This window comes from Grampus griseus (assembly GCF_964374135.1).
Source record: "Grampus griseus genome assembly, chromosome: 11".
Classification (NCBI taxonomy): Eukaryota; Metazoa; Chordata; class Mammalia; order Artiodactyla; family Delphinidae; genus Grampus; species Grampus griseus.
Genome location: NC_139005.1, coordinates 39111828 through 39165525, shown reverse-complemented (window position 1 = coordinate 39165525; position 53698 = coordinate 39111828). Strand labels below are relative to the sequence as shown.

The 53698-nt window shown below is 38.3% G+C and overlaps 2 protein-coding genes across 9 annotated transcripts in view; both read left to right on the top strand.

The window, feature by feature from the left end:
- Positions 1 to 694: 694 nt before the first annotated feature.
- On the top strand, positions 695 to 33753 carry CCNT1 (cyclin T1). 2 transcript variants are annotated; one of them, XM_082666612.1, is made up of 9 exons: positions 695 to 934; positions 4471 to 4552; positions 10996 to 11124; positions 13235 to 13295; positions 14914 to 14976; positions 16743 to 16788; positions 17952 to 18115; positions 18278 to 18348; positions 27817 to 33753. In XM_082666612.1, the coding sequence occupies exons 1-9, from the start codon at positions 774 to 776 to the stop codon at positions 29221 to 29223; spliced, it is 2184 nt and encodes a 727-aa protein (XP_082522738.1). In that variant the 5' UTR covers positions 695 to 773; the 3' UTR covers positions 29224 to 33753. The 2 variants fall into 2 exon arrangements, with proteins under 2 accessions (XP_082522738.1, XP_082522739.1); XM_082666613.1 differs by lacking the exons at positions 695 to 934; positions 4471 to 4552; positions 10996 to 11124; ... (2 more) ...; positions 17952 to 18115; positions 18278 to 18348 and having other exon boundaries at positions 14936 to 14976.
- Positions 33754 to 38238: 4485 nt separating this feature from the next.
- The window catches only part of KANSL2 (KAT8 regulatory NSL complex subunit 2), a 19409-nt gene continuing 3949 nt past the window's right edge, over positions 38239 to 53698 (top strand). Inside the window, exons 1-8 of one of the 7 annotated variants that reach the window (XM_082666542.1) lie at positions 38239 to 38292; positions 38766 to 38816; positions 39908 to 40086; positions 40597 to 40711; positions 45239 to 45402; positions 45614 to 45780; positions 47113 to 47209; positions 51146 to 51399. In XM_082666542.1, the coding sequence (XP_082522668.1) occupies positions 39963 to 40086; positions 40597 to 40711; positions 45239 to 45402; positions 45614 to 45780; positions 47113 to 47209; positions 51146 to 51399 (921 nt within the window). In that variant the 5' untranslated portion in view covers positions 38239 to 38292; positions 38766 to 38816; positions 39908 to 39962. Of the gene's footprint in view, positions 38293 to 38313; positions 38394 to 38765; positions 38817 to 38851; positions 39111 to 39907; positions 40087 to 40596; positions 40712 to 45238; positions 45407 to 45613; positions 45781 to 47112; positions 47210 to 51145; positions 51400 to 53698 lie in introns of those variants that run through there. The other 6 variants (XM_082666539.1, XM_082666538.1, XM_082666540.1 and 3 more) reach the window with 6 other exon arrangements.

Sequence of the window (53698 nt, the reverse complement as noted above, 5' to 3'; positions counted from 1 at the left end):
TCGTAAAATAGGGATTAAAATATCACTACCTCTTGGGGTTGTATCAATTAAATGAGATGGTATATTTGAGTCAGCATTGTGGTAAGCACTAAATTATTTCCATTAATTTCATTTTATTCCTTTAAGTTGGCCACCGTGGCGAAGGAATGTTTTCAAGGCTTTAGCTACATATTGCAACGCGGCTTTTCAAATGGGTAATTTATACTGCTACCAACAGTGCGAGAGCTTTCCAGTTGCTTTATGTTCTAATATACGGTAGGGCTACTCTCTTTGATTACTTTTCTCAGTTTTTGACAGTCTCACCCCTTTTCTCTGTTAAGTTCGCCATCTGCCCAGTTTTATACCGTCACCTACGTCATAAGCGAAGTTCTCCGAGGAACCGCCCAGCGGCGCGTGAGCGGACGCCGCATTCAGCTCTGCTCAGCGCGCGAAGGCAGAACCCAGTTCTCGCGGGAAGAGACGTGGTTTATTTTTGAACGAGAACTCCTAACCGCACCTTGCCTCTCAAGGGTCACATGACTGGCGCCTGTGTCCTCGACGCAAGGTGTTTCCTGCTGCCTGTTAACTCGGCTGCGGAGTGACCCGAGGTCCGTTCCGGAAGTGGATTCTTTAACTTAGCAACCCGTCGGCGGAAGCGTGTCACAATCCAGCCGTCCTCCCCTGGCGGAAGTTTGTCACGTCGCAGTTGTCTCCGTACAGCGGATGTGTGTCGCCGCTTAGGTGACGCTGGGAAGTGCTTGCAGCCGCCGCCGCTGCCTTTTGGTTGAAGCACTATGGAGGGAGAGAGAAAGAACAACAATAAACGGTGGTATTTTACTCGAGAACAGCTGGAAAATAGCCCATCCCGTCGTTTTGGCCTGGACCCCGATAAAGAACTTTCTTATCGCCAGCAGGCGGCCAATCTGCTCCAGGACATGGGCCAACGTCTTAACGTGTATCCTTGCGGCCTAGGCCTTCGGCCTTGGAGTAGGTCCCGCCCTGTTTGGGCGTCCAGGCTTCAAGGTCTGTCAGACAGAAGGGAAGAGGGTGGGCAGGGACTGGATGTCTAGTTAGGAGAGCCTACGATGGGGCGAACTGAAGTTAAGTGTTCGCTGGAGGGAAGCGAGGCCGAGTTAATTTCCCGCTCGCTCACCCGTGCCATCAACCTTGCTGGGAACGCGTATCCTTTCCGCTTTGTGTTTTAACTCCTCTTCCTCGTAGTCTGTTTTCGGTGTGTTCTGATCTCCTACTCCGGTGACTTCGAGATTCTGCTTTTCTACTATGCCCTAGGGATCTGGTGGAGATTTCACTGTTGATGGCTGCCTCTTGAACTTAGTGTGTAAAGAGAGTTTTGAGAAATTTCGATACCTGAAGGTCTTATAAAGAGAGTGGTCTAGAATTAATGCCCCAGCTTTGGCTTAAAATCCGTTCCTTCCCCTTACTAGTTGTTTAAGAAACCTGTCGAATTCTTGGTTTTCTTGTCTGTAAAATGGGGGCGATAACTCATGAATTTGATTTCTGTGCCCAACACAATGCTTGGCACTCATATGTTAAAGTAGCTACTGTTAAGAGTTTTATAGCATTTCAGAGGAAGGAAGGATGTCAGTGTAGATTTGTAGGGATGTAGACCTACAGATCTAATGTTCTAAAAAACCTTTTATAAAATACTGTGTTTTAAAGTTACTCAGAGTGCTAATGTATATTCGTTTTCCTCATATTTCAAAGATTTAGTGATTTTTTTTCCCCTTTAAGTGTTTTTGTTTGTCAGAAAACCTACTCATTTTGTAGCAGAGAAAGCTATATAAAGTTCTTTCCACTCAGGAAATGAAAACTTATTCTTGGGTGCAGCTTCCATTTAAATGTGTTGCTGGCTGTATGTTTGTGTCTTAAGGTTGTGCTCACTTCAAAAGTGGTGTCCTCTTTGGTGCCTGTATCCAGTTTGTTTCCTAAGCATCCAGTCAGTACTGAGTTAAACCTTTTTTTAAAAAATTCTGTTTCAGTGCATCCTAGCACTTTCCTTTTTACATGTGTGTTATTAAGGTTGTTGCCATTGTGGTACTGTCTCATCTCTGTATATCCCACATTGTTTTCTGAGGTCTTTATAATAAGACATTCAAAAGTTTCTCTTTTCAAGGGAACCCTTGTACACTGTTGGTGGGAGTGTAGCTTGGTGCAGTCACTGTGGAAAACAGTATGGAGGTTTCTCAAAAAGCTAAAAATAGAACTGCTGTTTGACCCAGCAATTCCACACCTGGGTATATATCTGAAAAAAACAAAAACACATATTTGAAAATATACATGCACCCCAGTGTTCATAGCAGCATTATTTATAATTGCCAAGGTATGGAAGCAACCTGAATGTTCATTGAAGGATGAATGGATAAGGAAGATGTATATATACACAATGGAATACTACTCAGCCATAAAAAAGAGTGAAATAATGCCATTTGCAGCAACATGGATGGGCCTAGAGATTATCATACTAAGTGAAGTAGTCAGAGAAAGACAAATATCGTGTGATATCATTTATATGTGGAACCTAAGAAATACAACAAACTAGTGAAAACAAAAAGGCATATTCACAGATATAGAGAACAGACTAGTGGTTACCAGTGGGGAGAGAAGGGAGGGGCAAACTACTGGCTGTAAGTTAGGCTATAAGGATTTATTGCACAACAAGGGACTGTAGCCAATATTTTGTGATAACTGGAAATGGAGCTCTTTAAAAATTAAAAGCAGAAAAAATGTTTTTCTTTTTAGTGAGTATCAAATAACTCACTGAATGAATATCAAATCATAGTGTTTCTGGTCCCAGGGATCACCTTATGAGTGCCAGAGAGAAGTAGAACTGAAAAGGTAATTGCTGGAGCTTAGAAGGTGAGGAGATAAGTGGAGACATACCTAGGGGGCAGATCAGGGAGAGTGTTGTAAATCATTTGAAGAGATATCCTGTGCAAGTATATCACCTTGGCAGGATTTTCAGTAGGCAAGTAACAGGTTTAGGTCTTATATAGTTTTGTTCATATTCCTTCTTGATCCACATGCTGAGAAGCTTTGCTTGTTTATTAATTCAGCAACTGTATAGTGAATATCTGTTACATATAAGACAGTGTGTTAAGTGTCAATTGGAAGTTAATTGATGAAAGAACAGATTTGCTTTTTAATTCTTAGAGGAAAGTATGATTTTCTTTCTTTTTTTTAAAGTTGAAGTATAGATGTACAACGTTATGTTAGTTTCAGGTGTACAGCAAAGTGATTCAGTTATACATATATATACATAGTCTTTTTTTTTTTTTTTTTTTGCCACACCACACAGCTTGTGGGCACTTAGTTCCCCGACCAGTGATTGAACCCAGGCCCACGGCAGTGAAAGCACTGAGTCCTAACCACTGGACTGCCAGGGAATTCCCTACATATTCTTTTTCATATTCTTTTCCATTATGGTTTATTACAGGATATTGAATATAGTTCCCTGTGCTATACAGTAGGACCTTGTTGTTTATTATATATATAGTCATTTGTATCTGCTAATCCCAAACTCCTAATTTATCCCTTTTCCCCCTTTGCTAACCATAAGTGTGATTTTTGGGTCTGTGAGTTTGTTTCTGTTTCATAAATGAGTTCATTTGTGTCATGTTTTAGATTCCACATTTAAGTGATATCATATGGTATTTGTCATTCTCTTTCTGACTGACTTAATATGATAATCTCTAGGTCCATCCATGTTGCTGCAAATGGCATTATTTCATTCTTTTTTATGGCTGAGTAGTATTCCATTCTGTATATATACACTACATCTTTATCCATTCATCTGTTGATGGACATTTAGGTTGTTTCCATGCCTTGGCTATTGTAAATAGTGCTGCTATGAACATTGGGGTGCATGCACCTTTTCTTTCTTTTTTTTTAAAAAATTTATTTATTTATTTTTGTCTGTGTTGGGTCTTCGTTGCTGCGTGCGGGCTTTCTCTTGTTGCGGTGAGTGGGGGCTATTCTTCGTTGAGGTGTGCAGGCTTCTCATTGCGCTGGCTTCTCTTGTTGCGGAGCACGGGCTCTAGGTGCGCGGGCTTCAGTAATTGTGGTGCGTGGGCTCAGTAGCTGTGTCTCGTGGGCTCTAGAGCGCAGGCTCAGTAGTTGTGGCACACGGGCTTAATTGCTTCACGGCATGTGGGAATCTTCCTGGACCAGGGCTCGAACCAGTGTCCTCTGCATTGGGAGGCAGATTCTTAACCACTGCTCCACCAGGGAAGTCCCTATTTTTAGTTTTTTAAGGAACCTCCATACTATTTTTCATAGCGGCTGCATCAATTTGCATTTCCACTAAGAGTGTAGGAGGTGTCCCTTTCTCCACACCCCTGAGAGTTAAGTATGATTTTCATTTAGGGGCATCCACTGTGCTTGGCTGCATGGTCCTTTTGGGAGGATATAGAGGTTGTATTTTTGGGAATTGTACTGCCTGTCTGTTTTGGGACCTTAACTTGAACATTTTAGCTCACAATTGACCATCAACACTGCTATAGTGTACATGCATCGATTCTACATGATTCAGTCCTTTACACAGTTCCATCGAAATGTAAGTATAATTTTTATATATGGTGTAATCCTTTTGTGATTAATCTCAACTTCATATTTCTTTTATGGTTGATCTTTGCTGCTGAACTGGGATTTGAAGTTTAGAGTTTATGATTGATCACTTTCATTGTGTGTCACACTGCTGTTCTGAATCCAGCCTTCTAGTTTTCCTGTGAAGTGTCTAGCTAGTTGTTTAGCTTTAGTGCATCCTTAGAGTAGGTGGATTCTCTAATAAAATAGATTATTGAACATTTAAACTTAACGTCTTTGGATTGGGAGAGTAGCATTAAAGGGGGGTAGCATTACACTTAATTTAAGTGTGATTTTTGAAATGTTTAATAATAATATGGGCACAAGAAAACAAGTGAATGTTAAGTCATTTACATTTTCTAAAAACCTTTGATAAAATTCCCATCAATGACCAGTTCGAAGGGGAAGGTGTGTTATGTGATAACTGGGGGATGACTTTTAAGACAGAAAAAAGAAAATAATAGTAATAAAGGGATTTTTTTTTTTCTGGACAGAATTGTAAATAGTGCTATTTTCAGTTTTGCTACCTGAAATGGTCCTATTTAACATTATTGTAAATGACTTGGAAGCGAGTGCATAGTGATATCCCAGTTGCAGGTAAGCTTATATTTGTTTAATAAAATCACAAGGTAATAGGGCTAAACTTGAACACTTCATATGGATTTGTGAGTCAAATATTTCATTATTTTTTTAAGAAAAGGTTACGTTTTGAGAAAAGGTGTTTCAGACTTTTCCTTAGGATGATAGTTTTTTTTTTTTTTAATAAATTTATTTATTTTTGGCTGCATTGGGTCTTCATTGCTGCGCTCAGGCTTTCTCTAGTTGTGGCGAGCGGGGGCTACTCTTCGTTACGGTGTGTGGGCTTCTCGTTGCGATGGCTTCTCTTGTTGTGGAGCACGGGCTCTAGGTGCCCAGGCTTCAGTAGTTGTGGCTCGTGGGCTCTAGAGCACAGGCTCAGTAGTTGTGCACGGGCTTAGTTGCTCCATGGCATGTGGGATCTTCCCGGACCAGGGCTCAAGCCCATGACCCCTGCATTGGCAGGCAGATTCTTAACCACTGTGCCACCAGGGAAGTCCCAGGATGATAGGTTTTGAATTTTTATGCCATAGGAAGAGAAACTGGAAAGTTAGATATTGCTCTTGTAGGATATTGGTGGACTCAGTATTGGGAATAATTGCACAGGAAACCCTTTAGAGTGTGGATTAACTATTCCCAATTTTTGCTGATTATTCAATCAGTTGGGCTGTCTCCTACCCTTAACCTCCCTACCTCCTCTGATTGCAAGGAACACACTCTTAATAAGAGAGAGAGAATCATTTAATGAGGCTGTCTGATAGCTCTAGAATAGAAAGTAGTGGATAAAGAACGGAATTTGAAGAGGAAGTCCATAGTTGTCTTGCCCATTATGAAAGTTTTCTACATTTCTTTTATTATGGTAAAGGTTTGAAATCCAGGGTGAACTACATCTCAAATCAATTTGTCCACTCTATGCATATGTATGTGTGTGTGTATGTATATTTCCCCTATTTTTACCTTTTAAATTATATCTTGTTTTATTTTCTATGCATTTATCTTAGCAAGGACAGAGACTCACTTTTCTGTGTATCCTCTAAAGCACTTTCAGTAAACTTGTTGAATGAATGAATGATCTGGTAATTATCCAATATAAAGAGATTCTTCTGGAGTTTATGACCTTTTCCAAAATCCAATGATTTTTTTTTTTTTTTTTTTTTTTGCGGTACGCGGGCCTCTCACTGTTGTGGCCTCTCCCGTTGCGGAGCACAGGCTCTGGACGCGCAGGCTCAGCGGCCATGGCTCATGGGCCCAGATGCTCCGCGGCATGTGGGATCTTCTTGGACCGGGGCACGAACCTGCGTCCCCTGCATCGGCAGGCGGACTCTAAACCACTGCGCCACCAGGGAAGCCCCAGTGATTCTTTTAGTTTGAGGTTATTGGTCCTCTTTAGAGAATTGATTTTAGGTACATTCTGGAATTAACAGATGAAAAATATCACTCCTTTAGTATGTTAATTCTAAGAGTTTAGCTGTGATGAGTCCAAATTCAAATTTGAAGGGACTTAATACATTGTTGTGGCATTGAAATGTAGTATGTAGTGTGAAGTGCTCATACATTTTTCTTGTTATTTTTTCTTATTACAAAGGTAGTAAGTGCTCATGCTAAAAACTAAAACAGTACAGTAATGTGTAAGGCAGAAAGTGAAAGCTCTTCTGTAATCCCATCCTCCAGAAGTAGTAACCTTTGATAAACATTTTGGTAATAGTGTCTCAGACATTTTTCTGTGCATATAGTACCAGCATTTATGTATTTCTATAAAATCACTTCTTACTGTACCACTCTTACACAATTGCCTTTATTGCTTAACAGTATGTATGTATTGGACATTTTCTTATTGGTTTCTCATTTTAAGTGGCCACATAGTATTTATTTGAGTAGTTACTATAATTTATTTTACCAGCTCTCTATTGGTGGATATTGGGGTTGTTTATAGTTTATTGTATTATAAATAATGTTACATAAGTTAGTCTGCTACATATATCATGCATTTATATGACTATTTTATAAATTCCTATAGGTGGAATTGCTGTGTCCAAGGGTATGCATTTAAAAGTTTTTTTGTGTCAGTTTGCTCTACTGAAAGATTATATCAACATACATTGTTTCTAGCACTGTGGGGGAGGGTTCTTTCCTCTGCATCCTCACTAACAACAAATACTCATTACTTCAAGAAATATTAAGTTCTAACTACTTGTCAAGCACTAGGGCTAGAGTGGTGAGCAAGATAGTGGAAGCCCTAAGTTATTTTCTTAATTTACATTTCTTCAATTAGTGAAGTTGAACTTCTGATGCCTATTGGTCATTGTTCTTGTGAAATTGAAGAATTATCTGTTGTTTCTTTTTGCCCCTGTTTTATTTTTTTTGATTTTCTCATTTAAATGAGCTCTTTATATATCAGAACCGTATGTCATGTGCTGTGAATACTTTTTTCGTTTTGTTGTAACTCTTCGTTTATAGTGTTTTCAAGCCTAGAGTTCTTGCCTTTTTAAAAAAATTTTAAAATTTTTGTTGAGGTATAACATAAAGTAAAGCCCAAAAGTCTGAGGTTTGCAGCATGATTACTTTTTGCATTATATATACATAACCATCATTCATTTCCAATACCTTGGAAGGTAGAGAAGCTGTCTTTTGATTGAAATAAACTTTATTTCTTAGCAGACATGATTAAATGACTGGTTTATTCTCACTTAAATCCTGGCATTGCATTTACTCTCTTTTTGAGAAGAAATTCAACCTCATTAATTGAATTTCTGTAGGTACTGTCCTAAAAGTTTTCAAGTGGGGGAATGTAAAAGTAGTGGTGAGCAACTTGGTGTGTGTGTATTTATTCTGTATTTTATAATATTTGATATACAGGTGTTGTCTTTTAATAGCTGACAAATTTGGGTGTATATTATTCTCATTAGCTGACTCTTAAAAGGTCAAGTTTAGTGGTTAAGAGGATGGGCTCTGGAGTCAGACTTGTCTGGATGCAGATCCTTGCTGCACTGCCTACCAGCTATATGCCTTTGAGCAAGTTACCATACGCCTCAGTTTTCTCATCTCTTTGGGGTCAATAATAGTGCCTACCTCATAGAGTAGTTAGTAGGATATAGGTGAATTAATTTACAAAGTGTCTGCATATAGCAAACAAATAAGTATTAGCTAGCATTATTATTGTTCTTTTAAAATGGAGAAAATCTTATACTCCTACCTGGAATTCCTCTGGGAAACTGCCTTTGATGGGAAAATAGTTTGATAAGCTAGCTTGGTATATGATTCCATGAGGAGCTATGAGTATTTATATGGTTGATTGGACAAAAAGGAGGTTGAAATTTATCTCTTGTGGTCTTTCACTTAACAGATATTATCTTGCCTTGTAAGCCATTGTTTGTATATCATATTTTAGTTAGATTCTTTCAAATATATTTTTAGCCTCTTGAAAGCAAAGTTGTAGGCTTAAAATCTTAAGTGTTGTCTCTGAGTTGTCCTTTTCCTTTTCCCCTGTGTCCAATCAGTTATAAAGTCCCGTTAATTTTTATAGTGGTACCATTTTTTCTTCCCCTGTAAATATATATTGTCATCATAAAGTTAAAAGAGGACAGGGACTTCCCTGGTGGTGCAGTGGTTTAGAATCCACCTTCCAATGCAGGGGATGTGGGTTCGATCCCTGGCCTGGAAGATCCCACATTGCCACGGAGCAACTAAGCCTGTGCACCACAACTAGTGAGCCTGCGTTCTAAAGCCCACGAGCCACAACTACTCGCCCGTGTGCCACAACTACTGAGCCCATGCACCACAACTACTGAAGCCCGTGCGCCTAGAGCCCATGCTCCACAACAAGAGAAGCCAGCGCAATGAGAAGCCTGTGCACCGCAACGAAGAGTAGCCCTTGCTCACCACAACTAGAGAAAAAAGCCCATGTGCAGCCACAAAGACCGAATGCAGCCAAAAAAAAAAAAAATTGAAAGAGGACAGATTAAAGGAGAAAGTGATGGTTTCCCTATAACTCGGTGTTTAGAGATAATCCTGTTAACGTTTTGGTGTATATTCCATTAGAATTTTTTTCTCTGTATGCAAATACATATATTTACTGAAAACCTATTTGTTTTCCAAGGTGAAAGCTGGGTTTCTTTTTTACTTTATTTCTACTGCTAGTGCCTACTCTAAACTTTATTTCCTAATGCCTGTGTTATCATTATTGTTGTTTTAATATTTATTTATTTATTTTATTCATTTATTTGGTTGTGCCGGGTCTTAGTTGTGGCAGGCAGCCTCCTTAGTTGGGCATGCATGTGGGCTCTAGTTCCCCGACAAGGGATCGAACCTGGGCCCATTGCATTGGGAGCACGGAGTCTTAACTACTGTGCCACCAGGGAAGTCCCTGCCTGTATTATTAAAATTTTCTCTTTAATAAAATTAACTTTTAATGTATCTATCCTTTCCTTTTAGTACCACCTACCACTGGATTAACCTTTCCAAATATTTCTTAAACTCTGCATTTTTTTATCTAAAATCTGTAGTGTCACTCTCTTCTTAAAAATCTTTTGTGTCCCACATCACTTTATATCTTTTAACTAAACTACTCAGTTTAGTGTTCAAAATGTGCTTTATGCCCCGATTTCTCACACATTTGTTCGTGCCCATTTTCCTCTGGTTTTTCTTTGTTTATCCTAAGGTCTAGTAGAATATATGTAGCAAGCTCCATATATAACTGCAACAAATATGAAGGAAGAGAATTGTTATTCTGAATTGAATTTGTGGAGAAAAATCTATTCTAGCAAAGTATAACAGATAACTGCAGGGATACAAATAAGTGTTAGAATGCATGTCAGTTCTACTCAGTAAATAGATATTTCACTTTTATAAAATTATTTATTGCTTTCTTTAACTCCTGGTGAATTGTAGTTCATGCCATTGCCATCTTTGATTCACTGAAATATTCTTAAGGTTCTAGAGACGTTGTGCTTCCTGAGGTTTCCCAGATCACCAGGCTATGTTTATGTCCTATTGCTCTAATTTCTTGTTTAGTGTCTGAGTTTTCTGTCTGCTTGTGTATTGGCTTGACTTTTTTATTTTGGCTGTGCTTCGAGGCTTACAGTATCTTAGTTCCCCAACCAGGGATGGAACCCCGGTCCTGGCAGTGAGAGTGCCAAGTCCTAACCACTGGACCGCCAGGGAATTCCCTGGCTTGACTTTTTTTTTCCCCCTCTAAGTACCTTCTACTTATAAGCTGTTGAATATAATACTATACTTTGAATTCTTTTTTAAAGATTTGTGCTCCTCTCCATATGTAAGTATAATTGAGGTAATTCGCATACAATAAATTTCCTCCTTTGGGTGTACAATTCACTGGTTCTTAGTATATTCAGAGTTGGGCAACCATCACCATGATCTAATTTCAGAGCATTTACATCACCCCAGAAAGAAACCCCTCATGCTTTAGCAGTCACTCCCATTCCTCTCTTCTCCCAGCCCCCGGCAACCACTAATCTACTTCTGTCTCCATGGATTTGCTGATTCTGGACATTTCAGTTTACTCCTTTAAAAAAAGTATATAGAGTGCTTTGATAAAACTTAATAATCTCATTTTAAATAGAAAGCTGTCTATTTACATCTAGTGGTTTCTTGAATAGGTAGCTTTTAATGAGAGTTTGTTGAAGGATTGGTTTTCAGAAGTGGACGTGGTTAATGGATAGGAGAGGAGAAGATAATTAAGTAGAGGAGGAGAAAGCATAAACAAGAGGTGACGAAGTTGAGGTAAGCAAAGAAGTTGGTTTAAGACTTAGTTCTTTTTTAGATCTACCTTACTCTAGAAATAAACAAATAATAAATGTGATTTATTTTCTCTTCATCCAGTCTGTGGCTCCAGCAGCCTTATTTTTAGCAGCCAAAGTAGAGGAGCAGCCCAAAAAATTGGAACACGTCATCAAGGTAGCACATGCTTGTCTCCATCCACAGGAATCACTTCCTGATACTAGGAGTGAGGTAGGGGATTAATTACACACATCTGTTTTTCTTAATTTATTTTGATCATAACTTAGTTTTTTAACTTTGATTTACTGAAGTCTGAATTGGGGCTGTTAAAGGAACTTTTAGTGTTTGTTTTTTCCTTAACAAAAACATCACAGAAATTTATGGCAAAAGTTAATTGTATTCATTCTGGTAAAATTGGAAAATGCAGAAAAAGAAGAAAATATATTACCTAGATGTAATTTGTACCACAGATATATAAATGAACCAGTATTTCCAGCTTCTTTTCTATGAGTAGCTACACATGTATATATTTTATACCTGCTTTTTTCACTTACTGTATGCCAAATATTTTCCCATCAATTCTCTGCTTCGTTTAAATATTGATATCGTATTTTGTCATATACATACATATATTTTAACCATTTTCTCTTAAGATAATTTCCAGCTTTTAACCACTATAATATCACTATGAAGAAAATTCTTTTAGATTTTTTGTTAATGAATTTTTTTTAAGTGAATCTTGTCACTGGTGCATGTGTGCTTAACTTTTTAAGAAATTACAAGTGTGCTCATTATAAAAGAACCCAAACACTAAAGAATCATTTAAAGTCAAAGGTAAAGCTCATCTCCCCTCCTTCTCCTAGGAGGATACTGCTGATTACAGTTCAGATATATATTCTTCCACACCTTTATCCTATGTGTATACATACAGCTTTTTTCCCTTTCCATCCTTCCTTGACCTTCTAAAGAAGGGAAACTCTCCTGGCTTTAGAAATCAGTGATTGGGGAATGATGAGTTTGGAGAAAAATTATGGATTTCTGTTACTAGATTATTTGTCTGTTACAGTGGGTGCATGAGTCATCCATTATCAAATTAAGTGGAATTGTGTGTTCTTCTGATCATATTGGGCAAAGTGGTTGTGGGGACGGTTTGTTTTGATAATAGCCCTTTATTATGTAAATTAAGTGTTTTGCATAGTAGTGTCTTGACTTACTTTGTTTTCTCTTTGGGCTGCACCAGTAGTTTTGTTGAAGAGCTGTTGGTCTGGACTTTTATTTACGTTAGAGACTAGTAACTGCCACTGGTCTATAGAATTGACCAAATAAAATTTTATTTTAACAAAATAAAGCAAAAAATAAAATCCCTACTTTATTTTTTTTTCTTTCAAGTATATTTACATGACTTCTCACCTGAGTCTCTCTTATGAGTTGACTAGGAGAATATACTTTCTTCACTATATGGAAAGGGGAACTAGCATAGTTTAAGTCCTTACTGGACTTATTCAAGATCATAAAGTTCAGTGGAAAGTTAGCAGCAACATAAGTCTCTTAACTCCTGGCTCAAATCTCATTCTCCTAGAGTTCTAGACCAGTGCTGTCCAATAGAAATATAGGGGAAGTCACATATGTAATTAAATATTTTAAACTTTTCATTAAGCTTTATATAAAAATCTTTACTTAAAAAAATTAAGATTAATTTTAATATGTTATATTTTATATATTATTTTCTTTAACACCAAAATATAGTCATTTCAGCATATAATCAATTTTAAAACATTATTAATGAAGTGGTTTACATTATTATTTCTTAACTAAGTCTTCACAATTCAGTGTGTATTCTACACTCATAACACATTTCAAGTGCTCGATAGCCATGTGTGGATAGTGGCTACAGTAATGGCCAGTACAAATCTGAAAGAATTTTTTGTTTGTCCCCTTTTCCTTTGAACCCATTTATGAATTGTAAAAATCTAGCATTACTCCAAAAGGAAGGTTTAACAGGAGTCAAATGTTTGAGATTGCCTATTGCCTGTAGGATTCTGTCTACATCATATGAACTTTAGAACCTAAAATGTCAGTCTGAAAATGAACTAGATCTCTGGTGCTTTTTCTGTAGCCATTTATAAATAAAGTGACATCTCTCACTACACCACTTTTTTTTTTTTTTTTTTTAAGGAGAATCTGTTAGGAATAAGGGTTAATTTCAGTTCCTACTCTCCCTCATAACCCCACCCTTGCCTTTTGAGGCTTTCATTTCCCTTGGAGGTTGTTAGAATTTGCCTACACTTTATATATTATATATTGTATCTTTTTGGGGAATAATTTGTCTTCTCACCTGCAGGCTTACCTGCAACAAGTTCAAGATCTGGTGATATTAGAAAGCATAATTCTGCAGACTTTAGGTAAGTTTATTTTCCTTTAAAACATTAAAGAAATATGTACATAATGTAATGATTTTAAAATTTGCAAAATAGGAAATAGGAAGAGAATTTCTTGGGAAGGTTTTTGCACATTTTAGAGGTCATTTAACCCTGGCTTATACCACAGAGAGAATGCAGGCACGGCTGACCTTTGAAATAGCAGTTAGCAGGGGTTTTTTGTTTGTTTGTTTTATATTCTAGGATTCATGATTTGCTTGTTAAGATTTGGCAGTTTTTAACTTTCTGATAAATAATGGCAGAAACTATCTAAACAACTTTTTTTTCTTCCATGGATTTTTATAGTCTGCTTGTCATTATATTTAGATAACAGCATTTGTTTTTAAAATTGATAATCAGTGTTCAGAACAGTGGAGTGGAGGTGGAGGAATTCAAGCTATAGCAGTTGATGGGCTAAAGATCTGATGATGTTCTGCTATTATCTATTATTTTCATCAAAGAGACTGCCTTTAAAAGCTTAGCAAATATGGAAAATAAAGATTTTCTAGTTCTTTTGGGCTATCATTTTTCTCTTTAGGTAGGGGAGTATTTCGTGAGTTATGTTGGAAAGTTACTGGTAGGGCTGTATTTTTGCATGTACAAAACATACAGTGAATTCTTCAAAGTTTGTCTCTGAAGTTAGTTTCTGCAAATTTTTACTTTAAATTAGTTTTCTTCAAGGTAACCATATTTTAGGGGACAATGATATTTTTCTGGTGGAGTAAATTTTTATTAATATTTTAATGTGGAAACCAGTAAGATCTAATTAGCAAGAATCAATTATACTTTTAGAATAATTTGCATCAAGTAAATTTCTCAATAGAATTTTTTTTCTTTCTTTTTTTTTTTAATCAGTTTGTCTCAGACTTTATTTTTATTTTTTAAATTTTTTGGCTGTGGCACGCAACTTGTGGGATTCTGGTTCCCCGATCAGGGATTGAACCCAGGCCCTCTGTAGAAGAAAGTGCCAAGTCCTAACCACTGGACAGCCAGGGAATTCCCTAGAATTTCCTTACTTGTACTGGAAAATTTTAGTTGCATACTCGAAAAGAGAAATTTCATTGAAAAATTTAATTTATATACTCAGAAAGAGAAACTTCATTGAAAATTTTTGTAGACATACCGATCTTCCTTAAGTAATTTTGGTAAAGATCATTTAGAGTTAGATAAAATGATCAGTACTTACAGTAATTGAGATGATGAAAAGGGACAAAACTGAGGTAAGAGAGGAATAGGTTTCAAAATGTTTTCTTAAGGTTAAGCTTTCGAAGATAATTATTACATGAGTAATTGCTTCTTCCAACCATGTATTATATTCTGTTGTCCCTAAGAAAATGTTTTGTGTTTAGAAGTTTTTGGTAGCTCAGGGATCTTGAGACTGCATTAGCTTTATTATCTGAGTGGTGCCTTCTAGCTCAAAACATAAGCACCTTTGAAGATAATCTTAAAGAAGAGTGTGCTCCATACTTTGACTCTCTTAGCCTCTAAACGGCAGGTTTGGGACCAGAAAATGAGGGAGGCCTTCAATGATGACTCGGATAAAAGAAATATAAGATATTTTGAGTATCTTTAGCTTTTTAACCAGTTACCTTTTTTTTTTTAGGCTTTGAACTAACAATTGATCACCCACATACACATGTGGTAAAGTGCACTCAACTTGTTCGAGGTAAGGAATCCCAACTTGAGATGCTGTCTTAAATTGTTTTACCATTTAGAGGCTAAGATTTGCCCTGGACAAATACAGAACACAGCTGCTTTGGCCAAAATTTAAACTAAAAAACCTACCTGGCTTAAATCAAAATGAGTGGTTGGAGTTTTTCTGTTGGGTTCTTACAATGTTTTTAGGTGATCTCCAGATAAAGAGAGTTAGTTTCTTATGGATGTTTGTCAAAGCTGGGGGCAGATTTTGAAATGTCATCAAATCATAAGTATCTAACAGCAATTTTAAGGATGTCTTGGGGGTTAATTTGATTCTAGGGTTGATTGTCCTAGGCACTCTTAAGGCCACCCAGAGGGTCATCTAGAATTTATTTGAACTTATTTTCATCTTTGTTAATTCCCTGGCAGGACTTTTTTTTTTTTTTTTTTTTGTGGTACGCGGGCCTCTTACTATTGTGGCCTCTTCCGTTGTGGAGCACAGGCTCCGGACACGAAGGCTCAGCGGCCATGGCTCACAGGCCCAGCCGGTCCGCGGCATGTGGGATCTTCCCAGACCGGGGCACGAACCCGTGTCCCCTGCATCGGCAGGCGGACTCTCAACCACTGCGCCACCAGGGAAGCCCAGGACTTGGTTTTTATTCCGATTTAACTTTAGTAGCTGTAATTGCACAAAACCTAGCTCTTATTTATTTAAATAGTAGTATCAAGGCTATCTAGACACCATTGTGCGTTTAAATGCCATTTTTCGTTTCGTAGACTTAACTGATTGACAATTGGCCTTATTTGTGTGTTTCATTTGAAAACTCAATTTTCCCCGAGTTCTTATATTTTGAAAGGTTTACACTAACAGAGATGGATAAATGCTAAGGAAGGTTAAAATTTGCTTTGTTACCCAGAGCATTTTTTTTTTTGAAGGAGGAATTTTTATTTGTTTATTTATTTATTTTTAATTTATTTTATTTTTTGGGCTGCATTGGGTCTTTGTTGCTGTGTGCGGGCTTTCTCTAGTTGCGGTGAGCGAGGGCTACTCTTCGTTGCGGTGTGTGGGCTTCTCATTGCGGTAGCTTCTCTTGTTGCAGAGCACGGGCTCTAGGTGGCCGGGCTTCAGGAATTGTGGCTCGCGGGCTCTGGACCACAGGCTCAGTAGCTGTGGCGCGTGGGCTTAGTTGCTCCGCGGCATGTGGGAACTTCCCAGACCAGGGCTCGAATCCGTGTCCCCTGCATCGGCAGGCAATTCTTAACCACTGCGCCACCAGGGAAGCCTGAAGGAGGAATTTTTAAAATTGTAATATATATGAATAATTTATGTTATTTGCTAATTTTTTCCAGATATAGCAAGGTCTTCTGGATTCTGATCTTGCCTCCAAATTAGTTCATCCCCTAGCTTAGAATTTCTCAGTGAACCCTTGTATCAGGATCTCTGAGTTACTAACAAGTAAAAATGTTTGTTACATTCTTCTCCAAATGTGTTGAGTCAAACTCTAGGGAGGATGCCCAGGAATTGCATTTTAAACATGTACCCCTTATACCTGGTGTGCAGAATAAAGCTTAGGTCCCTAAGTCGGGAAGCAGCATAATTATTAATATTATAATTAAAAATCACTCAAACTGTTTTCTTTGACAGTAGAATGTAAACATCACGTGGTCAGGGACCATGCCTGCCTCATTTACCACTATATTCTCTGCCTTGCAAATATTACATGCTTACTAAATACTTGTTTAGAATGAATGGAACTAATAACCTTCTCCCCCTCCCCCCTTTCTTTTTTTTAGCAAGCAAGGACTTAGCACAGACTTCTTACTTCATGGCAACCAACAGGTTTATATTTTAGTATTTTTCTCTTCTGTTTTTGGGATAGTACTTTACTTGCATTAGAATTGTCACTTTTTGATGGGTATATGGAAAGATGACAGGTCTTGCACTTAGTAAACTAGAAGCCAAAGATCTAGGCAAGGATCTCTGATACAATGTGTTGTAGACAATTCTATGGTAAAGGTTGATTTTTCTGCAGTTTTCATGTGTACCTTAAAATTTCCATGCTGCTCTTTTAATTTGTTAAAGTGATATATTTATTTATTGCTGATCGTTTGATAGCCTACTTAATTCTGCATTTGTTACTTTGCTTTAACATATCCAAGAGCATAATTCTGAAAGTTTGTTTAAACTTGGGGTTCATTGACAGTGACTAAAATCTAATTTGGAGGATTCTGCTGTTACTATATTTTAAAAGACTCTGTTTTTCTTCACCCACGCCCAGATAAATGGGCATGTATATGTGTAAAGAGTTGTGATACTTTTTCTTTCTCCTTCCTTTTTTAAAGAAAAAAATTAATACATAACTTGTATTACCAAATGACTTGCTTATTCTCATCTCCAGTCTACTGGTTGTTCATGGAAACCAAAGATACTCCTAATGACTGTCAGGGCTAAGAAGTTCATTTTTATAGCCTGGTGGGAAAAATTTTAAAAGTAAACTGTCAAGTATATTGACACTTGAGAGAATGATTGTCTGTTCATTATTTTAAAGAGACCAGACCTATGATTGGCATGAGACAAGATAATTTTTAGAATATTTCCTTAGGTATTTGACTTAGGGATTATACATATCAAAAATCTTATAATTTTCCTTAAGTTCTGAGCTTATTCTCAGGATAATTAATCCTTATTTTAAAAAACTGAATGCTCAGTCTTTTACTTTTGTTTTTATTTTTTCCAGTCCTTCATTAGTGTGTGGATTAAATGATGTGTAGTCAGAAAAATTAGAAAAGTTGTTACCTGAGCCAGTGGGTTAATGGAAAAAATCATGTTGGGTGCTGGGTCAGAGCACTGGATATTTCTTGCCCTTCTTGCTCTCCAGTGGGTTTTTTATTTTTTTAACTTTTTTTTTTTTAACTTTTTTTTTAAAGTAATGGAGAGTTTTAACTTTGGGTTCAGAATTGAGAGCTCATGACACTCTCTTGTTTCCTTCCCTCTGATGTCAGCCTGCATTTGACCACATTTAGCCTGCAGTACACACCTCCTGTGGTGGCCTGTGTCTGCATTCATCTGGCTTGCAAGTGGTCCAACTGGGAGATCCCAGTCTCAACTGATGGGAAGCACTGGTGGGAGTATGTTGACGCCACTGTGACCTTGGAACTTTTAGATGGTAAGTTTTAGAGTAAGGGACCTTGAATAGCACTTGCTCTTGATCTGTCACATATCTGGCCAAAGGTGACTTGATTTCAGATGAATATAGTTAGTTGAGGTTATTCTTATTTCATTACTTCTGCCTCTGAGTTTTTCTTAAATATTCTAATTTCATTTGTAGAACTGACACATGAATTTCTACAGATTCTGGAGAAAACCCCCAACAGGCTCAAACGAATTCGGAATTGGAGGGTAAGAATTATTGCTGTCAGTTTGTGGAATAAACCATTTTCTTCTTTTGACCAAACCAGTGAAAATACCAGATATGGATATGTACCCTCGGTTTGGAATTTCCCTTTTTGTAGTTATGCAATAGTCATAATTTCAACTTCATAGCTTGGCTTCTGGCCCAGAAATCCATTGCTGTAGGCGACAGTGAGATTTATTTGGTGTTTTGCAACTCTTGTGATTTAGTCATTTGGTCAGCAACATTGGTTATTTTCTTGTGTGGAGAGTGTTAAGGGGAAAAATTTGGCTTTTCTGAGTCACAGAATGTTGGCTTCTGGTATAGGAAAGATTCAGAGTTAGGAGATTAGAACTGGTATTATAATTTTGTCTTTGACATTACCTGCTTTTAAGTGGATTTTAGAATTTTGTTTTTATATAGATTGCAGTCTAAAGTTGTATTTCAGATATTTTTCAAAGTCTTATTTATGAATAGTGGAATTAGCACCATTTGTTGAGAAGACTGTCCTTTCCCCATTGAATGGTCTTGGCACCCTTGTCAAAAATCATTTGACCATGTATGTGAAGGTTTATTTCTGGGCTTTCTATTCTGTTCCATTCATCTATCTATATGTCTGTATGTCAGTACCCCACTGTTTTGATTACTGTGGCTTTGTAGTAAGTTTTGGAATCAGGAAGTGTGAGTCTTTCTGTTTTGTTCTTCATTTTCAAGATTGTTTTGACTATTCAGGGTCCTTTGAGATTCCATATGAATTCTAGGATTTTTTCTTTTTTTAAATTTATTTTGGCTGTGCAGGGTCTTAGTTGCAGCACACGGGATCTTTGTTGCGGCATGTAGGCTTCTTAGTTGCAGCATGTGGACTCTTAGTTGCAGCATGCAGACTCTTAGTTGTGGCATGCATGCGGGATCTAGTTCTCTGACCAGGGATCGAACCCGGGCCCCCTGCATTGGGAGTGTGGAGTCTTAACCACTGGACCACCAGGGAAGTCCCCCCACATTTTAACAGTATTAATGTTTGAATTAATGTTTGGATCCAGAACATAGGTGAGTTTCCAGTTATGTTTTACTTAATTTTTTTCAGCAGTGTTTTGCAGTTTTCATTGTACAAGTCTTTTACTTCCTTGGTTAATTCCCAAGTATTTTATTCTTTTTGGTGCTGTTGTAAATGGAATTGTTTTCATAATTTCCTTTTTAGATTGTTTATTCATGTAGAGAAATGTAACTGAATTTTATTTGTTGACTTTGTATCCTGTTACTTTGCCCAATTCATTTATTAATTCTAATAAAATCAGAAAAAATAAATTCTTTTTGGTTGAGTCTTTAGAGTTATCTACATATAAGTTCATGTCATCTGCAAACAGAGATAATTTTACTTCTTCTTTTCCAATTTGATGCTGTTTCTTTTTCTTGCCTGATTGCTGTGGCTAGAACTTCCAATACAGTGTTGAATGGAAGTGGTGAAAGTGAACATCTTTTCCTTATTCCTGATCTTAAAGAAAACTTTCAGTCTTTCACCATTGAATATGATGTTCACTGTGGGTTTTTTATATGTGACTTTTATTATGTTGAGGTAGTTTCCTCTTTATGTTCCTAGTTTGTTGAGTGTTTTTATCATGAAAGTGTGTTGAATTTTGTCAAACGCTTTCTCTGCACAGATTGAGATGATCATGTGATTTGTTTCCTTCATTCTGTTTGTGTGACATATTACATCAGTTGATTTCCATATGTTGAACCCTCCTTATATTCCAGGAATAAATTCCACTTGGTCATGCATGATATGTAATTTTTTTTAAATGCCACCAAATTCATCTTGCTAGTATTTTGTTGATGATTTTTGCATCCATGGTTATAAGGGATATTGGCCTGTAGTTTTCCTTTCTTGTAGTGTTTTCTTCTAGCTTTGGTATCAGGGTAATGCTTGCCTCATAGAATGAGTTGAGAAGTGTTTCCTCCTCTTCAAATTTTTGGAAAGTTTGAAAAGGAGTGGCATTACTTTGTTAAATGATTGATAGGATTAACCAGTAAGTCTTTTTTTCCTTTGGAGATTTTTGATTACTAATTCAATTTTATTTATTTATTTTTTAAAATTTATTTATTTATTTTGGGCTGTGTTGGGTCTTCATTGCTGCACACAGGCTTTCTCTAGTTGCGGGGAGCGGGGGCTACTCTTTGTTGCAGTGGGCAGGCTTCTCATTGCAGTGGCTTCTCTTGTTGCGGAGCATGGGCTCTAGGCGCGTGTGGGCTCAGTAGTTGTGGCTCGCAGGTTCTAGAGTGCAGGCTCAGTAGTTGTGGCACATGGGCTTAGTTGCTCCGCAGCATGTGGGATCTTCCCGGACCAGGGCTCGAACCCGTGTCCCCTGCATTGGCAGGCGGATTCTTAACCACTGGGCCACCAGGGAAGTCCTGATTCAATTTTATTACTAGCTGTAAGTCTATTCAGATTTTCTGTTTCTTCATGATTTAGTCTTGATAGGTTTTGTGTTTCTAGGAATTTGTCCCTTTTGTCTGGGTTATTCAATTTGTTGATATACAGTTTGTTCTGTTAGAATGGTAGCAATGTCTCCACTTTTATTTCTGATTTTAGTAGTTTGAGTCTTCCCTCTTTTTTTCTTAGTCTGTCTAGCTAAAGATTTGTCAATTTTGTTGATGTTCTCAAAGAACCAATTTTTGTTTTGGTTTTTCTCTAGTTTATTTTATCTCTGCTCTAATCTTTATTATATCTTTCCTTCTGCTAGCTTTGTGTTCAGTTCTTTTTCTAGTTCCTTAAGTTATAAAGTTAGTTTGTTATTTTGAGATGTTTCTTGGTTGTTTTTTTTTTTTTTGGCCACACTGCACAGCTTGTGGGATTTTTAGTTCCCTGACCAGGGATTGAACCCAGGCCCCCCAGGCAGTGAGCGCACGGAGTCCTAACCACTGGGCTGCTAGGGAATTCCCAGTTTCTTGTTTTTTTATTAAGTACTTTTTACTTTTTAAATTTTTATTTTTTTGGCTACTCTGTGTGGCATACTGGATCTTAGTTCCTCAACCAGGGACTGAACTCATAGCTCCTGCATTGGGAGTGCAGAGTCTTAACCATTGGACTGCCAGGGAAGTCCCTGGTTTTTTTAATGTAGTGTTTATAGCTATAAATTTCTTCCTTAGCACCACTTTTGCTGCATACCTTAAGTTTGATATGTTGTGTTTTGTTTTTCTTGGTCTCTAAGTATTTTCTAATTTCCCTTTTGATTTCTTTGATCCATTGGTTTAATTTCTACAATTTTGTGATTTTTTTTTTTTCCCCGATTTTCTTTCTGATACTGATTTCTAACTTTATCTTGTTGTGGTCAGAAAAAATACATGGTATGATATGTATCTTTTAAAATCTATTGACTAAGTTTGCAGCCTAACATATAGTCTGTCCTGGATAATGTCCCATATGCACTTGAAGAATGTATGTGCTGCTGTTTTTGGGGAGAGTGTTCTGTGTATGTCTGTAGATCTAGTTAGTTTATTAAGTCCTACTTCTTTATCTTCTGCTTGATCTATTATTGTGAGTGGGGTATTGAAGTCTCCAACTATTACTGTAAAGCTGTCTATTTCTCTTTAATTCTGTTAGGTTTTGGCCTCATATATTTTGATGGCCTGTCATTAGGTGTGTAAATGTTTATAATTGCTATGTCTAATTTCTGTAGCTAGCCTTTTAAAATATATAATGCTCTTTTTTGTCTCTTGAAATCTTTTTTTATTTCAAGTCTGTTTTGTCTGCTATTAGTATAGCCATGCATGCTCTCTTTTGGTTACCGTTTGCATTGTATACCTTTTTCCATCCTTTCCCTTTCAGCCCGTTTGGGTCTTTGGATCTCAGCCTCTTGTAGATAGCATATAGTTGGATCATATATTTTTATCCATTCTACAAATCTCTGTCTTTTCCTTAAGAGTTTAATCCATTTACACTTAAAGTAATTACATATAAGGAGAGATTTACTTCTGTCACTTAATGCTATTTGATTTTTAGACAGGCATACCTTGTTTTATTAAACTTTACGGATATTGCATTTTTTATATTGAAGGTTTGTGGCAGCCCTGCGTCAAGCAAGTCTGTTGACGCCATTTTCCCAACAGTATTTGCTTACTTCGTGTCTCTGTTACACATTGGTAATTATGGCAGTATGCTGAACTTTTTCATTATCATTATATCTGTTATGGTGATATGTGATCAGTAATCTTTAGTATTACTACTACAGCTCACTGAAGGCTCAAATGATGGTTAGCATTTTTTAGCAATAAGGTATTTTAAATTAAGGTATGTCCATTTTTTTTTAGACATAATGCTGTTGCACATTTAATAGACTGTAGTGTAAACACAATTTTTTTTTTTGCGGTACATGGGCCTCTCACTGCTGTGGCCTCTCCCGTTGCGGAGCACAGGCTCCGGACGCGCAGGCTCAGCGGCCGTGGCTCATGGGCCCAGCCGCTCCGCGGCATGTGGGATCTTCCCGGACCAGGGCACAAACCCGCATCCCCTGCATCGGCAGGCAGACTCTCAACCACTGCGCCACCAGGGAAGCCCTAAACACAGTTTTTATATGCACTGGGAAACCAAAACATTTGTGTGGCTCACTTTATTGTGATATTTGCTTTACTGAGATGGTCTGGAACGGAACCCACAGTATCTCCAAGGTATGCCTACTGTATGCCTTACGGCTTTTTTGTCCCTCATTTCCTGCATTATACTGTCTTTTGTGCTTAGTTGATTTTTCATAGTGAAAAATTTTAAATTCCTTTTTCATTCATTTTTTGTATTAACATACAAAATTTGTCTCCTTTATAGCTGCATCCTCATCCCTTTTGGTTGTTGATGTTACAAAATTAAATAATTGTGTGCCCCCCGAAAACTAATAATTCTTTTAGATGCATTAGGCTCTTATACGATATAAAAAATAAGATTTGGAATTATAAGACAAAGTTATAGTAATACTAGGTTTTACACTAATTTTTTTTTCCCTGAGAATGTGTTAGTCTCCTAAATCATGTAGAAAGCAAAATGTGCAATTACAAACCATTGTTACAATACCAGCTTTTATAATTGCCCATGTATTTACTTTTATTGAGGTCTTTATTTCTCCATGTGGCTTGAAGTTACTGTCTTGGAGGACTCCCTTGAGCCTTTCTTGTATGGCTGGTCTAGTGGTCACGAATCCCCTCAGCTTTTTTTTTTTTTTTTTTTTGCGGTACACAGGCCTCTCACTGTTGTGGCCTCTCCCGTTGCGGAGCACAGGCTCCAGACGCGCAGGCTCAGCGGCCATGGCTCACGGGCCCAGCTGCTCTGTGGCATGTGGGATCCTCCCGGACCGGGGCACGAACCCGTGTCCCCTGCATCGGCAGGCGACTCTCAACCTGCGCCACCAGGGAAGCCCCCCTCAGCTATTGTTTATCTGGAGATAATTAATTTCTCCTTCACTTTTTTGAAGGACATTCTTACTGGATATAGGATGCTTGGCCGACAGTTTTTTTCTTTTAGTACTTGGGATGTATCAGCTCACTATCTTGTGGCCTCCAAAGTTTCTGTTGAGAAATCTCATGATCTTATTGAGGATCCCTTGTATGTGACAGTTTGCTTCTTGCTGCTTTCAAAATTCTGTCTTTGGCTTTTGAAAGTTTGAGTATGATATGTCTTTTTTTTTTTTGATACCATGATTTTAAGAATTGAGGTATAGTTGATGTACAATATTATATAAATTTCAGGTGTATAACAAAATGATTCACAATTTTTAAAGGTTATATTCCATTTATACTTATTATAAAATATTGGCTATATTCCCTGTGTTGTACTATATATCCTCGTAGCTTATTTATTTTATACATAGTAGTTTGTACCTCTTAATCCCCTACCCTTATCTTGCCCCTTCCCCCTTCCCTCTCCCCACTGGTAACCACTAGTTTGTTGCCTATATCTGTGAGTCTGTATCTATTTTGTTATATTCATTAATTTTATTTTTTAAATTCCACATATAAGTGGTAACATACAGTATTTAGCCTAATACCCTCCAAGTTCATCTATGTTGTTGCAAATGGAAAAATTTCCTTCTTTTTTATGACTGAGTTGTATTCCATCGTATATATACCACATCTTCTTTACCCATTCATCTGTTTTTTTTTTTTTAATTGAAGTATAGTTGGGGAGTTACCTGGTGGTCTAGTGGTTAGAATTTGGCGCTTTCACTGCCACGGCCTGGGTTCAATCCCTGGTCAGGGAACAGATCCTGCAAGCTGTGTGGTGTGGCAAAAAAAAGAAAAAAAAAAATAGAAGTGTAGTTGATTTACAATGTTGTGTTAATTTCTGCTGTACATCAAAGTGGTTCATTTATACACATATATACATTCTTTTTCATATTCTTTTACATTATAGTTTATCAGAGGATATTGAATATAGTTCCTTGTGCTATATAGTAGGACCTTGTTGTTTATCAATTCTATATATAATAGTTTGCATCTGCTAACCCCAAACTCCCACTCCATCCCTCCCTCATCCCCCTCCCCCTTGGCAACCCTAAGTCTGTTCTTTATGTCTGTGAGTCTGTTTCTGTTTCGTAGGTAAATTCATTTGTGTCATATTTTAGATTCCATGTATAAATGATATCATATGATATTTGTCTTTGTCTAACTTTAACTTCACTTAGTATGATAATCTCTAGGTCCATCCATGTTGCTGCAAATGACATTATTTTGTTCTTTTTTAATGGCTGAGTAGTATTCCATTGTATATATGTACCACATCTTCTTATCCATTCATCTGTCAATGGACATTTAGGTTGTTTCCACGTTTTGGCTATTGTGAATAGTGCTGCTATGAACATTGGGGTGCATGTATCTTTTTGAACTATAGTTTTGTCCAGATGTATGCCCAGGAGTGGGATTGCTGGATGATATGGCAACTCTATTTTTAGCTTTTTGAGGAACCTCCATACTGCTTTCCATAGTGGCTGCACCATCTTACATTCCCACCAACAGTGTAGGAGGGTTCCCTTTTCTCCATACCCTTTCTAGCATTTGTTATTTGTAGACTTTTTAATGATGGCCATTCTGACTGGTATGAGGTGGTACCTCTTTGTAGTTTTATTTGCATTTCTCTGATAAGTAGTGATGTTGAGCATCTTTTCATGTGCCTGTTGGCCATCTGTATATCTTCTTTGGAGAAATGTGTATTTAGGTCTTCTTCCCATGTTTTTTGGATTGGGTTGTTTGTTTTTTTGTTGTTGAGTTGTATGAGCTGTTTTTATATTTTGGAAATTAAGCCCTTATCAGTCACATGATTTGCAAATATTTTCTCCTAGTCCATAGGTTATCTTTTCGTTTTGTTTACTGTTTGCTATGCAAAAGCTTGTATTTGATTAGGTCCATTTGTTTATTTTTGCTTTTATTTCTATTGCCTTGGGAGACTGACCTAAGAAAACCTTGGTACATTTATGTCAGGATGTTTTGCTTATGTTCTCATCTAGAAGTTTTATGGTGTCATGTCTTATGTTTAAGTCTTTAAGCCATTTTGAGTTTATTTTTGTGTATGGTGTGAGGGTGTGTTCTAACTTCATTGAATTACATGTGGCTATCCAACTTTCCCAACACCACTTGTTGAGGAGACTGTATATTCTTGCCTCCTTTGCCAAAGATTAATTGACTGTAGGCATGTGTGTTTATTTATGGGCTCTCTATTCTGTTCCATTGATCCAGATGTCTGATTTTGTGCCAGTACCACACTGATTACTGATAGCTTTGTAGTACTCTCTGAAGTCTGGGAGGGTTAAGTATGATATGTCTTGATGTGAGTCTCTTTGAGTTCATCCTGGAGTTCACTGAGCTTCTTGGATATCTATGTTCATGTTTTTTCATCAGATTTGGAGAGTTCTGAGCTGCTGTATCTTCACATATTCTCTGCCTCTTTCTCTTTCTTTTCATTTTCTGGAATTCCCACAATGCATACATTGGTCTATTTGATGGTGTCCCATAGGTCCCTTAGGCTCTGTTCACTTGCTTCAGTCTTTTTTCTTTCTGTTCCTCAGACTTGATAATTTCCATTGTCCTATTTTCAAGTTTGCTGATTCTTCTGCCTGTTCAGATCTGCCTTTGAATCCCTCCAGTGCATTTTTCATTTCAGTTATTGTACTTTTCAGCTCCAGGATTTCTTTCTGGTTTCTTTTAAAGTTTTTAATCTCTTTTTTGATACTTTAATTTTGTTCACATGTTGTTTTCTTGACTTTTTGACATTTTCATTTCCTTGAGTATCTTTAAGGCAGTTAATGTCTTTGCCTAGTAGATCTGCCATTGGGTCTTTTTCAGGGACAGTTTCTGTTGATTTTTTTTTTCCTTTGAATGGGCTATACTTTTCGTGTTTCTTTATGTGCCTTGTGATTTTTTTGTTGAAGACTGGACATTTGAATCTAATAACATGGTAACTCTGGAAATCAGATTCTCTCCCTTTCCTGGAGTTTGCTGGGATTTTTTTTTTTTTTTTTTTTTTGTATATTTGGGGTGGGGGCTTGATTTTGAAGGATATTTCTGTGCTGAGGATCAGCTTGATGTATAAAATTAATGTCTTCTCAGTTCTTATCTGAGCCTTTTCCTGGACATTTCTGTAGGGACAGTGTTTTTTTTTATGTTCTACTCTAATATCTGGCTCCCAAAGGGAGAAAAAGCAAAAAATGAAGTGGGGGAGGAAGGGGGCTGGCCCTTTATATCCAGGGAAGTCACTTCAGCCAGAGGGGGAGGGGATTACAACAATGGAGGGAGGTGCAACAACAATGGCTACCTTTCTCTTTGTATCTCTGTGATTGAAAGCAGCAGTCAGCGATCAGACCACAGATCTCCAGTATTTGGAAAATAGAGCTCTTTTTGCCTAACCAGCGTCCCCCAAGCTGTGTGCAAGTGACTCCAGGAACAGCTGCACAGCTGACTGGGGCTGAGAGCTGAAATTGAGGGAAATTAACTTCAGTTTATTGTCCAGGGCTTACCCTGGCAGCTGCAAGCCTTCAACAGACTGCAAAGTTCCAAAATAGTTATGTCAGACAGATTCTGCCTTTGCAGTTGTTGTCTAGGTGGGACAGATTCCTGGTGCTTCCTACTCTGCTGTCTTCACAGAATCTTCCTCCTTTTTTAAGGCTAAATGGTATTTCATTGTATATATAGACCACATTTTTTTAAATACATTCATTTATTGATGGACACTTGGGTTGCTTTCATACCTTAGGTAGTGTGAAAAGTGCCGCAACGAACATGGGAGTTCAGATACCTCTTTGAGATCTTGTGATGCTTGATTTAAGGTTTAAAAAATCGTATCTCTCCTGATGGTAATAATTATCAGTCTCATATTAGAGTAACCTCCTGGTTATGGGCTATCCCAAACTCCCAATGTCACAGCAAACACAGTCTACTCATTTCAGTGTTTTTTTTCCATTTGATAAATTACCTGAAGTGAAAAGATGCTATTTGCTTCATTCTAGGCATGCCAGGCTGCCAAGAAAACAAAAACGGATGACCGAGGAGCAGATGAAAACACTTCGGAGCAGACAATCCTTAATATGATTTCCCAGAGCTCTTCAGATACAACTATTGCAGGTTTAATGAGTATGTCAGCTTCTTCTACCACAAGTGCAGTGCCTTCCCTTCCAGCCACTGAAGAGTCAACCAGTAACTTAAGCAATGTGGAGATGTTGCCGAGTGAGCGTTGGCTGTCCTCCCACCCTCCTTTTAAGGTAGAACCTGCTCAGGGTCATCGGACTAGTGAGAATTTAGCACTTATAGGAGTTGATCATTCCTTGCAACAGGATGGTTCAAATGCATTTGTTTCCCAGAAGCAGACTAGTAAGAGTGTGCCATCAGCTAAAGTATCACTGAAAGAATACCGTGCAAAGCATGCAGAAGAGTTGGCTGCCCAGAAGAGGCAACTGGAGAACATGGAGGCCAATGTGAAGTCACAGTATGCCTTCGCTGCCCAGAATCTTCTGGCTCACCATGATAGCCATTCTTCCCTCCTTCTGAAAATGCCCACAGAGGGCTCAGAAAACCCTGAGCGGCCTTTTCTGGAAAAGACTGACAAAACAGCTCTCAAAATGAGAATCCCAATGACAAGTGGAGATAAAGCTGCCACTTCAAAACCAGAGGAGATAAAAATGCGCATCAAAGTTCACACTGCCGCTGACAAGCACAATTCTGTAGATGACAGTGTCACAAAGAGCCGTGAGCACAAAGAAAAGCACAAGACTCACCCATCTAATCATCATCATCATCATAATCACCACTCACACAAACACTCTCACTCACAGCTTCCAGCTAGTACTGGGAACAAACGTCCAGGTGATCCAAAACATAGTAGCCAGACAAGCACCTTAGCACACAAACCCTATAGCTTGTCTAGCTCTTTCTCCTCTTCCAGTTCTTCTCGTAAAAGGCCCTTCCCTGAAGAGACTGGAGGGGCAGTGTTTGATCATTCAGCTAAGACTGCCAAGAATACTAAATCCTCTTCCATAAATTTCTCCTTCCCTCCTCTTCCTGCAATGGCCCAGTTGCCTGGGCATAGCTCAGACACAAGTGGCCTTACTTTTTCACAGCCCAGCTGTAAAACTCGAGTTCCTCACATGAAATTGGATAAAGGCTCCACTGGGGCCAATGGTCACAATGCAACCCAGACCATAGACTATCAAGATACTGTGAATATGCTTCACTCCCTTCTCCATGCCCAAGGCGTTCAGCCCACTCAGCCACCTGCGTTTGAATATGTTCATTCTTATGGAGAATATCTGAATCCACGGGCTGGTGGAATGTCCTCCAGACCTGGCAATACAGACAAACCCCGGCTACCACCTCTACCATCAGAACCTCCTCCACCACTTCCACCCCTTCCCAAGTAAAAAAGAAAAAGAGGAGAAAAAAACTTTAAAAACACATCTTTTTTTTTTTTTTTAAACTACTGATTCTGGACTAAGAAAATTACTTCCCTTATGAAACATGTCACCCTTGTTGGACTAGAAATAAATTTATATTGAGACATGGGAAGGTGGTAGAGGGCCCTGGTTATTATATCGCCTGCCTCAGAAATTTAACTATTTTATTATAGTTTTTACTGAGAGGTGAGAATGTGTTAAAGCTGTGAAGGATTCAGAATACTTTCTCTGTTCTTGGCCTCTCCACCTCCTAATTAGGTCGATTAGAGTTGATATCTTCCCTCTTCTTGCCAGGACTGAAGTATGGAGGGTTTGTTTTATCAAACAGTTGTGGATCCTTTTGGTGTTTAATATATCAGAAGAGAGGAAGTATTTAAATGTCAAAATCTTTTAAGAGACTTTAAAAAAATAATTTAAAGAAAGTAAGTTATCTGTTTAGTTTTTTTATATAATTGGGGAAGGGATAGGGATTTTGCTGTGTGTATGAGATACACGGCATGAGTCCTGGGGGGTGGGATTGGAGGGTGGGGGGTGTGTGTGTAGTGGGGATGGGAGGATAGGATTTTGGCCGTGAGTTCTGAGATCGGCTCTGGCCACTTGAAGTGTTTCGACCTTTAAGTGTGTATGTAAGTGTGGGTATGTGTGTTTTAAAATCATGTTTTATCTTTCCTTCCCTGTACTTCACCATTTTTACTTCCTAACAGTCTACTAGAGAGAACACGGTGTGGCCTTTAAAACATAAAGGAAGGAAGAGGCCTGTATTTGACATTTCTCTTTCTTTATGTTGTAATTGAGGGTAGCCTTCTAAATTCTAGTTTGGGCAGGTGCAGCCAATGGTCTGACTCTGGACTCCATTATAAAAACTTCCTTTTTACCCCCTTTTTCCTTTTGATACAGAACAAAGGTGGGGTTGAGGAAGAAGGCTGGAGAGCTAGGCTGGCTTCTGCCCTACAGAATTGGGTGTCCTTTTTTTCATATTGGGCTTTGGGAAAGTGTTCAAGTAAGAGCAGTCTCAGGGTCTCTGAAGGGTAGGGGGATGTACTATCCTTCCTGTGAAAGCCCAGACCATATGTGAGAATAGATCTGGGAGAAGCCATGGAGCTAAAGGATACTGAAAACAATGAAAACTGTGATTGGGAATTTTTAGGACATTGTATTTTAAATTATATTATGAATGTAAGACTTGATTTTTATCTGTATATCTGAAGGGAGGCAGCTGCATCCTCAATTTTTGCAGCCTATATGACTTCAGAGATTGGAGCTTATGAATTTAACAGTGCTGGTGCCATGAAGGTGAGCAAGCCTAGCCTTCAGATACTGTTACGTTTAGATTGTGCATCTTTGGTGGTTTTAGCTTCTAGGCAGAAGTTCTTCTGTAGATTTCTAAGAGTCCTTTAGAAAAATGGATCAGGAGTCCTATTCTAATGGGTGCTTAATTATCCCATATTTTAGGAGTGAACATTTTTGTTGAGGAAAGAAATCTTTCAAGGGGCCAGAAAGAATTCTAAGCCAAGTTGTCCAGCTGAAAATGCCACCTAGCCACAGATTATTTAATGTGATATTTTTTCAGTTTTCATGGTGTTTTTTGCCATGGAAAAGGTGATGCAATTTGAATTTGTCTTCTTGATTTTAATGCAGCGTCTTTCACACCAAATATTCTTTGTAGATAAATTGAATTTTTTCATTGGTAGTCATAGGGAGATAGGAGTTGTACATGTGCTGCTGCTTGCCAGGAACAGGTTGGGGAGAAAACTGAGACAGTTGGAATTGATGATGCACTGGCCTAATATAGGAGGGAATTCATTCAGTAAGCCTTAACTGAAGGTGAATTAGTGTCCTGCACTTCTGCATATTTGAACTGTCTGGAGTGCCTGCCATTGCTGTGTAAAGTGAGCTCTGTGCTGATTGATACACCAGTAATACTTTTGACTTGGAATGTCACTTTACTTTTATGGATGACGTTTTCCTCTTTCTCCTTGATATTTTCTGTGTTGTGCTAGGTAATTGGTAATTGGTAGATGCGTGGTGTGTTTACTAAATTTAGGCTATTTGTTTAGATTTTGTTTGGCGGAGTCAGCTTTCCTTTCTGACCTTCCCAAAAGGTTATTTAGTTTGCATCTGTATCTTGTGGAATTGATGATCACTGATTTATGAAAATGTCTTTTACAGCTTTCAGTTTTTCTCATCAAATGTCACATATTTTCTAACCACATTCACTTTCTCACCACAGAGATACATATCCACTTGGCCTCAGCAGTTCTCCATGGCAGTCTGTAGTTCCTTAGAACTTTGTCAGGAGTGACCTTGCAAAAGTGCTTACTGGAGCCTAAGAGCTGCTTTACGCTGCATAGTCTGGCCCTTGCACTAGTAGATCATTGCTGATATAGGTCAATTTAGAGACTTTTTTATATTAGTGCCTCCTGATACTGTTTTAAGATACCTACAGTGTCCGCTTTTATATCTATGCATATGTCATGAAACTTCTTATGGGCTCTGCATGAAGCTGTTTACTGCATTGTCTTTGGGTTAGCAGATGTGCCTGTCAGCTAGCATGCATGTTGTCCAGATTCCATAAGCTTAGGCTTCAGAAGATTGTGTGGTTTCTAAATGCTGTGTCTTCTCTTACCCTCACCACTTCAAAGGGTGAGAAACAGGATTTATACATGCAAAGTTAGTCTAGTAAACAGGGCTTTTTTCCCCCTCCTTTTAACCTTATCAAGGGTAAGTGGTGGTAAGCAGGCCTGGAGCCTCAAGTTCTGTAAATTTCATTCCTATAACTTTGCTTGAATCTCATGTTGGCAAAAACAAATACCTGTGAATTGTCATTAGGGCTTTTAATCAGATACCTGTGTTGCTGTTAGCTGAACTCTAGTGAAGCATTAATCTAAAGCTACGTTGGTCTTCTGAAGTATCAGTTATGCGTTTTGGGTTTAGAAAATATGTAGGAATTAGTCTAGTCTTTTCACTTGAATCAATGTGTTTCCATATCTGAGACCCTCAGCTTCCTCTTTTTTTTTTTTAAATGATTTTAGTGTTTTGATTTAATGTATCCTTTTACATAGTTCTGTATTATTGGCTTCACCAGTATTGATAGAAAAATTTAAATCTCCAGTTGGAAACAGCAATGGATTAGGATATAGAAACAAAATCATGGTAACATCAGTGCTGGATTTACTTAAGCCTCTGCTACTTAATTCCCCATATTGAAAATCCATACCCCTTATGCCTTGTTTCTGGACAAAGGCAATTAGAGGAGTCTTATCCCAGTATGGTTGGATTTTAAACATATCTGTGTTTCCCCCGCAGAAACACAGGACTGTGGGAACTTGGGAACTGATGAAATTTTAAAAGGATTAGTCCTTTGTTGATGATCTGTTTTGATACTAATGCCAGGAAAAGGGATTCTAGGACATCTTGAAGTTGGAATACAAATATTATTCTCTTGGGTTTGGGAGAATTTAAGCAGTCTATGCAACCCTTCACATGGTGAGAAATAAGCCCTCTGCAGTCCCACGAAACTTTCAATGACTTTGATGCCTCCCCAAATTTCTTGTGTTGCTGCTTGTTAACACCCAGCTTTTAACTGAGTGTTTGTTCCTGGTGGTTTAAAAAATGTTCATGTTTTATCACACTGTCAAGTTTTATCTTTTTATCCCTCTGTGGGATAAAAAGCATGGTACTATAATCCTGCCTGATAGAGTGGTCTGGAGTGAGAATTATTTTTTAAGTGGGAGACCATTCCATTTTAATGTTTCTAAAGTTTTTAGCATGAACTTGGCATTGGAAAAGGGAGGGCAAAAAAGGAACGTTTACTAAAAAGTGGTGTCTACTCTTCCCCTTTATGAGTGTGTATTCGTGGTGAATGAAGAGAAGAGAAAGACTTGAGAGCATGCTAATTGAAGCCAGAGCAAGTATGTCTTCATCAGGTTATCAGGAACTCTTCAGTTGAAAGCTGAGGCCTTAACTGATTAGTGGTTGATCACATTGGAATTGGTTATAAGATGGAAGTGCTGGCTGGGTTAAGCACCCAAAGAAAAGAATGCAGCCCACTAACTTAGTGTTAACCTAGGTTTCTGGATTTGAAACTGACCTCCCCACCCTACTCCACACACCTAAAACTGTTTTCTTATCAGACCAAAGAGCAAAGAAGGAAAAAAAAAAAGTAAAACACTTTTCCAATCTATGTCACTCAGGTACAATTTTGTGGTGATATTTTTGTCTGTTTTCTTTGTATTGCTCTTAAGAGCCCTTTCTCAGCATATTATTCTGTTCTTGCCTCTGTCCTCCTTGGGGCACCTCAGTTCTGGATGCTACCCCTGGGATCTCTACTGCTGTTATGTGAATGGTAAGATATAAGTGACCATTATAGTAAGGGCTCTTTGTAAAACATTAAAAAAATTTTTTTAAAAATTTAAAAAAGGATGTTGTATACATTTTATAGTCTGGCTATCAGTTTGATATCTTGCTGTCAAGTATGTTTCTCAATCTGTATTTATCCATCCCATCAATAAATGTTAATGATAAAACAATCATCTGATTATTGTTTATGTGTACTGAGTCTTCAAGTTAGTTTTTAACTGTCATTTGATATGATAATAGTTTTGTTTTAGTTTTGGTAATATAGTATGTACTTTCTTACTGCACAAGATCCTATGGGAATTGAGTTCATTGGAAATAGCTAACTAAGATTTGATCATTACAGTGAACCTGATGGTATATAAAGTATGATGTGGCAGAGGGGGAAAACCCCTCATTCTGTATTGTCGCATGGATACCTGGAAGGGTGACTGGTACACAGAAAAATATATAGCTCTAACAGATGATAGCAACATGTACTGCTTATCTAGCAAGCACTATCAATGATTCATAATTGTACATTTGGTTCTTTGAAAACTGAAATGTTGGTATAGACAGCAGTGCTTTTGGAAGAAAAAATTAATAGCCTTCTTGGTGGTGCCTGGAAAAGCTGATAGGGAATACTCACCCTTTTCTTGGGACATAATAAAACCACACACACAAGGTAAATCTTGCAAATTACCCATTTAAATGGAAAGAATTTTTATGCTATAATGCTCAAATTATATAAAAAATGTTAGGAGTAGCTATAGTTTAAAAACTCTAAAAGGAACAAAATATAAATTTAACAGAATGTTCAACACTTCTGAAAAAAAAAATCACTTGAGTCTTGAGTTCTGTTCATTCCGTCCTTCCATTTTCTGAAATAAGACAACTTAAGATTTTTGTTTGCTGTGCCTCTCCTGAAACTTTTGTGGAAGCTGCCGATGTTTTAGGAATTTTGGTCTGGTTTGAATGGAAGAATAGAGAAGTAGTAAGTGAACGATGTGAGAATGGATGATACTATAAATTTATTATAAAGTCATAAATAGTGATTTGCTTTTGTTAAAAGAGATATCAACTGTGTCATCCTTGGCAATAGATGAGGTATAAATCAATGTAAACTTCCAAACAGCTGGATCCCCAATTATAGAGGTTTGTTAAACTAACTGGGATAGAGCTAAGTTTCATCTTATGATCAGTGCCTAAATCATCCTGGTCTCTCAGACACTTTTGAGAGCCAATAAGATTGGCTTGATCTCTGTCATTCAACTTTCTGTAGGAAGTTTGAAGCCCTTTCTATGACTTCTGTGGATTCCCTTAGAGACTTGTATTTATTGTAATCTCTAGCTCTGGCACCTACTTCTGCTGAATTGATTTGGGGGGCCTACTTCTGTTGAATTGATTTGATTTGTGGATTGTCACATGTCTTACTTGTGCTACCTTTTTTGCATTGTGGAATCTTAACCCCTTTTCTTAATTTCACATAACACTCAAAACCAACAGGTAACCAAAAAATCACAGTGATGAAAACAAGTTAAAATTGAAAACTAGATCCATCTTTCCTGAAAAGTAGTTTCAGGCATTTCCCTGCTTTTCATTTATCCCTTCATTAGAAAATAGTATCTACCAAGTACTATATACTGTTTACAGATGATAATATGGCAGTAAACAAAGCAAGCATCTTGCCCTCATAGAACTTACATTCTAGTTGTAGGGGAGAAAAGTAAAACATAATATGCTAGATGATAAGTACTTTGGAGAATGTAAAGCAGGGAAGGAGGGACAGGGATTTTGTGTGTGCATGTAGGTAAGTAGGATTGTTGAAATTGGAAATAAGATGGCTAGGGAGGAAGGCCTTACGAAATCATAGTTCAGCAAAGACCTGAAAGAGGTGAGAGAGCAAGCCACAGGAATATTTGTGGGTAAGATCATTCCAGGAAACAAGTGCAAAGGTTCTGAGGTGAGAAGATACCAGCACGTTTGAGAAAGAGCAAGGAGGCCAGTGTAGCTAGTATAGAATTGAGTGAGGAGGAGAGAGTAAGTAGTAGGATAATGTGGTTAGAGAAGCAGCAAAAGGCTAGATACAGTAGGGCCTTGTAAGCCATTAGGAAGACAGTGAAATGGAGCACCATTGACAAGTGTTGAGTAGAGAAGTAACATGATCTAGCTTGGGTTTTAAAATGATCATTTGGTGGGGAATTCCCTGGCAGTCCAGTGGTTAGGACTTGGCGCTTTCACTGCCAGGGCCGGGGTTCAATCCCAGGTCGGGGAACTAAGATACTGCACCATTGCAAGCAGCGAGGCATGGCCAAAAAAAAATGTTCATTTGGCTTCTGTGTTGAAAAATGGACTATATAGAGTCAAGGGTAAGGAGACTCTCACAATAATTAAGGGAACAGATGCAAGTGGCTTGGACCAGGTTGGAAGCGCTGAAGGTAATGAGAAGTTACATATCTTGAAGTTGGAGCCAGTAGGATCTGCTATAAGGTTGGAAGAGAAGTCGAGGATGACTCCCAGTGTTTGGCCCAAGAAACTGGAAGGAAAAAAGATGAGGATGACTATAGAAAGTGCAGGATTTGGGCATTTATTTATCTCCACTCTCACACACAAACACACTTTTTCTCTGGGATTAGCCCCCAAAAGTCCGAATTAAAAATTCTCTTTCCTTTAAGAATTCATCTTTCCTAACCGCTATTTACGAACAGCCTCAGGTCTACTTTAACCTATTCAGTAGCTAGCAAAGTGTTAATTGGATTAAAAACAGCCATCTACTTTGTTAAAAAGCACAAAGAATTTGCTAATATCTTGACCATTTAATATCTCTCCCCCACTTAGAAGGAAGTGGGGTTTTTTTTGGCTGCTTTGGGCCTTCGTTGCGCACAGGCTTTCTCTAGTTGCGGCGAGCGGGGGCTACTCTTCGTTGTAGTGCGAGGGCTTCTCATTGCAGTGGCTTCTCTTGTTGTGGAGCACGGGCTCTAGGCGTGTGGGCTTCAGTAGTTGTGGCTCGTGGGCTCTAGAGCGCAGGCCCAGTAGTTGTGGCACCTGGGCTTAGTCGCTCTGCGGCATATGGGATCAAACTCGTGTCCCCTGCATTGGCAGGCGGATTCTTAACCACTGCGCAACTAGGGAAGCCCAGAAGTGGTTCTAAATAGCGTTTTTTGGTCTGTTTTGGGCTTAGCAGAAAGATTTTTTTTTCCCCCAAGACCTTCAGTAGACGCTCTAATTAAAGCCTTTGTTGCATCTCTAGTCCCTAATGCCTCTTTACATTGTTCCCTATAGTAGCTTTAATATTCCTTTTTGATTTCACTGCATTTGGTTGAAAATTCCCATATTTTCTGTAATGTGGCTTCCTCTCCTAGTTTTGAGTTACAGAGTGTTTATAACAAATGTCTTTGTACCTCTTCTGAGGGTTGGAGTGTTTGCTTATGTATATAACTCATAGCTGCTATTTAATGGCTGTATTGCATCTACAATCCCAAACTACTCTAGAATGTTTACTCCAAAAGAGCAGGTTTATTGTTCTTGTTCTCCCTGTATCCCCAGTGCCTGGCATTTAGGTGCTCAATAAATGAATGAATCTCATGAAATGGCCTTCTAGGACTGCCCTAATCTCTGGGAAACGGGAGGTATAAGCTCTCTACCCATTTCGGTTTTAATCACTTCTTATGCCTAAACTGCTGTTGTCCAGCTTTGTAGATTCTCTACGCTCACTACTGAACCACGCTCACCTGCTCATTGGTAATGGAGAAACAGCTTACTTAAATGAAACTGACAGCAGGTGAGAGCTTGGGAAGGATGGGATGCAAAAAAGATCCAGAAGGGTTATGGGGAGAAAATGTTGGTTCGTATCTACCAGAGGCGTGGTGGAGATGGAAGAAGGGAGAGATGCTTTTAACTAAAGATGCTTAGAGGATGATAAAATTGGGATTGTGTCTGCCATTTCTATATAGCTGCATTATTTAGCACGGAATTGTAGAGAATTTTAGAGAATCAAGGCCGCAACGAGAACTCATATTTCCTAATTCTCAATCCAATGCTCTTCACTATATGAGAGGGAATAAAAGGGATAAAAAATGAGGGCTGGGTTCAAATTCGCCTTCTTCCCCTAATTACTAGATATGGGCTCATTCTGTTTCTCTATTATCTGTAAAATGGAGATTATAGCTTCTTCCTCTTAGGATTGTTCTGAAAATTAAATGTTTATATATGTAATTTCCCAGACTTAATAAGCATTCAAAAAATGTTTCCATCAGTGAACTGTTCACAAAACTAAAGCCTTTTCCTGTAAACACTGAGAGTCAAATGTACAGTGATCCTTTGGCCTCTATATGTCGATTTTGTACCTACTGTTTAGGGGTGGTGAGGTAGCCGCGGCCTAGGACCACAGACAAGAGAGGCCAAATGCGGCCTGAACACCAGCGATGATGGGAAATGGAAAGTCATCGTTTTCAGCGAGCGCGTTCCACAGCCCGCGCTCCCTCCGCCTCACTCTCTCTGGAGCTGAGTTACCGACAGACAGCTCTTCTAGCCACCCAGCCGCGCCTTTTCTCAGCGCCCCGCCCTCCCAGGCTTGATAGGTAGCCAATGGTGACACAGAGTTGTAGGCGCAGTAGCCAATCAGCGGTTGGGAGCCCGGAAAGGAATGGTTAGAAGCGACTGGCGCTGCCAGACCGTAAGCAGCGTGGCGTGGCTGCAAAGGTAAGATGGCGGCGGCGCTTGCTCTTCGCCTTTGCAGTTAAGCTGCTGCTTGCCCCGTCTGTCCGTTCCGAGCTGCTACTCTGCCTCAAGTCAGCGTCAGAGTCAGTCTCCTCTAGGCTCCCAGAACCCAGATTCTCCGGTGCCCGGAGCTTTAGGACAAAATGGCGCTTGCACGGGCCGCCGAGGATGGGCAGGGCCCAGCCGTGAGCTCTGAGGCGGGCCGGGACAAAGGCGGCGTGCGCGGAGGCGGGGGTGGCGGGTGGCCCTGCGGGTTTGCCGCGCCGCGTGGGTCCGGCGCTGGCGCTTCGCCCTCGTGCCGCGGCTCTGCGAGCCCTTGAGATGCTTTCAGCCTGGCGGTGGTCGGGGTGGGGGGCGGGCTTGGACTGGGAAGTTGAGGTGAGGCAAATTCACTAACGCTTGGGGGGACCTGGACGGAGGGGAGTTAAGGAGCGTGACTTCCGCTTGTCTTTTAGAAGCCATGCGCAGTCTGCCCAGATATCGTGGAGCAGGAATTTTCGGGAAGGGTAAGGGCTTTTTGATCTTTTGTGTGACCCTGCAGGTTTTGGTATGAACAGGATTCGGATCCACGTCTTGCCGACCAGTCGGGGGAGGATCACCCCAGTGCCCAGGTCTCAGGAGCCCCTATCTTGTTCGTTTACTCATCGCCCATGCTCGCAACCTCGTCTGGAGGGGCAGGAGTTTTGCATTAAGCATATACTTGAAGACAAGAATGCCCCTTTCAAGCAGTGTAGTTATATATCTACGAAGAATGGAAAAAGATGTCCCAGTGCTGCCCCAAAGCCTGAGAAGAAAGATGGGTATATATGTATAGATATCTGTCGTTTGTACTTTCAGTTTTTAAGTGAGAGGAGGATGTGGCATGATGTGGGTTGGGAATAGCTGCCTAGTTTTTTATGTCACGTGCTTGTAAAATTGAGGTTATGGATATATCCTTCGAAAATTTAAAAAAATGGTGAAAACTGTAAGGAGACAACTCCCAGTTGGGTCACTTTGTTATCTCTTTGGATCTTTTCCCTTATCTGTAAAATAAGGATTATTCTTAACCCTAGGTTCCACGACTCTTGGCTGTCCTTGAGCCTTAGGTAATAATGCAAAATCATATTAATATATATGTATTTTTCTGGGAAAAACTTCATAGCTTTCATCATTTAAGCAAAAGTATCTATGCAGAAACATAACTTGACTAGATAATTCTGCATATATCATTTGGTTTTAAAATTGTGTCCTACATCTTATTACCTACAGTGGATTGATACTGAAGTAAAATGTTGTCTCCCAGAACCAATTTTGAAAGATGAAAGTGAATCTCTTTGATTTGTTGTGAAATGATGTCAGCATTTTTAGAGATGGAATGTTTTGTTTGATGGATAGAGCACTACTAGGTTATGCTCCCTGCATTTCCCATTGGTAATACCAAATGAGTTGACCTTGGGCCAGTTAAATTATTTAGCTTTACTGGCATTTTTAATTTATAAATGAAGATAATAGTCATTTTAGTTTCCTGAAAATGATCTAAAGATCAGTGTCTGTGAAAATAGTTGAACTCTTTTAAGAGAGAACCAGAGTATAAAATGTTAATATTTTGTCTCCTTAGGGTGTCCTTCTGTGCTGAACATGCCCGTAGGAATGCCCTTGCACTTCATGCTCAAATGAAGAAGACCAATACAGGGCCTGTGGGTGAAACACTCTTATGCCAGCTGAGCTCATATGCCAAGTCAGAGCTGGGTCCTCAGACTCCAGAAAGTAGCCGCAGTGAAGCCAGCCGAATTCTGGGTAAGGGTCTTCTCTCCCAGAAAGAAAAAAGAGGAAAAAAGTTAACAAAGAACTTAATTTGGTTTAGCACAGTGCCTTGAACATACGTGCCACTTGATAGTACAATATTATTGTTAATTCATAGGCAGTTTGGTGAGAAGTCAGGATTGCCATGTTGTTCACTATTCTTTTTGGTTTTAAGTAGTGGGTGCTTAGGTTTACTACCCTGAGTTTGACTCTTTCCTTCAATGCTGTTTTTATACTTACCATCTTTGCTAGGTAAGGTAATTTCAGGAAACAGAATAATTTTGAGTTGGCCTTTCTGTCCCTTTGAGGGCATGGTTAACTCATTTGTGTTACAAGTACTCATACTTGGGATGTATTTTCTTAAGCCATTTTTATTTGTCAGTGCCTCTGTACTAAGCTTTTTTAATTTTAAGATTTGGGTTGATGTGTTAAGTAATCTAGTTTTGTGTGGTGGAGTTACAGAGGTGGGAAGTCTTAATGGCTGCTCTCCCTTCCTTGCCTCAGATGAAGACAGCTGGAGTGATGGGGAGCAGGAACCCATTACTGTGGATCAGACATGGAGAGGTGACCCTGACAGTGAAGCTGATAGCATAGACAGTGATCAAGAAGATCCCCTAAAGTAAGTTGTAACTCCACATAGGGCTTTTAAATATTTTAATAGTTAGTATGTGGAATGTAGTACTGCATGCTGTTTAGTAGATTAATAACCTAGGAGGGTTGAAGATAGCTATTTGTGAGCAGTAATAAATAGCTTCTGCATATTAAAGTGTCATTGTTCATCACCATCTTGCTTCAGGGTAGGATTTGATTCTTTTTTTAGAAGTCTTGTAATTTGGGAAAATTTTGGGACATCAGATTCTACACATGAGAAAGTGTAGGGGAGAAAATAGATTTCTTGGACATAGGAGTGGGAGGTGGGTGGAAATCAGTTAGAGAAGAGAAAATTGATGTGAATTGGTTCTTGGCTTAAACCTCAGGAATAATAAAGTGATTATATTTGAATAACTACTTTTTTTTGCAAAGTTCTGTCTGATTAATTTATTTGTTTAAGAAAAATTAAAAGGTGTTCAGGAGCTTCCTTTGGTTTCATGCCAAAGAAAGAGAAACTGATTTAGAAACCCAGAAGTGAGTAATCAACCTAATTATATCTTACTAAGGTTCTGCTCGTCACTTAACCCATGTTTGCTTTGGAGTTGTAGACATATTGCCACTCAGAAGTGTCATGTTTCTATGTGTCATGGTTTGGGTTTAGTTTTTGTTTTCTTTCTGATTTCTGTCTCATGACACTTCTCACTGACAGTTCAGGTGGAAGAACTCTGAATAGTGGGAGGGGTAATGGATTTCTAGACTTGACTGTGTTTGACAAATTCTTAGAATAGCATTTTCTTCGTTCCTTGGATTCTGAAGTTTATAAGAGGTCATTTACGATTACACTTTCTGAGTAGAATAATTTCATCTATTTAAGTAATCTCGATGTAGTAAGCTATTCAGGAAGTACTTGTTTGGAGAGTCCATCTAAGTAGTTTGAGAAGGAATGTTTGTTTCAGGATTCTTTTACAGTAGAAGCTTTATACCAAGCAACATATGTGTTGTTTTTTCCCCCCCTCCTCCATTGTGCTTCTAGAAATGCCGAACTTGCTTCTTTGAGGAGGTGTACACACTGTAGGGTCACAGAATGACTGTCTTTTGGTGTGGTAAACGCTCAGTTTTGAAGGTCCAGAAACTCGATTTTGTCAGTAGTAATCTAGAGTGGATCAGTCTCTAGCGGACACATTCATTCTAATCTGACTTAACAAGAGATTGCTATATAAACCGAAATACCAGTTAATTTTATGAGAAGTATAAATGTTAAGAGGACTAGGTACTTGATGTTAGTTTCCTTTAAAAGAAACATTCAAAGGGGAAAATAAAGCCTCAGATGTGCTCAACTATTAGGTAACTAAATATAAGGCTTTCCTTAATTCTCCCAGTGATACTATTTAAAAAAATTTTTGACCAACTAAAATCCAGTTGTCCCTCATACTTTGAGGGGGATTGGTTCCAGGATCTGACCCGGGTACCAAAATGCAAGGATGCTCAAGTCCCATAGTTGGTCCTCCATACCTGGAGATACCCACCAGCGGGAGTAAATAGTACTATACGTATATGCATTTTTAGAGATGTAAGTAGAGTTGTTAATTGTCTGCTTACAATATTTAATTCATTAATGTGGTTACATATTATATTTAATATAAGTAATGAAATTCTTTTAATTAAGAATTTTCATCTTTGGTGCTAATTTTTATTTATTTATTTATTTTTGGCTGCGTTGGGTCTTTGTTACTGCATGCGGGCTTTCTCTACTGCGTCAAGTGGGGGTTACTTTCGTTGCGGTGTGTGGGCTTCTTATTGCGGAGCCCGGGCTCTAGGCACACGGGTTTCAGTAGTTGTGGTTGGTGGGCTCTAGAGCACAGGCTCAGTAGTTGTAGCGCATGGGCTTAATTGCTCCGTGGCATGTAGGATCTTCCCAGACTAGGGATCGAACTCGTGTCCCCTGCATTGGCAGGTGGATTCTTAACCACGGTGCCACCAGGGAAGTCCCGGTGCCAATGTTTTTGTCATCATTTTTGAATCATTAAGTTTATAGCATATATCTTCACTTACTTGTTTCAGAAAGGGTTCTTTTTGAATTGTTTATGATGATGTCATTAGAGATTTTATCCTAACTAGAATTATTGTTGGCATATTTTTCCCCATTGTAGGTACATATATGTGATTTCTCTCAAAATAATCATTTACTTAATTGCTTTGTAAAAAGTAATCTTTAAAAGCTTGTTTCCAGGATCATCCAACACTGGTGAAATTTTAGCTTAAGAGTAATTGTTAAATCTTTCCCTATTTAAAAAGTAAGTTTTATCATGTGACTTCTACACGCATCCAGAACTTGTTTTGGTAAAGGTCATTTCAGGTTATTGAGTCTTCATCATTGTTATCAAAATGAAGACATTTGAGAGAATGCACTTTTAAGAAGAGACACTGTTTAATAGAATATAAGGTGACTCTCTTTTTTGAAGTTGAATTCTAATAATAAATCCTAGATTTATATTTGTGTATATCAGAGCAAGAAGAATTAGTACATGACTTTAATAACTAGCTGTGAATGTCTGGGACATCCATCTTTAAATAAATGATCCATTTTTCACATGAACTAGGCATTCATATTAGTTAGGGTGCTCATCCTCTCCCACCCCCGCCCCAAATGATTTGTAGTAAATTCTAATTTTAGTGGCTTCCCATTTATAAATTATAGTCCCCAGATCATTGGTTAAATTCTCTTCTGACAGGGTACAATGAAATTAATTTCATTTTAACAAACTTGGTACTAGGTTAAGGCCTCAGTATTTTAGGGGGTACAGACATATTAATGCAGACATGCCCCATTTTCCTGAATATGAATAACCTAGTCACCTTTTTTAGACCTTAGATATTTTTAAAACCTTTTCACATTTTCTGATAGTCTTAGATTTTGTCATTTCTGTAATTTTCTGGGGTTTTTTAATTTCTTTTCACTTATTTTTATCAGAGTACTTTGTAGTTGAAGTTCTCTTATACACAGGTAGTTTTGTCTCCTGTTTATGTTTAGGAAAAGTTTTTGGCAGAGATTACTTGCTTTCAGTCCTAAAGTTAATAATTTTATTCTGTGTATTTCAGTGATTTAAGAGTTAAATTTTAAAGAGCACATATTTTTGGATTCAAAATTAGTATGTAATTTGTGTGTATTGCCTTTTAAATAACAGAAATAATTTTTACTCAGTCAGAATATGAAAATAGCAAGTCAGGGTATATATCTAGCTTGTTCTTTCTGTTTATATAATGATCACATAAGACAAATGGAACCAAAAATCTTTTAAATTTGCAGTTAGTCCCTTAAACTTTGAGTTAAATCAGAGGCAGGAACCAGTCTTTAATTAAACTGACATTTAAACTGATTTGCTTATGCGACCTCATTAATCACTAGAATACTTTTTTTTTAAAGTTCTGTTGATTCATATAGTTGGTGGCAAAACTTAATAAAGTTGGGCTTCCCTGGTGGTGCAGTGGTTGGGAATCCACCTGCCAAGGCAGGGGACACGGGTTCAAGCCCTGGTTGGGGAATATCCCGCGTGCCGCAGACCAACTAAGCCTGTGAGCCACAACTACTGAAGCCCGTGCGCCTAGAGCCCGTGCTCCGCAACAAAGAGAGGCCACCGCGATGAGAAGCCCATGCACTGCAACGAAGAGTGGCCCCCACTCGCCGCAACTAGAGAAAGCCCGCGCGCAACAAGGAAGACCCAACGCAGCCAGAAATAAATAATAAATAAATTTATTTAAAAAAAAAACTTAATAAAGTTGCTGTGGATCTAGATCTTTGGCAAAGGGTTACTCCAGGGTCCGATATTTTGAGAATATTGTCAAAATGAGCTGAGGACATTGACTAGCCATTGTGACCAGTGTTTTGAGGGCCTGTGTAAACTCCAAAATACAAGTGTATTTTTATTTTTTATTTCTATTTAATTTTAATTAATTAATTTATTTTTGGCCGTGTGGCTTGTGGGATCTTAGTTCCTGGACCAGGGGTTGAACCCGGGCCCTCAGCAGTGAGAGCATGGAGTCCTGACCACTGGACCGCCAGTGTATTTCTCTACGAGTATATTTTTAAATTAGAAGTCATAATTGTTTGTTATCTTTTGTGCTTTAATTAAAATGTATTGAGATACATGCTGCTAAATTAAACACTCTTAAGCTGTCCTGACTGTGATTTTTCTGTATTAAATTATTAAATGGAACAAGAATGTGGATTAATAAAAATTTTGAGTATTCTATATCTTTACTCCTATTAAAACATAATGCAAATAACTGGGGAAAATAATGAAACATTTCCTTTTTCCCATATTGTGATATCGTACATTAGTATCCATTCTTGGGAATTTTCTTTTTTGTTTTGTTTTTGAGTAACAACTTGAATGGTAAAATGCTGTGTGAAAACATTCCTGTTTAATAAGGTGATTGTCTCAGCACTGACTGTTGAATAGCAAATCTAAGTCTCACCTTCACTCCTTTTTCCTTCTAAGCTTGGGTTTTATTGTTGTGCTTTCTTATCCTTTTTGAATTGTCTCTTTTATTTTAGGCATGCTGGTGTCTACACAGCGGAAGAAGTGGCCCTGATTATGCGTGAGAAGCTTATTCGTTTGCAGTCTTTGTACATTGACCAGTTTAAACGACTTCAGCATCTACTCAAAGAGAAGAAGCGACGTTACTTACACAATCGCAAAGTGGAACATGAAGCTCTAGGCAAGTTTTATGCCAGTTCCGATAAGTTGTTGTGGGTTCAACATGTGAATTTCGTAGTAGTTAGACTTCTGTCTTGTTACCTGGACTGGAGAAGGATTTGCTTTTGAAGCTGTTGTATGGGCAGATTTCTCTGTTTTCTTCTTGTTAGTTTGGGGACGCATCCTTGATTGGTTGCTTGGCAGATAACATCTTGACTGTTGTGACGTTCTAGGTAGTAGTCTCCTGACTGGCCCAGAGGGACTTCTTGCCAAAGAGCGAGAGAACTTAAAGCGTCTAAAATGTCTTCGGCGGTATCGTCAGCGCTATGGAGTGGAAGCCTTACTACATAGGCAGCTGAAGGAGCGCAGAATGCTGGCCACAGATGGTGCCGCCCAACAGGTAATTTTTGTATATACCTCTAAGGTGTTACATTTGTTTTATTTACAGAGTTAGGGTAATTGTCAAAACACTGTTGTACAGTCTTGGTTCTGAAATCTAACTTACTGGACGTGGGGTTTATTGAAAAGAGCACTTATCTGGAAGTGCAGAGACATGGGTTTTGGATCCCTTCTGATCAATTCTGTACCTGCACTGATAACTGAACTCTGTTTTCATCTGCATATTGAAGGGTTGCCATAGATTTCTAAGTTATTTGGTTCAGAAATGCTTCAGAAACAGGCACAGAATGCCTAATAGATTGGGACTCTTGTTTTAGAAGGCAGAATAATAGGAGCAGTGAAGGTCAGGAAGTAAGGTTGACAAGCAGAGTTAAGCGATTATTCTTAAATTTGTTCCTCAAGCCCCTGGTCTCTGCATCAGTAAGAGTAAGTCCATTTTTGGGCTTCTCTGGTGGCACAGTGGTTGAGAATCCGCCTGCCAATGCAGGAGACACAGGTTCGAAACCTGGTCCCGGAAGATCCCACATGCTGTGGAGCAACCAAGCCTGTGTGCCTCAACTACTGAGCCTGTACTCTAGAGGCCTTGAGACACTACTACTGAGCCCGTGCACCACAACTACTGAAGCCGGTGAGCCTAGAGCCCGTACTCCGCAACGAGAGGAGCCACTGCAATGAGAAGCCCGTACACTGCAACAAAGAGTAGCCCACTCTCGATGCAACTAGAGAAAGCCAGCAACATAGACCAAATGCAGCCAAAAATAAAATAAAATTAATAAATTAAAAAAAAGAGTAATTCCATTTATTTATTTTATTTTATTTATTGATTTTTTTTGTGGTACGCGGGCCTCTCACTGTTGTGGCCTCTCCCGTTGCAGAGCACAGGCTCCGGACGCGCAGGCTCAGCGGCCATGGCTCACGGGCCCAGCCGCTCCGCAGCATGTGGGATCTTCCCGGACTGGGGCACAAACCCGTGTCCCCTGCATCGGCAGGCGGACTCTCAACTACTGCGCCACCAGGGAAGCCCTATCTTTTCTATTTTTTGAGGCTCGACGTAAGATTACGATTTAAAAAGGGTTCTGCTAAAAGACAAAATAGTTTGAAAACCATTAGGCTGTGTATCACACACTTTTGTAATACGGAGGAATTGTATTTCGAATTATGGTTGATTCATTATTTGGACATGAGGTTTACATTTTTTTTTTCCTTTTGCATAGTATTGGTGAATAAATTTGTTAAATGTTCAAGTTTCTAGGCTTTAAGGATACAGTTTTCTTATATAAGTAAGTGTTTTCATAGATAATTTGTTTTGACTGACCTGTTTTCTCCATTTTAGGCCCATACCACTCGTTCCAGTCAGAGGTGCTTGGCCTTTGTGGATGATGTTCGTTGTTCCAATCAGTCTCTTCCAATGACCAGACACTGCCTTACCCGTATCTTTTTGCTCTGTTCAGTTTGCTAGCTAGACTGAAGGCTAAGTGGGGATCTGTGATAGTTTAGTTAATTGAAGGTCTTTGTTTTCCTTTGGCCCTGAATCAAGGCCAGCAGTTTGCTGAAGCTGTTGGTTTCAAGCAGGAGCCTAAAGAAATCTCTTTCTATGGTCTGTTGGCCATTTCAGAACTTTGGAAATGTAATGGTCAATTCATTAGAAAGAAACATCTGTCATTGGTGATAGATACGGGCTAATACTCACTTGTAGTTGATTAATATTGGGATTCCAAAATTTAGAGATCCCTGATTTATTAACTCATTCATTAGAATTATAATACTGTTAAATCCAATTACTACAAAAAAATTGCTGAGGATCCAAAAACAGTTGGATGATTCTGAAATGTGATCTTTCTTTGAATATTATCCTTTTATGGTCAGGGCCCTGACTTGTGTATTTTAGACTTCATTCAGATAGGAAACTTACATTTACTAGTGGGCTGTAAAAGTTTTTGAGCTGTATATTGAATTGTGAAAGTGCATCTATATGGTGGACATTGAGAAAGTTACTTTCACAGTAAACGCACTATTTAAATATGGTGATCTTCATTATATAAAAGGCATAAATCTTGCTGGATTTCATTTGCCTGGCAAGATATACAAATATTTGGAAAGTAAAATGTATTTTCTTTAATAAGAAGGGAAGGAAGACTTTCTTGCTCTTTTGAAAGGAAAACTGATTTTTTCTCTATTCTGCTTATTAAATATTTTACCAATTTATTAATTATTGTAACAAATGTCTGGTAAAGGATTACTGTCCTTAATATATAAAATTCTTGTGCAGAGTAATTAAAAACTAAAGATAAATGCTCAAAACATAATTGGGCAAAGGCTATCTATGGACAGATTAAAAGTAGAAGTGGCTGATAGTTGAAAAGTATTTACCTTTACTATAAATAAGTGAAATAAGAAATAAAACAAGGAAGTTTTTTTAATCCATACTTATTTTTTTTTGGCTGTGCCGCACGGCTTGTGGGATCTTAGTTTCCGGACCAGGGGTTAAACTTGGGCCCTGGCAGTGAGAGCCCTGAGTCCTAACCACTGCACTGCCAGGGAATTCCCTAATCTATAAATTTGAGACTTATCTATGTATGAGATTTAATGAGAAAGTTTCAAAAGTTTGTGAGGGAATGGTGAAATGGGCCCTTCTAAACTCTGCCAGTGGGACTGTAAAGTGGCACGGGCTTTTAGAAAGCAGTTTGAGAATATTCATATTCTTTGATATGATAACGTCACCTCTGAGAATTTATTTTAAGACGATAATCAAATGCAGACGATTATGTTACACAGAATTCCTCCAACCGGAGAGAGCCTTAAAATTTTCAGAGATGGGGAATAGAGAGGAAAATTGTGACACAGCATAGTATGGAATATGTTCAGGAATTAAACATTGTATTTAACAAAATTTATGAATGACATAGGAAAATGTTTGATAGTGACAAAAATAGAGTATGGAATTCAGTAGAGTATGTTTTAACTACATGGAACTAATACTAGGAGGGAATGTAACAGAAATGTGACTATTTTTGGATGGTGGGGTTATGAATGCCCTTTTTCCCTCTGCTTTGTACTTTTCAGGTTTTCTTCAGTGACCTTGAATTACTTTATAAGGCAAAAAACCCAGTTTATGGATATTGAGTATTTTAGACTTACAGCACTATACTCAAGATAGTTTATTAGAATATTAAGATTTTAAAAAGCAAAGTTGAAAATGTATGTGAAAAGAGAAGGGAAGTATTATTTTTCTCTTTTATGCTCTTTTCCTTTCCACTCTGTAGTTGCCTAAGTCACTTACCCTTCCTTAAGTCCTTATCCCAGAGAAAGATGCGACTGCCATTGGTGACCTGTTAACTCTTTACTCTGGTCTAATGGAGACACCACTGGACTGAAAGTGAAGGACCCAGACTCTAGTTGTAGGTCAACCATTCCCTTCTTTGTCTGTTGTCCCTATCTGAAAGGAAAGGGGGTGGAGGAGGATGGGGGAGGGCTTTTCAAGGATACTGTGATATTAAATAAATAAGAGACTTGTGAAAATCCTTCGAATTATGTGAAAAAGGTTCCAATTGAAACAATTTAATGGATTCACATTTAAAATTTTAATAATTTAAATAAGATTGAGCTTCTTAAGCATAGAGATTGCAAATCTGATTGTTCCCATCAGATTCATGTTTGTTCATTTGAGCGCTGATTTTCATTGAATAATTATTTGTTTACTTTGAGCTATATACTGTTCCTTTAGAGTAGTGGTTCTCAACCGGGGCCACTTTGTACCCCATTTGGCAGTGTGTGGAGACATTTTTGTTTTGTCTTAACTCTGATGGGGGTGCTACTGACATCTAGTGGCCAGAGGCCAGGAATGCTGCTAATAAACATTCTACACTGCACAGATAGCCGTAATGCCAGTGGTGGCAATGCTATGAAACTCTAATTTAGAGTTTATCAAGTTCTAAGGAATGGATTGAAAAAAATGGCTTTTGTTCAAGAGGGTTTATTAGGTTTAAAATTTATAATGTACATTAGATTTTTTAACGTCAAAAAACTACCTTAAAATTTGGGGGATAAAAATTACCCATTCTTCCATAATCCTGGGTACAGTTTACAGAAAATTTTGCTTTCTGGTTTAAAAAATAGGCCCAAGTTTGAAATAATAGTTGTCTATTAATCTAGGGAAAATAACCATGTAGTTAGGATTTCAGGAAATGATAAAACTTGAGTAAAATATTTTGTAGAGTGACTCGAATCAGAATTTTGTTATCTGATCATGATTTCAATGTTGATTCATCCCACAGAACATCTTTGCCAACTTGGAAATATAGCCTTTTTCTGCTTCTACCCTTAAGTTGTTAGGGCTCCTGGAGCATTCCTGGACTACTTCTTTCCATGCACCATAAGCAGTTATTTTCTTCTTCCCTTTCTTTTTTTAAATTTTTTTTTTTTTTTTTTTTTTGGCTGCATTGGGTCTTTGTTGCTGTGCGCGGGCTTTCTCTGGTTGCGGCGAGCGGGGGCTACTCTTCCTTGCGGTGCGGTGGCTTTTCTTGTTGCGAAGCATGGGCTCTAGGCACGCGGGCTTCAGTAGTTGTGGCACGTGAGCTCTAGAGCGCAGGCTCAGTAGTTGTGGTGCACGAGCTTAGTTGCTCTGCAGCACGTGGGATCTTCCCGGGCCAGGGCTTGAATCCGTGTCCGCTGCATTGGCAGGCGGATTCTTAACCACTGTGCCACCAGGGAAGTGCTCTTCTTCCCTTTGTTTTTGGGATCATAACAGGACTCCAGTGATACCACCCCCCTGAAAAAGTGTGTGTGTGTGGAAATTTAATTTTATTTCCTGTCAGGATAGGATACCTAGTTACTATTACTGGAGCTTCTATTTTCCCCAACACCCTGCTTCTTTAAACAAATGTATCATGTAAACATTTTGGAAACAAGGTTCAAAAAGTTTTGAGGAAGTTTTTGCCCCTCTGCTTAACAGCAGAAACAACATTGTATCTCTTGACTCTTGGAAGGGGTTGCTAGGGGCCTCTGCAAGCTATTTGCATTTACCATGACATGTTTCTTCTGAATAGGTACAGTTTTCTAGGATTGTTAACTGCTGTTTGCTTAGCACTATGTTTTGAAATGTTTTTCATTTGACTCATAGGGAGAACAAGATTAGTGTCTCTACTTTAAATGGAGGTTGGGGACTAGTTTTACATTACTGGTAGAGCTAGAGTTATGCTAGTAAATGACAATTTGAGAAGTAACTTTAAAAATTGCTACCTGCATTTGGTTCTGTATCACATGTAACCAAATATCATGTGTTGTCCAGACCTTGAATTTTACATGGCAGACACCTCCTTTGTGCCTCCGATAGATCCATTTTATTTCCCTTGACCATTTTTCTACAGATATTTGTCAGGACACGAATCAGGTTCTCTTCAAATGCTGCCAGGGGTCTGAAGAGGTACCCTGCAACAAACCAGTTCCTGTAAGCCTCTCTGAGGATCCCTGCTGCCCACTGCATTTCCAGTTGCCTCCTCAGATGTATAAGCCCGAGCAGGTACTGTCTGTGCCAGACGATCTGGAAGCCGGCCCCATGGATCTGTACTTGAGTGCTGCTGAGCTTCAGCCCACTGAGAGTTTACCTCTGGAGTTCAGTGATGTAAGTTAGAGAAGCTCTGCTCTGGTTGGCCCTTGAGGCAAGGCCTTATTTATTAATGGTGAGAATAGGTTAGTCTTTTGTGGTTTAAAAAAAAAGAAAAAAAAGAAAACTTTGATAAGTTTTTTGAAATGATATGTGTGTATGGTTGTATTTGTATGTTAACATATTCATTTAGAGACAGTTTTAATTTACAGAAGTTTTTTTTTCTGAGGGAATGATAAGGGAAATTTTAAACTAAGGGAAATTGGAAAGTCAAGATTATGGTTGGATTTGTGTCGCTGGGAAATTTGGTGCCCATCCACAAGGTAAGTAATTCACTTGAATCTTAATAATACAAATGAATTCTGATATCTACTTGACAATGTAAATTTGTGTTTTGGCCCTATAAGAGTTCTCATTTTCAGATTAATGTGTCCTCCCCTAAAAATGACTCTAAACTTAGCTCTGCATACTGTTTTTCATTTTTGATATGTTATTAAAGATTCTGTTGTGAATGGACCAGAACAACAGTGATCTCCCTAAATATTTACTTTTATAGCCTTCTAAGTGTGTACACTACTCTACCTTTTTCAATCTGCTCCTTGATTGGTCCCAGTGCATAAACCCATCTCTGATTGCATTTGTTTCCTTAATTAGCACTACCCTACTATATCATTCACTTCAGGGATCAGTTGACATTCCATCTTTTTTTTGGCAGTTTGCTTAATCTTTAGCCTTTTGGATAAAGGTCTTCATTATTTATTCTGAAGATAATTCTTCTGAATTTCATAATAAAGGTGTCTTGTATCAATATATAACCATGACATATTTAAAGTGATAAATCTAAATGGAAAATTCAATATAGGTTACAAGATTGTTTGCCTAGGGGTAGAAGCAGGATTTGGGTGGCCTCGAGTGTTGCTCACTAAAGAAGATATATCAGGACAGGCTAATATCTGAAAAAGTGGCACTAAGAGTAAACTGATTCCAGGGAATTCCCTGGTAGTCCAGTGGTTAGGACCCGGCGCTTTCACTGCTGTGGCCTGGGTTCAGTCCCTGGTGGGGGAACTAAGATCCCACAAGCTGTGCAGAGTGGCCCCCAAAAAGAGTAAACTGATGCCAATTAACTACGCCCCCTCCTGTTGTGGCTGTATACTGTTTGTAGGATTAGTGAACTTGATTTTTGTCACTTCATTTATAACAAACTTATAATTTTTGTTATAATCCTGATTATAATTGCTTTTTAAAAAGTTTCTTTCAAACAGATTCATAAAATATGAGAACCTTAGAGATTATGTACTCCAGTGCTTCCCAGAGTTTTCCAATGAGATTATGTTGAAGAGAGTAAATGAATAGATAGCCCTAGATTGATACAGCTTTTTGTCCACTTCCCTTCATTTTACATGTGAAGAAAACCCAAAGAGGTGCTATCTTTCCTTTTTTTTTTAACTTAGTAACGAGCAGATTTATAGGGTCTAAAAAATAACCTAATCACTACATTGCCGAATTCCCTTCAAATATTAATGTACATATGTAGTAACTAGCACATGGATTTTACATAGATGTACTAGGTTATTAACTTTTATTTCATCTGATTGTTAATTTCTAGAGCCATTGCTATTTTGACCTTTTTGCTTTTCCCCTTTCACATGTTTTTGCATTAGTTTTAAACATTGTTTTCTTAAACTTCTGATGATCTAGAGCTAAGAAAATATGACTGTTCCAGTATGTTTGAAGATTATGTTCTTGTTTGCTCTTTGGAGAATAGTAACACAAAACATTAGAGATTATAAGATGTGATCATAGCCTAAAAGTGACATTTAAGGAATCTTAATTTTTAAACATTTAAAAATATATTGTCAGATCGTTTAATATTTATTTTATGGTGTGAATTTTGTAAAGAATGTATGAGAAGTAAGTTGATTTTTGAGAATCTCATGGGTTTTTAAGATGGACCTTTGTTAGAGGTTTAAAAATGATAATCAGCTATTTGTACTTGATCATCTGTTATGTTTGAATTAATGTACTTTAGATGAACCACGTTGGTCGTTAAAAAGTAGTTTTATTCTTAATCTTTGGAGGTAGAAATTCTCCAGAAAATGTTGAAACAGTTCTGTTTTAGAAAAGAGTTTTTGTCCTCCCGTACATTCTGGATATATTTAACTAGTCTTTTGCTGGGTAAAAATAATTTCTTAATTATGTGAATTCCACCCAGCAATCTTACCTATGTTCTTTCTTAGATATCATTTCTGTTATACTTATTAATAATTTCTGGTAACTTTACTTGTGGGAGGACCAGGTATCAGATATTCATATGGGT

What these genes read in the sequence shown, in the direction of transcription:
- CCNT1 (XM_082666612.1), top strand. Translation starts at nt 774, where the DNA reads ATGGAGGGAGAGAGAAAGAACAACAATAAACGGTGGTATTTTACTCGA. An exon ending in ATGGGCCAACGTCTTAACGT is followed by an intron (nt 935 to 4,470) that starts GTATCCTTGCGG and finishes TGAACATTTTAG; the next exon opens with CTCACAATTGACCATCAACA. An exon ending in AACGAATTCGGAATTGGAGG is followed by an intron (nt 18,349 to 27,816) that starts GTAAGAATTATT and finishes GCTTCATTCTAG; the next exon opens with GCATGCCAGGCTGCCAAGAA.